A 72,089-nucleotide genomic window follows, 5' to 3' on the forward strand; every position below is an offset into this window, starting at 1 on the left:
CGCAAAGCCTCCGGCACGCACGCGTTCTATGCTGTCGCAAGGGCGTGCCACCTGACCTATACCTGGTCAGGAAGGTGTTGGATGATGCCTCGCTTAGTTTCCTGCATGGCATACACGTAAACGTTAAATACGAGCCTCGATCGGCTCTCAGGTTGTCCTGTGAATCGGCTCAAAGAGCCGATCCACCCATGATGCGTACGAGCTGTACGATCAGATGGTGGTCCTGCTTGATCAAGAGAAAGCTGAAGCGACCTACTACGATTTAGGGTTTTCACCGCATAATCGGAACATCCTACTCGTGATTGGGCCTCGCGCTCGCGTACGGTGATCGTAAGCCGATCCTAGATAGGGCCTAAAAACCAACACGAGGTTGATCCTCGGAACGTCCTGTCTAGGGCTAGCAAACTACACCCTACACACCGCTGGATCCTCCAACCCTTTGTAAGGCCTAACAATGCAGATATTAAACTAATCCTTGAAGAACAAGGAGCAACCATAACGGATCGGATCTACTAAACAATGATCAAGCGGGGTGCCGCCCTTACACCCGTGACAGGCGTAAGGGCGGCTAGATGCCTAAGGGTTGCACGACGATAGCATATGATACGAAGAACAATGCTAACCCTAAGACACCTATGATAACTACGTTGCTCGCCATCAAAAAGGCTTCAGCACGAGCAACGCATGGACGACGAATAAACGTGTGCTGCCTAGATCGCAAGATGCGATCTAGGCAGCATGGTGCTTACCCGGAAGAAACCCTCGAGACGGGGAGTTGGCGATGCGCCGAGATTGGTTTGTGTTGAACGTTGGTTGTTGTTTATTTCATAAACCCTAGATACATATTTATAGTCCGGGGACTTTCTAATTCAGGCGTGCACCTAACCGTGCACGGGTAAAACTCTAACTTCTAAACGACACGTATCCTACTATGATACAGATACACGGGCAATTTAGCCCAAACTTGGTATACAAGGCCGATTCATGTATTTCTTCTATGTATATTCTTCAAATCCATCTTGATCGCGGCCCACCTCTGACTCGGTCAAATTCTGGTGATAACACATGCCCCCTGGTTTTGGTAATGATAATTTCAAAACCACTCTGCTTTTCCTTCGAAGGGTCATGTCGTGGCGAGGTCGGAACCGTCGCGAGTATTCTTCATGATGATTTGCCTTCTCAACTTCTCCGCACGATTTGACAACTTTGGGTCCACCTCCTCGGAAACTCGCTCGAGCAATAAATCTCTTTTCCATCCCCTTTTATTTATATCATCGAGCAGTTCACCTCTTCATCCTTCGCTCCCGGACTAGCCGTCAGCCAAAAAACCCTCTCCTTTCATAGCCATGTCGTCCTCTTCCTCCTCTTCCGTTTCCCTCCAATCCTCCTCCTCAAGCGAGTCGATTCCAGAGCACAACCAGATGGAGGCGTACAACCGGTGCGCTCCCAAGCATTGGGACAAGCGGGAGTGGGACTTCGATTTCGTGCCAGAGGGCGAGGACCTCGTCTGGTCCGATGGGGCCATGCCCCTAACTGACGGGGAGGATGACCTCCGATTCCTGATCGACGGAGCACTGGAGGCGGAGAGCGACAACGACGACCCTCCCTTCCGGGGTAAATTCACCTCCATCACCAAAGAAGAAGAGGATGACGAAGACGAAGACATCTCCTCCGACACGAAGAAGGAACAGGAGGACGACACCTCCTCCGACGAACCGCCGCCAAAGCGCATCCGTGGCTGGGCTTGGTCAGATGAGGATGATGACGATGACGAGGAAGAAGCCTCCACTGAAGGTTACAGTAGCAGCAATGAGGAACTCGCCGACAGCAGCAATGACGACGGCTACCCCAGCGACGGCGAAGACAGCAACAGCCCTTAGAGTAGGGATCTACTAGCACAGGATTAGCTGTAGTAATCTGTTCCTTTTGTTGAACAATCGGCTCCTCTTTGTAAGAAATCTTATTATCAATGAAAAAACTTCCTTTGATTTTGCCGATGTCCTTTATGCTGATTTAGCCGATTTTTCCTCATCTGACTTTGTCGATTGTTAGCCTAACCAATGCTCAATGTCCGGTGGCAACGCATTAGCTTCTCACGATAATCTGCGAGACAGGCCAATTCAGTCGTCCTTCCAAGTTAGCCAGCTCCGGCCGATGACGATAGCACTTGGCACGACTAATTGCGACAGGTCGGCGATTTGGTCTTGAGCGGGCGCCCTGGAACTGTTGCGGAATCAGCTTGGATGCTAAAACTGATATCTCTGTAAACAAAAGCACCACTCCTCAGAACAGTTGCGATGTAGAGCCAACCGATTCCAACCAAATCGGCTCCCCAGAGCCAAGAACCTTTTGGGCGAGTTGCCCCCCAAGCCCCATCCAAGACGAGAACAGTAATGAATCAGCCAAATGTGTCACCATCGGCTTCCAAGTTACAATGCAGAACCAGCCGATTTCAACAAAATCGGCTCCCCGAGCGAGAGAACCTTCGGGGTGAGCTGCCCCCGAGCTTTTCCGGTCCACTTCTGCGCCATTGAGCCTCTGCTTATAACAGTTGTACCTCTTGAGTCAATGGTCATGCATCGGCTTTCTATCCTTAAGTCGATGTCTGCGCATCGGCTGTGCTTAAAAAAATTTCAATTTTTTACGGCCGATTTATGTATCGGCCCCCATACTTCAATACCCATCATCAAAGAATATCTTGGGCTGCTGGGCATTTGAAAGACACTTCTACTTCCTATCCTCATGTTTTATCCACCTAGGTGCCCCCCGAGCTGATTCTTTCAAGGGATTTGATGGTATCGGCTCTTCAGGTATTCCCTGTTGGATCAAATGCTAAACCCAGGCAGAATGTATGGTGAGGATAATTTTGGCCAATTGCTGGAATCGGCCTCCATGTTGCTTGCTCGATGAAGGTTTTGCAATGTTCCTCCATAGATCCTTGGGGCCGATCACCTGGATCGGCGTCGCCATGTTTGTCCATCGATGTTGCTTTTGTTACACGGTCAGGCCGGTGGATAAAACCAGCCTAACCCCGTTCTTTGTCACGTCGATGCGCTCGCAGTCGTCCAAATTGATGCCTGAGAGTGGCTCTTGGCCCGATGTCTCCCAAACGTTCATGCCGGCCGTCGAAATCTCGGCTGAATCATCCGCGTGGACGACTTCTACTTCATCTCCATCCCACTCGTATTAGGCATTGGTGCATCGTGGATGGGATGCAACAGATTGGCGTGGATCCAATCTCTCCCTAGTAGGACAGACATAGGAGCTCTTGCTTGTCGACAATAAAGAACGTCGTAGGGACAGTTTTCCTTCCTACGGTCAGATCCACGTTCAGAACACCTTGTGCGTCAGATGCTTGGCCGTTGAAATCGCTCAGTGTCACGTTGGTCTTGATCAGATCCGAGTTGGAGCGTCCCAACCGACGTAGCATGGAGTATGGCATAATGTTAACTGCCGCTCCGGTGTCCACCAACATCTTGTTGACAGGCTGCCCATTGATGTAACCTCGCAAGTACGGGGCCTTCGGATGCTCGTAGCTTCTCTCTCGTGGCTTCTCAAAGATGACCGGCCGTGGGCCGCAGATCAAGTTGTGCCACGGGTGCTTCGTTTAATCTCGGAGCACTAAACTCCGTTGGGAGGATGCACACCATGTTTGTGCCAGCCGATGTCTCATCATCGGCTTTCTTTTGTCCGAGGCGCCACTCTTTCCTTTGTGGCCGACCTTCTTCGTCCGGGGTTTGCTGAATTTTAGCGGCCGGATCAGGCCGCGCCTTCCTCAACGTGTGCGGTACAACCTTTCGGCTTCCTCCAACCCACATAGACGCCGAACCCTTCGCTTTTGGGAACGGCCGAGCCCATCGGGGCACCACCTTGGCCGATGATACTTGTCTTCTTCTTCATCATCGTCCTCTAGTTCCTCGAGATCTTCCACCCGAGCGGACTCAGCATGCTTGTTCCGAGGCGGGAGAGGCCCTAGACGCTTGAACACGGACACGTTAGCCGCATCCTTCTTCTTTTGTTTACATTCTGGGCAGTTGCCGATTGTAGGCAATCGGCTCATTCCTGAAACCCAGCAGTGTCTGAAGAAGGGGCAGTCCCAGTGCCTATCCATGTCGTCTTGCTCCCTCGACTTTTCCTTAGCGTGGCGCTCGTATCGCTCCTCGTCGCGATCATGCCGACGACGTCTCCTGTCGTCCCTAGCCAGACGATCTTTTTCATCATCGTCGTTGTATCGCCGGCGTTGGTCGTATTGACCCACATACTTGTTGAGGAGGTGATCAGAGAGAGGTCGCTGATATCTTGCGTTCCTTACTTCTCCCTCTGTGATGTAGCGCTTGCCATCGTGGCGGAGCCGATGCGTGGAGCGGCTTCCTCTGTGTCCTTGCTATGAGAGCAGCTGCCCTCATCTCCGTCCTTACCAGAGTGGTGCACAGGTCCTACCATGTTGATATTGCACGAAAAATCTTGCTGGCACCCTCCATGGTAAGTATACTCCACCATGTTAACGGCGGGGAAGGGGTGTGTGTCGACCTTCATGGCGTACTGGCTGAAAATTAACCGCCCTTGTTCTATCGCCATTTGGACCTGTTGACGCCACACCCTGCGAGTCGTTGGTGGCGTGGGTGAACGTGTTATGCCATTTGCGGTATGGCTTTCCGTTCAACTCTTGCACCATGGGGATCTTGTGGCCTTCGGGTAACTTTAGTCGCTTCTCCTTGAGTAAGAGGTCGAAAATCTGCTCGGCTTTGGTCACGTCGAAGTCAAATCCTTTTGGAGGACCTTGTGGCTTAACCCACTTACGGGACACGGGGCTTGCCCCCGAGTCCATTCAGCCACTTGCTACCTCTTGATCTCCCGCAAGCACCTTCATCTTCGTCCGCCTCAACCAGGACCACCGCGCGCTTGAATTTATCCCGGTAAACATCCGGGTGGCGCTGTTCATATGCCGACAGCTTCGCACCATGTGCGCCGGTGAAGGGTAGTCTCGCTTGGGAGGCCACGTCCTTGATCGATGATGAGAGACCCACCACCGCCAACTCGATCGCTTCTTTTTCACTTACATGGACCGAATAGCATCGGTTCCTAACGGTCCTGAAGCGCCGAACGTATTCCGCCACCTGTTTCCCCGCGCTTCGTCGCACTTGTGCTAGATCGGCAATGCCAGCCTCGGAAGCCTCTGAGTGATACTGTATGTGGAACTGCTCTTCCAACTGCTTCCAAGTCCGGATTGAGTTTGGTGGCAGCGATGTGTACCAACCGAAAGCCGATCCTGTGAGGGACTGCGCGAAGAACCTCACACGCAGCTCGTCTGACGCTGAGATCGTACCCAGCTGTGCCAAATATCGGCTCACATGCTCGATGGAGCTGGAACCATCTAATCCACTAAACTTTGTGAAGTCCGGGAGCCGATATTTGGGTGGTAGCGGGATCAATTCGTACTCGTTGGGGTACGGCTTGGTATAGCCGATTGTCCTCCTTTTCGGCATCATGCCGAACTGGTCTTTCAGAATCGTACAAATCTGATCCGCGGTGATGGCTGTAGGCGTCGAACTACGAAGGTTCGCCGGGGTGGCATACTTAGCCAGCCATGCTTGCTTTTCCAACTCCGAGCCAACCGCGGGAGCTGAGCTGCGGAGGTTTGTCGGAGTGGCGTACTTAGCTAGCCACGTACGCTTCTCAAGATCTGCTCCCGACGTCCCTCCTGTCTGTCCCGAAGTCCCTCGCTGTTGCGGCCTGGTTTGAGAGTGCCCGATTCTGCAGTCGGCACGTATGCGCACGTGTATCCGTGGGGAATCTCCTTGGGCGCCTCATGTAAGAATTGGTAGTCACTAGGGTCACCACCAATCTTGTAGACGACGTATGCCGATGAATTCGGCACTTCGGGTGCTGCCAACGCGAACGGCAGCGGCGGACGGGACTGGAGTGGCATCTCTCCTTGGTAAGTCCCTAGAGCTGGTCTCGACGGAGAATGCGATGGCTCATGATTTCTGGATCACGCGCGAGCGACACGCTCTCGAGTGGCGGTGCAGCGAATGAGCCACCATGAAGTTGATCTCTCGACGCGGCGACACGGTGCGTTCTTCTGACGGGGAGGACAGGTCCACTCCATCGAGCGCGCCTTCAGGTGAGAACCCCTTCCACCCGATGCCATGGGAGCGGGTTCTGTGGAAAGAGCCGATGAGGTCGGCTTCGAGGACTGCTTTGATCTCGTCATGCTTCTTCTTGAGCTCCTCAGTCAGATCCTCGTACTTGACCGGAGTGTCTTCCGCCATCTCTGTTGTAGATGGCGATGCGGTGGATGCCGAAGATTGTCCCACCGGGCGTGCCAGAATGTGTTGCGGTCAGAAACCCACCGGCGGGCAGCGACGGGCAACACCGTAGAGCCGGGAATCTCCCAGGACTGCGGCTGGCCCTGGTCCCTCCGAGCGACGGCCCGCAAAGCCTCCGGCACGCACGCGTTCGATGCTGGTGCAAGGGCGTGCCACCTGACCTATACCTGGTCAGGAAGGTGTGGGGTGATGCCTCGCTTAGTTTCCTGCATGGCATACACGTAAACGTTAAATACGAGCCTCGATCGGCTCTCAGGTTGTCCTGTGAATCGGCTCAGAGAGCCGATCCACCCATGATACGTACGAGGTGTACGATCGGATGGTGGTCCTGCTTGATCAAGATAAAGGCTGAAGCGACCTACTACGATCTGGGGTTTTCACCGCATAATCGGAACATCCTACTCGTGATTGGGCCTCGCGCTCGCGTACGGTGATCGTTAGCCGATCCTAGACAGGGCCTAAAAACCAACACGAGGTTGATCCTCGGAACGTCATGTCTAGGGCTAGCAAACTACACCCTACACGCCGCTGGATCCTCCAACCCTTTGTAAGGCCTAACTATTGCAGATATTAAACTAATCCTTGAAGAACAAGGAGCAACCGTAACGGATCGGATCTACTAAACAAAGATCAAGCAGGGTGCCGCCCTTACACCCGTGACAGGCGTAAGGGCGGCTAGATGCCTAAGGGTTGCACGACGATAGCATATGATACGAAGAACAATGCTAACCCTAAGACACCTATGATAACTACGTTGCTCGCCATCAAAAAGGCTTCAGCACGAGCAACGCATGGACGACGAATAAACGTGTGCTGCCTAGATCGCAAGATGCGATCTAGGCAGCATGGTGCTTACCGGAAGAAACCCTCGAGACGGGGAGTTGGCGATGCGCCGAGATTGGTTTGTGTTGAACGTTGGTTGTTGTTTATTTCATAAACCCTAGATACATATTTATAGTCCGGGGGACTTTCTAATTCAGGCGTGCACCTAACCGTGCACGGGTAAAACTCTAACTTCTAAACGACACGTATCCTACTATGATACAGATACACGGGCAATTTAGCCCAAACTTGGTATACAAGGCCGATTCATGTATTTCTTCTATGTATATTCTTCAAATCCATCTTGATCGCGGCCCACCTCTGACTCGGTCAAATTCTGGTGATAACAATATTGGTTTCACCATTGTAGACCACCCGCAGCAAGTCCCTCGACCAGGGCAATCAGCTTTGATCTTACCAGCGGTTATCGCAGGGTTTGACATCTCGCGAGTATTCATAGATGGAGGCAGCAGTTTAAACCTCATGTACGCAGATACATTGAGGAAGATGAACATATCGTTGGCGAATTTAAAACCAACCGACACACGTTTCCATGGCATCACACCAGACAAGCTGAGTTATCCGCTAGGGAAGATCAATCTCGACGTTCAGTTTGGAACTCGAGAAAATTACAGGATAGAAAGGTTGGAGTTTGAAGTCGTGGATTTCCCATCACAGTACCATGCTCTACTGGGACGACCCGCGTATGCCAGGTTTTTGGCAGTTCCACATTACACATACTTGTTATGGAGACTCCCTAGACCCAGAGGCCCAATTACGGTGAAGGGCAGTTTGGCACTAGCGGATAAATGCGACAAAGATTTTCATCGGTTGTCAGAAACTTTCGGGATGCAGGAAGAGTACATGGCGTCAAGGCTCACAACTGATTATGATGTGTTACCGGATGCAGGGAGGCCGCTAAAGGAGCCAACCTTTGACACAACCAAAAATTCAAAGGAAGTAGAGATTCACCCGGCGGATCCCAAGAAAACGACAGCTATCGCAACAAACATGGACCTCGCATAGGAAAACGCGCTTGTCGAGTTCCTCCGTGAGCGCTGGGAAATCTTCGCATGGTGTCCAGCAGACATGCCAGGAGTACCCAGGGAACTTGCCGAGCACACGCTAAACTTGGATCCATTGGCTAGGCCCATCAGACAACCTTTGCGACATTTTTCGGAACCAAACCGCAAAGCTATGCTATCAGAAATAAATCGACTGAGAGAAGCTGGGTTCATCAAAGAGTTGCACACAGAGGCCACTTGGGTAGCTAACCCAGTGCTGGTCCCGAAGAAAAACACAGAAGTCCTTCGCATGTGCGTCGACTTCACGTGTCTCAATAAACATTGTCCAAAGGATCACTTTCCCCTCCCAAGGATCGATCAAATTATCGACTCTACGGCAGGTTGTGAATGTCATTTCTTCCTGGACGTGTATTCTGGTTACAACCAGATCCGTTTAAAAAAGAAGAAGATGAGGTCAAAACAGCTTTTATAACACCATATGGCGTGTTTTGCTATAGAACAATGCCTTTCGGGTTGAAAAACGCGGGAGCAACATATCAACGGATGATGCAGAAGTGCCTCGCCACTCAGATTGGCAAAAATGTTCAAGTATACATCGACGATGTCGTGATAACGACAAAGAAAGGGTCAACCTTGATCGACGATCTCAAAGAAACTTTCGACAATCTCGACAAGTTCTGCCTCAAGCTGAACCCGACGAAGTGCTCTTTTGGCGTTCCTGCGGGAGAACTTCTCGGTTTTTTGGTGTCAGCAAGAGGGATCGAGGCCAACCCAGAGAAAATCCAGGCCATCGTGACAATGAGGAAGCCAACAAAGCTCAAAGAAATACAACAGTTAACCGGTCGAGTCACAGCTTTGAGCAGATTCGTCGCCAGGTTGGGAGAAAAGGCGCTGTCGTTCTATGCTTTGATCAAACAGGGAGAAAAGTTCGAGTGGAACGAAGAAGCAGACAGAGCTTTTGAAGATCTCAAACGCACAATTTCGACACCACCAATATTGGTGGCGCCCAAGGAAAAGGAACCTCTCCTATTATATATCGCGGCCACACCTCAGGTGGTCAGGGTCAGCACAGTACTTGTGGTGGAGCGAGAAGAAGAAGGAAAACTCCATGGAGTCCAGTGACCGGTATACTTCATCAGTGAAGATTTATCGCCTTCAAAACAAAGGTACCCGCAGTACCAAAAGTTAGCATATGGAGTATTCACAACCGCAAGAAAATTGCGTCACTATTTTTCGGCACATCCGATCATAGTGGTCAATGAGGCGCCTTTGTCCAATATATTGAATAACCCTGAAGCTACGGGTCGTGTCTCCCTTTGGGGAATAGAGCTTTCCCCTCGGGATATCACATATGAAAAAAGAAAAGCAATAAAGTCGCAGATCTTGCCAGACTTCGTCGCAGAGTGGATGGAGCTGCAAAATACGGGACCCCCAGATTTGTCGAGAACTTGTACTATGAATTTTGACGGGTCCAAAAGGTTAGAAGGAGTTGGAGCAGGTGTGATATTGGTCTCATCTCAAGGAGACAAAATGAAGTATGTGCTGCGGATGACGTTCTCCAATGCATCAAACAATGAAGTAGAGTACGAAGCACTGATACATGGGATGAAGATGGTGAAAGCTTGTGGCGCAACCCGATTAAAAATCTTCGGCGACTCCCAAATGGTGGCTCAACAAGTGATGAATCAGTGTGACGCAGTCAATGATAGTATGATAGCATACAAAGAGGTGTACAATGAACTCGAGAAGATCTTTGATGGATGTGAAGTGAATCATGTCAGTAGACTTAGCAACGATGAAGCTGATGTTCTCGCAAACATCGGATCACAGTGCTTGGCAATACCACCGGGTGTGTTTTGGGAGAAAATAAATGAAAGGTTGACTAAGGTAAAGAAACAAGCAAAGAAGAAGGACAAGGTTGGGAAAGACTCGGGGGCTCCGGCAGCATCGGAAGCAAGCATATCAGGGGATGACGAAGAATCACATGAGGTGATGGTATTGCAAATCCCCTGGATGCAGGTTTACATCTCGTATATCTTAAGGAAAGAAATACCCGAGGATCCAGTAGAAGCAAGACGAGTTATTCGACGATCCAAAGCCTTCACCGTGGTTAAAGGCGAGCTTTATAAGAAGAGCATATCTGGAGTCTTGCAGCGGTGTGTCACACCCGAGGAAGGTCGATTGCTGTTAAAGGATGTGCACGAAGGAGTGTGTGGACACCACGCGAGTAGTCGAGCTATAGCAGCCAAGGTTTTTAGAGCAAGATTCTACTGGCTAACAGCAATAGAAGATGCAAAAGACATAGTGCGTACCTGCGATGCCTGTCAAAGATTTGCCGCGAAACCTCATTCTCCGGCAGCAGAGTTGATGCCAATACCATTGTCATGGCCCTTTGCTCAATGGGGTCTTGATATGGTGGGCAAATTACACAAGGCATGGAGAGGAGGATACGAATATATGCTCGTAGCTGTCGACAAGTTCACAAAGTGGATTGGGGCGAAGCCGATAAACTCACCAGATGTAGCATCAGCAATCAAATTAATCAAGAGCATTGTTTTTCGGTTTGGAGTTCCTCATAGCATAGTCACAGACAATGGCAGCAACTTTACATTCAAAGAGTTCAAGGCATACTGCGCAGAGGTAGGCATCAAATTGCAATTCGCCTCGGTGGCGCACCCGCAAACCAATGGTCAAGTCGAAAAAGCAAATGGCATTATCTGCAATGGCATCAAGAAGCGCCTGCTTACACCATTGGAAAAAGCTCGACATACCTGGCCAGAGGAGTTGCCTAGCGTGCTATGGAGTATACGAACAACACCAAACACAGCAGCACAAGAAACTCCGTTCTTCCTGGTACACGGAGCTGAGGCAGTGCTGCCGATAGAAATAGAACACAATTCCCCGAGAGTGGCGGAATTCAATGAAGAAACTTCGAGAAAGGCATTGGAAGTTGATGCTCTCGACGAAGCTCGGGACGAGGTATTATCAAGGGTCACCAAGTACCATCAAGATATGAAAAACTACCACAGTCGCCATTTGCGACCAAGGTCTTTTTAGGTTGGCGACCTGGTTCTTCGGCTTACGCAAAACAACCATGAAAAACTTGAGTCGCCATGGGTAGGCCCATACATCGTCACAGAAGTAATTGAAGGAGGAGCATACAGGACAAAGGACAAGAAGACAGGGATCGATGAGTCAAATCCGTGGAACGTGACGCAACGCCTAAGTCGAAATATAGTCCTCTATGTAAACATATAATGTACTGAAACGCCCGCGAGTTTTCAGACGCACACTTTTCCTTTCAGGGCACCGAGTGGGGCTGGAAGGTTTTTAATGAGGCGGACTCGCGGTGCTGCAATATAGTAAACATATCGGTGATATACATCTCTTTCTTCGACAGGCTCGGGGGCTTGCAACCCGCAAAATACAATATATATACTCAAGTTTACAATATATAAATTTCAAAGTTATTTTGCTTTGGTCTAAAAACCTCGCAAACCAATCAACATAAAAAGAGTATAGTTGCCGACAAACGCTCGGGGGCTAGAGGGAAAGAAAACATACAAAATGTCTTACAAGATAGCATTTACAATATACAGGGTCCTTTTATACAAAAAAATTGTCGATAGTAAAAATAACTATTCATGACCCATCAGGGCATCTATGTTAACCCTTTCATCATCAGCGGAGGCACTCATATGTTCAGCATAGTTACCCTTCACGAAGAACTCAGCATCCATCCGAAGCAAATCATCCATAATTTCTTCGGCTACAGGCGTGACAATCTCGTTGATCTTTTCGATATTCCTCCTTCGTCTCTTCAGTTTAGCATGGCACAGTTCAACGATTTTAGTCATATCCAATTTTGGATAGACGACTTGCAGCATGATGATAGAAAATCGGGCTCCCGCAGTTAATTGGCCTTTCACAAATTCATGGATCCGAGGAGCATCCCTGAACTTGTTCATCAAATCAGGAAGAGTCTTCGGTTGGGTGTTTCGAGAAAACATGGTGTTGTAAACCAGGGCCAATGTCCTCGCACAGAAATCAAGGTAGACGCGAACTTGACCTGCGCGATCTTGAAATCTGACGATTCCTCGGGTACGGTCCGGCGTGGCCCAAAAACTGGAACCATGCTCCTAGGCAAGCCTAATAAGATGAGCGGATCTTGCCTCCACACGTTGGTCTTCGGCAGCAGTATCCAAAAAAGAGCCTATTCAACGGAAGCACATGGATAAGAAACAAGAAGCAAAATAGAAGGGAAGAGCCTCGAAGACAGGAAGCGTACCCGCCATATCTAGGCTCGCGTCAGTCATCAACTCGAGCATATAATTCTCTCGAGCAGTAGCCTGTGCAGCTTCGGCGACTGCGGCCTCCTTCAGAGCCACGGCTTCCTGGGCTTGATGAAGCTCCAGTTTTTCTTTTTCGCATGACTTCCGAGATTGATCCATAATTATAAGTGCTTGTTTTTTCATCGCCTGTAGCTGCTGTCGCAGTTCGTTCAAGTCTTGTCCTGGATCAGCACTCGAGGAATCCTCGTTGAGATTTCAACGGAAGCTCTCCTCGATAAAGAAGAAGCGGGCAAGGCATTTGAGGAACAAGGAGCCACGGTATAGTTGTCAAAAACCAACTGGAAAGAAAATATCGACATTAATAATTTGGCAAAATAGCACTCCATTGATTCATGTGGATATTTACATCAACACTACAAAATAGAGGGTTCCTAGTGAACCAATGATACGCTGTCGCAAAAGCTACTACGACGACAGTAACAAAAGAGGAAGAAAAAAGGAAAAAAGCAGGGACAAGATGGTCTACTTGACCTCCGGCTTTGCAGAACTAGGGGAAGGAGTTGGTTTGTAGCCGAGGAAGGAGAGGATTTTCTTCGAGCTCGGCTTGGCAGCCTTAATCAAAGACTGCCACCTTTTTGTCTCCATCTTCTTCACGTCACCATCCTTCGCCGAGTCGACGCTTTGTTGGCTCTCGGCAACCAAAGCAATGGTGCCTTCAACGCCAATCTTCAGATTTTCTTGCCGAAGAGCTAGCCCAAGATCCTCCTTCGGGTTGAAGCACTTTGTAAGCGCAGCAAAGGTGTTGGGCTCGTCTGTCTTCGGAAAGAAGTAGGGGAAAATCCGCGAAAATGCCACCCTGGCATCAGAAATGCTCTGGCGCACTTCATCTCCATAAATTTCGAGGAGAGAAATGGCATCAAGGAGACGGTCATCATCGGGCTTTTCAAGTTCATATTCTTGGCTCTTCTTCCCTGCTGAAGCAAACTCCAGGTTACTAACAAGTATACGCAAAAATTAATGCTAGAGACAACTCGAGGAAAGTGACTGGTACTTACTGACAAAGCGTCGATTCTGCGACTCCAAGCGAGCGGCGATTTCACCTTCACGAGCGAGCTGTTGGGTTGTGTGCTCACTTAAGGCGTTTTCAGCGTCATGGAGTCTTTTTCGAAGACCCTAAACTGAGGCGGCATCTAGTTCAGCCTTCTCACGAGCTTTTTCGCTCTTCGCCAGCTCGAGACTAAGATCATCGGCGCGCTTATTAGCTATGGTGAGAGCCTCTGGCAAAAGACAGCGACAAAAGTTACAACAATGTAGCAAAGGAAAAATTGTTCAACAAGGAAGAGATAAGAGGTGTACCTTTCAAACTATTTGTATGGTCACGGTACCCAATAAATTGAGTACCAAGACGAATAAATTCCTGCATCAGAGGCCAAAAAAAGAACAGGGGTAAGGAAGCCAAGAAAAGAAAATGTTCGATAGTAATAAAAATGAGGGAAGAATCTTTACATCATCCATAGAAGGAGTCGACGAACTCCCAGTCAGGAGGTTTGACCCTCCGCCAAGTTCAACCCTCGCTCTCTTCAGCGAAGGGGAACGGGGGCTGTCGGGAGGAGTCAGGTTCCCTATATCCCGCCAAGGAGGCGAGATTTCTTCGGTAGCAGGGCGAGTCTCGGAAAGCACCAAGGTATGTGACGTGCTTGTGGGAGCAATCACATTAACAATGGGGTCTTCTTCTTCGTCGCCACTGCGCATCAAAGATAGTATGAGAATACTCATAAAAACAATATAGAAAAAATACAAAAGGCGACATGAACTTACGAGCTAACAAGAGCATCGTCGTAAGGGTTGAAGGCTTTCCCCTCCTCTTCGGGTGATGTCTCTTCGACAGGAGATTTACCCGCTTTGGAGGTGCCAGAGTCTGCGATCTCATCCCTTTTCCTCTTGTTATTCGGGGAAGCAGCAGAAGGGAGAGAATGCGTAGACTCGGAGGCCTCAGATTCAACTTCTCTTTCAGAGGAAGCCGCGGATTTGTGAGAACCCGCAACTTCACTCTCAGGGCGAGAAGTGCCCTGGTTATCGTCGGTGACGACGGCTCGTTCCTCGACTTCCCCGCCTTCAGGAAGGGGAGGAAGAGAAGATAAAACTTGATGTTTCTACAAGGTGAAAAGATATATCGACAATAAGTTATACCAGGGAAGTCAGCAAAATAGTAGTCGACAAATGTTAAAAACTCGGAAGGGCAAAAATAGTTTACCTTGGGGAGGGCGTTGGTGCCGCTATACGGCTCCACACGACAAGAGGATGGAATGGTGTCCTTCTTGCTCAGCGACGAAATCTTCCGAACAAGCCTCTCCAAGTATTTTACTGACAGATCCTTGGAGAAGCGGTCCACGTTTTTGGCGCAAGCTGCTGTTGGCGTGGTAGTAGTTAACACACGTCCATTGGGAACCCCAAGAGGAAGGTGTGATGCGTACAGCAGCGAGTTTTCCCTCGGTATGAAACCAAGGTTATCGAACCAGTAGGAGTCAAGGAACACGTGAAGGTTCTTGGTGACGGAGTGTAGTGCGGTGCAACACCAGGGATTCCGGCGCCAACGTGGAACCTGCACAACACAATCAAAGTACTTTGCCCCAACGTAACAGTGAGGTTGTCAATCTCACCGGCTTGTTGTAAACAAAGGATTAGATGTATAGTGTGGATGATGATGTTTGTTTGCGAAGAATAGTAAAGAACAACTATTGCGGTAGATTGTATTTCAGATGTAAAGAATGGACCGGGGTCCACAGTTCACTAGTGGTGTCTCTCCCATAAGATAAATAGCATGTTGGGTGAACGAATTACAGTTGGGCAATTGACAAATAAAGAAGGCATAACAATGCACATACATATATCATGATGAGTACTATGAGATTTAATCAGGACATTACGACAAAGTACATAGACCTCTATCCAGCATGCATCTATGCCTAAAAAGTCCACCTTCAGAGTTATCATCCGAACCCCTTCCGGTATTAAGTTGCAAACAACGAGACAATTGCATTAAGTATGGTGCGTAATGTAATCAACACAAATATCCTTAGACAAAGCATCGATGTTTTATCCCTAGTGGCAACAGCACATCCACAACCTTAGAACTTTCTATCACTGTTCCAGATTCAATGGAGGCATGAACCCACTATCGAGCATAAATACTCCCTCTTGGAGTCACAAGTATCAACTTGGCTAGAGCCTCTACTAGCAACGGAGAGCATGCAAGAACATAAACAACATATATGATAGATTGATAATCAACTTGACATAGTATTCAATATTCATCGGATCCCAACAAACACAACATGTAGCATTACAAATAGATGATCTTGATCATGATAGGCAGCTCACAAGATCTAACATGATAGCACAATGAGGAGAAGACAACCATCTAGCTACTGCTATGGACCCATAGTCCAGGGGTGAACTACTCACACATCGATCCGGAGGCGATCATGGTGATGAAGAGACCTCCGGGAGATGATTCCCCTCTCCGGCGAGGGTGCCGGAGGCGATCTCCCGAATCCCCGAGATGGGATTGGCGGCGGCGGTGTCTCCGAAAGGTTTTCCGTATCGTGGCTCTCGCATGCGGGGTTTTCGCGATGAAGGCTTTAAGTAGGCGGAAGGTCGAGTCGGGGCGTCACGAGGGGCCCACACGCTAGGGCCGCGCGGCCAAGGCCTGGGCCGCGCCGCCCTAGTGTGTCGCCACCTCGTGGCCCCACTTCGTATCTCCCTCGGTCTTCCGGAAGCTTCGTGGAAAAATAAGACCCTGGGCGTTGATTTCGTCCAATTCCGAGAATATTTCCTTACTAGGATTTCTGAAACCAAAAACAGCAGAAAACGACAGAATCGGCTCTTCGGCATCTCGACAATAGGTTAGTGCCGGAAAATGCATAATAATGACATATAATGTGTATAAAACATGTGAGTATCATCATAAAAGTAGCATGAAACATAAGAAATTATAGATACGTTTGAGACGTATCAAGCATCCCCAATCTTAGTTCCTACTCGCCCTCGAGTAGGTAAACGATAACAAAGATAATTTCTGAAGTGACATGCTATCATAATCTTGATCAATACTATTGTAAAGCATATGAGATGAATGCAGCAATTCGAAGCAATGGTGAAGACAATGAGTAAACAAATGAATCATATAGCAAAGACTTTTCATGAATAGTACTTTCAAGACAAGCATCAATAAGACTTGCATAAGAGTTACTCATAAAGCAATAGATTCTTAGTAGAAAGCTTTGAAACAACACAAAGGAAGATATAAGTTTCAGCGGTTGCTTTCAACTTCAACATGTATATATCATGGATAATTGTCAACACAAAGTAATATAACAAGTGCAATAGGTAAACATGTAGGAATCAATGCACACAGTTCATACAAGTGTTTGCTTCTGAGATAGAAAGAATAGGTAAACTGACTCAACAATAAGGTAGAAGATAGTCCCTTCGTAGAGGGAAGCATGGATTACTATTTTTGTGCTAGAGCTTTTCATTTTGAAAACAAGAAACAATTTTTTGTCAACGGTAGTACTAAATCATATGTGTTATGTATAAGACATCCTATAAGTTGCAAGCCTCATGCATAGTATACCAATAGTGCTCGCACCTTGTCCTAATTAGCTTGGATTAACATGGATTATCATCGCATAGCATATGTTTCAACCAAGTGTCACAAAGGGGTACCTCTATGCCGCCTGTACAAAGGTCTAAGGAGAAAGCTCGCATTGGATTTCTCGCTTTTGATTATTCTCAACTTAGACATCCATACCGGGACAACATAGACAACGGATAATGGACTCCTCTTTAATGCATAAGCATTCAACAACGTATAAAATTCTCATAAGAGATTGAGGATTAGTTGTCCAAACTCGAAACTTCCACCATGAATCATGGCTTTAGTTAGCGGCCCAATGTTCTTCTCTAACAATATGCATACTCAAACCATTTGATCATGAAAATCGCCCTTACTTCAGACAAGACGAACATGCATAGCAACTCACATGATATTCAACAAAGGTGTAATAGTTGATGGCGTCCCCGTAAACATGGTTACCGCTCAACAAGCAACTTATTAAGAAATAAGACACATAAGTACATAATCTTCACCACAATAGTTTTTAAGGCTATTTTTCCCATGAGCTATATATTGCAAAGACAAAGGATAGAATTTTTAAAGGTAGCACTCAAGTAATGTACTTTGGAATGGTAGAGAAATACCATGTAGTAGGTAGGTATGGTGGACACAAATGGCATAGTTTTTGGCTCAAGGATTTGGATGCACGAGAAGAATTCCTCTCAATACAAGGCTAGGCTAGCAAGGTTGTTTGAAGCAAACTCAAGTATAAAATGGTGCAGCAAAACTCACATATGAACATATTGTAAGCATTATAAGACTTTACATCGTCTCCTTGTTGTTCAAACACCTTAACCGTAAAATATCTAGACTCTAGAGACCAATCATGCAAACCAAATTTTAACAAGCTCTATGTAGTTCTTCATTAATGGGTGCAAAGTACATGATGCAAGAGCTTAAACATGATCTATATGAGCACAACAATTGCCAAGTATCAAATTATTCAAGACATTATACCATTTACCACATGCAGCATTTTCTCGTTTCCAACCATATAACAATGAACGAAGTAGTTCAACCTTCGCCATGAACATTAAGAATAAAGCTAAGAACATATGTGTTCATACGAAACAGCGGAGCGTGTCTCTCTCCCAAACAAAGAATGCTAGGATCCGATTTTATTCAAACAAAAACAAAAACAAAAACAATAGACGCTCCAAGTAAAGCACATAAGATGCGACGGAATAAAAATATAGTTTCACTAGAGGTGACCTGATAAGTTGTCGATGAAGAAGGGATGCCTTGGGCATCCCCAAGCTTAGATGCTTGAGTCTTCTTAAAATATGCAGGGATGAACCACGGGGGCATCCCCAAGCTTAGACTTTTCACTCTTCTTGATCATATTGTATCATCCTCCTCTCTTGACCCTTGAAAACTTCCTCCACACCAAACTCAAAACAATCTCATTAGAGGGTTAGTGCATAATTGAAAATTCATATATTCAGAGGAGACATAATCATTCTTAACACTTCTGTACATTGCACAAAGCTACTGAAAGTTAATGGAACAAAGAAATCCATCAAACATAGCAAAACAGGCAATGTGAAATAAAAGGCAGAATCTATCAAAACAGAACAGTCCGTAAAGACGAATTTTTTAGAGGCACTTTACTTGCTCAGATGAAAATGCCCAAATTGAATGAAAGTTGCGTACATATCTGAGGATCACGCACGTAAATTGGCAGATTTTTCTAAATTTTCTACAGAAGGGGCGGCTCAATTTCGTGACAGCAAGAAATCTGTTCCTGCGCAGTAATCCAAATCTAGTATTGACTTTACTATCAAAGACTTTAGTTGGCACAACAATGCAATAGAATAAAGATAAGGAGAGGTTGCTACAGTAGTAACAACTTCCAAGACTCAAATATAAAATAAAGTGCAGAAGTAAAATAATGGGTTGTCTCCCATAAGCGTTTTTCTTTAACGCCTTTCGCCTAGGCGCGTAAAGTCCGAATCAAGTATTATCAAGAGATGAAGCATCAACAGAGGGGTTTGGAGTTTTCTCAACTATGCATTGTATCTTATCTATGTAAGTTTCGGAGGCTCCTTTTTCATTACTCTTAGGCTTGCTATTCTCATCAAACAAATTTTCAGGAACAAGCCAACCATAGTTATTTTCTAGAGCTTCATGCATTCCTAGGAGCTTACTAGGTATCGATACTTTAATATCCCCACCATCATTAGTATTATTAGTGTACTTTATTCTATCCATGTCCATCTTTTCAAGTGTTCTTGCAAAGTCGGTATAAAAGCCAAGCCTCTTATGCTTAATAAAAACTTTTCTAGCTTCTTTAGCTATATCTTCAAATTCTCTATGAAGGACTTTTAGAAAAAAAATTCTCTTTTCTCCCCTTTCCATATCAGAGAGTGTAAGAAACATATGTTGAATTATAGTATTGAGATTAACAAATCTAGTTTCCAACATGTGTATCAAACAGGCAGTAGCACTCTCATAAGTAGGAGCAACTTTTACCAAGGGTGTATCTTCAAAATCTTCATCCATACTAATATGGGTGAAAAATGCTTCTATATTATCTCTTCCAATTATAGATCCTCATCCTACCGGTATGTCTGTTAGAGTGTATTTAGGAGGAAACATGATGAAATAAACAAAAGGTAAATAAAGTAAATGCAAGTAACTAATTTTTGTGTGTTTTGAATATAGAGAACAAGACAGTAAATAAAGTAAAACTAACAACTAATTTTTTTTTTGTTTTTGATATAAAGAGAAAACAAAGCAGTAAATAAAATAAAGTAAAGCAAGACAAAAACAAAGTTAAGAGATTAGATGTGGGAGACTCCCCTTGCAGCGTGTCTTGATCTCCACGACAACGGCGCCAGAAAAATCCTTGCTGTTGGCGTGGTAGTAGTTAACACACGTCCGTTGGGAACCCCAAGAGGAAGGTGTGATGCGTACAGCAGCGAGTTTTCCCTCAGTATGAAACCAAGGTTATCGAACCACTAGGAGTCAAGGAACACGTGAAGGTTGTTGGTGACGGAGTGTACTGCGGCGCAACACCAGGGATTTCGGCGCCAACGTGGAACCTGCAGAACACAATCAAAGTACTTTGCCCCAACGTAATAGTGAGGTTGTCAATCTCACCGGCTTGCTGTAAACAAAGGATTAGATGTATAGTGTGGATGATGATGTTTGTTTGCGAAGAACAGTAAAGAACAAGTATTGCGATAGATTGTATTTCAGATGTAAAGAATGGACCGGGGTCCACAGTTCACTAGTGGTGTCTCTCCCATAAGATAAATAGCATGTTGGGTGAACGAATTACAATTGGGCAATTGACAAATAAAGAAGGCATAACAATGCACATACATATATCATGATGAGTACTATGAGATTTAATCGTGGCATTACGACAAAGTACATAGACCGCTATCCAAAGCATGCATCTATGCCTAAAAAGTCCACCTTCGAAGTTATCATCCGAACCCCTTCCAGCATTAAGTTGCAAACAACAGACAATTGCATTAAGTATGGTGCGTAATGTAATCAACACAAATATCCTTAGACAAAGCATCGATGTTTTATCCCTAGTGGCAACAGCACATCCACAACCTTAGAACTTTCTGTCACTGTCCCAGATTATATGGAGGCATGAACCCACTATCGGGCATAAATACTCCCTCTTGGAGTCACAAGTATCAACTTGGCCAGAGCCTTGATGTCTACGGGTGCTTCTATTCTTGTAGACAGTGTTGGGCCTCCAAGAGCAGAGGTTTGTAGAACAGCAGCAAGTTTCCCTTAAGTGGATCACCCAAGGTTTATCGAACTCAGGGAGGAAGAGGTCAAAGATATCCCTCTCATGCAACCCCGCAACCACAAAGCAAGAAGTCTCTTGTGTCCCCAACACACCTAATAGGTGCACTAGTTCGGCGAAGAGATAGTGAAATACAGGTGGTATGAATAAGTATGAGCAAGTAGTAACGCAGACAGTAGTAACGCAAGAAAACAAGAAACAAGCAAGCGATAGCAGCATTTAGGAACAAGGCCTAGGGATTACACTTTCACTAGTGGACACTCTCAACATTGATCACATAATAAATAACTCTTTCTCATATGTGCTACATACACTCTTTTGTTGGATGACAAACACCAGCCGTTGTGTAGGGCTACAAGAGCACCTCAATGCCGGAGTTAACAAGCTCCACAACATTCGATGTTCATATTTAAATAACCTTAGAGCATAATAGATCATTGCAAAATAAACCAAGAACTAACATAGCGCACACACTCGTCCACATTACACTATGAAGGAGGAATAGATCACATCAATACTATCATAATGATAATTAACTCCACAATCTACAAGAGATCATGATCATAGCCTACGACAAGAACCACACGGTGCACACACTAGTCACCTTTACACCATGCAGGAGGAATAGACTACTTTAATAACATCACATGAGTAGCACATAGATGAATTGTGATACAAAACTCATATGAATCTCAATCATGTAAAGCAGCTCATGAGATCATTGTATTGAAGTACATAGGAGAGAGATTAACCACATAGCTACCGGTACAGCCCCGAGCCTCGATGGAGAACTACTCCCTCCTCATGGGAGACAGCAGCGTTGATGGAGATGGCGGTGGTGTCGATGGAGGAGCCTTCCGGGGCACTTCCCCGTCCCGGCGGCGTGCCGGAACGGAGACTCCCGTCCCCCAGATCTTGGCTTCGCGATGGCGGCGGCTCTGGAAGGTTTCTCGTACCGTGGCTTTTCCGTGTCGAGGTTTTAGGTCTGGGACCTTTATATAGGCGAAGAGGCGGCGTCAGAAGGTCAACGAGGCGACGACACCATAGGGGGGCGCGAGCCACCCCCAGGCCGCGCCAGCCTGGCGTCTGGTGGGCCTATGCCCCCTCTCTGGCGGTTCTCGTGTGTTCTGGATGCTTCCGGGCAAAATAGGAACCTGGGCGTTGATTTCGTCCAATTCCGAGAATATTTCTTTACTAGGATTTCTGAAACCAAAAACAACGAAAAACAAGCAATCGGCACTTCGGCATCTTGTTAATAGGTTAGTTCCAGAAAATGCACGAATATGACATAAAGTGTGCATATAACATGTAGAAATCATCAATAATGTGGCATGGAACACAAGAAATTATCGATACGTCGGAGACGTATCAAGCCTCTACTAGCAACGGAGAGCATGCAAGAACATAAACAACATATATGATAGATTGATAATCAACTTGACATAGTATTCAATATTCATCGGATCCCAACAAACACAACATGTAGCATTACAAATAGATGATCTTGATCATGATAGGCAGCTCACAAGATCTAACATGATAGCACAATGAGGAGAAGACAACCATCTAGCTACTGCTATGGACCCATAGTCCAGGGGTGAACTACTCACACATCGATCCGGAGGCGATCATGGTGATGAAGAGACCTCCGGGAGATGATTCCCCTCTCCGGCATGGTGCCGGAGGCGATCTCCTGAATCCCCCGAGATGGGATTGGCGGCGGCGGCGTCTCCGGAAGGTTTTCCGTATCGTGGCTCTCGGCATCGGGGTTTTCGCGACGAAGGCTTTAAGTAGGCGGAAGGGCAGTAGTCGGGGCGTCACGAGGGGCCCACACGCTAGGGCCGCGCGGCCAAGGCCCGGGCCGCGCCGCCCTAGTGTGTCGCCACCTCGTGGCCCCACTTCGTATCTCCTCGGTCTTCCGGAAGCTTCGTGGAAAAATAAGACCCCGGGCGTTGATTTCGTCCAACTCCGAGAATATTTCCTTACTAGGATTTCTGAAACCAAAAACAGCAGAAAACAAGAATCGGCTCTTCGGCATCTCGTCAATAGGTTAGTGCCGGAAAATGCATAATAATGACATATAATGTGTATAAAACATGTGAGTATCATCATAAAAGTAGCATGGAACATAAGAAATTATAGATACGTTTGAGACGTATCACCAGCATACATCCAGAGAGGGTTCTTGCGAGCTTGAAGAGGCTGCACCCTAATCCTAAGGAAGTACGCAGTAATCTGAATACCCGACAGTTCTTTGCCGCGGATATTCTGGAGTTCGTGGATGCGCTTCATCAGCGCATCTGTTGCCGTTTTCTCTTCATCAGAAGCTTCAGCGTCCCACGAACGATGACGAAAGATTTTCTCGCCACCATCAAAAGGAGCGACATTGTACTCCTGCGCGTCATTGTGCTCTTCATGGACATAAAGCCATCTTTTGCGCCACCCTTGAACAGAGTCAGGGAACTTGACATCGAAATATTCGACATTTGGGCGGACGCATATAACTACACCACCTACATTATAGGCGGTGGTGTGGGAGCTGTTGCGGCGGACAAGGAATATGCGTTTCCACAGGCCCCAGTAGGAAGGGGTCCCGAGAAAGCATTCGCAGAGGGTGATGAAGATAGAGATGTGAAGGATGGAATTGGGGGTGAGATGATGGAGTTCTAGACCATAAACAAAGAGTAATCCACGAAGAAATTCGTGGATCGGAGTAGCTAAGCCGCGGATGAGGTGGTCAACAAAGGTTACCCGGTATCCAATGCGCGGCGTGGGGTAGCTCTCCTCGCCGGGGAAGATCAGCGTCTTCTCCTGCTTCATGAACCCGAGCTTCTTGAGCAGGTTCACGTCTTGATTGGAGATCCTAGATCTCTCCCACTCGGAGAACTGCAGGTCTTCCGTCGCCATGGGGGAGGTGTGCTTGGTAAGCCTTGACCACTGCGGCATTCAGTGGGATTGACTGTGGTAGGGAAGTAAGCACGGGCGCAAGAGCGTTTTTGGCAATGGGGATTTTGGAAAGAGATAGAAGCAGAGGTGCGACGCAGCGAAGGGGAGAACGGAGGAAGAAGAAGGTCCTTTATAGACAACTTGCGAATCGACGCACCATTGGATGATATGAGAATGGATTTGATTCTTTACACGTGGCTCAAGGGGTAAAAATATATTTTCACTGTGAAGGAACTGGACAGGCGCTACAGCGCGCGTGCCAGAAAAAGCGGAGGACGTGTGTCACCCACTTACGCAACGTGTCAAAGTGCTGCAGACTTTGGGTCCACGGGTCAGCGACAGGACAGAACTCGCGTTTTCCCGATACCGTGGTCGTGGCTATCTTCAGCACTGATGTCACTTTAACAAAGGAAAATTTCGACTGCGGTGTTATGAAGAGTGATGATAATTTCGAGAGCTTTTGATCAAATACAAGTTTTTGATCAAATGCTCGGGGGATACTTTAGAAAGAAGGAAACCTCGAGTACGGCAAGAAAGAATAGGCGAGAGCCTATGATCAAATGCAAGCATTTGTCCATATGCTCGGGGGCTACTCCCATCGGGAGCGCTGGTCGCGCACCCGAGAAAGATAGCAGAACTCGAAAAAGATGGCAATATAGCGATAAAAGGCGTTAAAATGGTGAGCCTACAACCAAGTCCAAGCACTTGGTTGTAGCCTCGGGGGCTACTCCCATCGGGAACGCTGTTCGCCTGCCCGATGAAAATATAAAGAGTGTGATGAGCATATTTCGAGTTATACAAATAACTCTTCATATACTCCCATCGGGAAGTCAAGATAAAAATATACAAGTCATCCGATGACTCGAACAAATGTGCTATTCCAGCAGCCGAAAAAGTACTCGACAATATATTCTCAGAGTGCCTCAGTCGCAAATTAATCTCTGAATGCCGCAATACTTTGCGAAGGTAAGTCCCCGGGATCCGTCCTGTGTGGCATAGCATCGTCTCTGACGGCGTTTTGCTACTTTTTTCTGTATCAACAGATGCAAAGAAAAATCCTAACGGACGCGTTAGATACCCGATAAAACATGACTGGAATTCGACATCTGGTAAGACCTTAAGCGGCGCATGTCGAATTGCACCAGTATCCCGAGATCATGTCCGGGGACGTGATCTTGAAGTAGGTTTTGGTGGATTGCCACAAGAGCAGTTAACTAGTACCTGATCCGTCAGATGAACTAGCCCCAATTACCGTTATCCCTGTGCAATATATGATTAATTTATTAGAAATATGTGTTAACTCGAAGAAGCTGTGTTATAATTACAAAGTTGGAGATTTTCCCTGATTCTTCGATTCAAGCAAAATCTCGGGGGCTACTGACATAGGCATCCCCAATGGGCCTGCCGAAGAAGGTACCCAGGGTTTTACTGAAGGCCCACGACCCAAAGATTATGAAGTTCAGAAGCCCAGTTAGGAGAGAGTTTGGAAAGATAGAATTGTATTAGGAATCTTGATTTGTAACTATTACAGGATGGACTCAGATTGTCTCCCGAGCTCTGTAACTCGTGTGTCACGAAACCCTCGGCTCCGCCTCCTCTATAGGGGGGGGGGGGTCGAGGGACGAAGAGGGGATCGATTTCGTTGTCAACATAACCCTAGTTTCCTGTTAGTCGAGTACTTTCCGGCTGAAACCCTCGAGATCTACTTGTCCTCTACTTCCAACTAAACCCTAGTCTACAATCCATAGGCATTGACAAGTTAATCCCTTGTCACTTGTGAACTATTCACATGCTTGCAAGCTAATCAGACGACATTCCACCGAGAGGGCCCAGATTATATCTATCCGTCATCGGGATGGACAAATCCCACTCTTGATCCATATGCCTCAACTCATACTTTCCGAATACTTAATCCCACCTTTATAACCACCCATTTACGCAGTGGCGTTTCATGTAATCAAAGTACCCTTCCGGTATAAGTGATTTACATGATCTCATGGTCGAAGGACTAGAGGTAACTATGTATCGAAAGCTTATAGCAAACTGAACTTAATGACGTGATCTTATGCTACGCTTATTTGGGTGTATGTCCATTATATCATTCACCTAATGACATAACCTTGTTATTAATAACCTCATGTATCAATGTTTCGGTTAATAGAATTATAGGTACTCATTGTTGTTTACATATACACATGTATCAATGTTTCGGTTAATAGAATTATAGCATGGTATGCAAACATTTATCATAAACACAAAGATATATTATAATAACCATTTTATTATTGCCTCTTGGGCATATCTCCAACACTCTCCCACTTGCACTAGAGTCAATAATCTAGTTTACATTTGTAAAGATATAACACCTTGGCCTTCTGGTGCTTTATCATGTTTTGCTCACGGGAGAGGTTTTAGTCAACGGATCTGACATGCTTAGAAACGTATGTATTTTGCAATTCATTTGCGTCTCAACGCATCACTCATTTTCCAAATGAGTTGGCATTAATCGTATATGTTCGGTCTTCTGGTGGAACCTTAATTCCGCGGTCTGAAATATGTCACTAATATTGTCATACACAATATAGCTTCAAAGTTCTGACACTATCGGAACTACACCAAGTTCTCAAAGAACTTTTCGACTTAACATCCTTAGTCATTGTCAAAACAATGACATACTCGCCTTCGTTTGTAGAATCCGTCACAATATTTAGAACTCTTCTAAATCTAGCATTGTGCTACCTTTTAAACAACACTTAGCCTAATTGAGATTTGAAATTCATTTTTATATGTGACCAAACTAATATCGGTGCAACACCTTACAGCGATTTGTTTGTCATTGTCCCATACAAAACTATATATATATATCCTTGGTTCTTCTAAAGTACCCAATGATATTCTTACTGTCGTCCAATGATCATCATATGAATCATTCTGGTACATGCTCACAACTCTTTAGAGCACAGGATATCCGATTGTGTACATATTAATCGTGATCTAAAATCACTCATGTGTTTTTTACTCATTGAGTGTCAGATACACTCAAGTCTTGTTAAACCTTCACATGAAAAGAACACCTTCTTAATATTTCTATATTGAACTACTTCAATATCCATTCTATGTACTTTGACTTAAACTTATTATGTGTTTCAATCTATTTTCATAGATCTTGACACTAAATATGTTTCAGTCCATATCCTTTCATTGAAGTTAATTCTCAATGAAACCTTTTATTCACATCAAGTATATAATTACATCATTTATAATCAACGATATGTCATCTACATAAAGTATTATAAATATGTCTCAGCGCTCCCACTTAATTTCTTGCAAATGCAAACATCTTCATCGTTTCTGATGAAATCAAAAATCGTTTCTGATGAAATCAAAAACTCTTTGACTATTTCATCTGGTGAAGAAGATTCCAACTCCACGATACTCACTTCATCCAATTGAAGTTCGTATACCTATCTAGTATTCCACGGACTAGCAAAACTCTTCTGTTAAGTAATGTATTTTACCATCCTACTAGCATATCTCATAAAAGAAATATGTAGCGATTATCTAATTCACATAGACTATAAGCATCGCTACGGAAGATCTAATCTTATCGTAGTCAACTCTTTGAACTTTATCGTAAACAACTATTTGACAAGTCGAGCTTCTTCAAGGATATTTCATCCAAGTCCATCAATTTCATAGATTCATTTACTTTCAAAAAGTATTCACCTATCTTGGATTTCATGGCGCATAGCCATCTTAACGGAGTCAGGGCCCATCATAACTTCTTTGTATGTAGTTGGTTTATTATTGTTCAAAATCAATCCTTTGTCCACAAATCATTTATTTGATCACAAAGTAAACCATACCTACAAGGTTCAATAGGTACTTCGATTTCCATGGCTAAAACACTTTGTAGTCATGGGAGCTATGATCTTCGTGGCCGCTTCCGGAACCATTTCCGATGCTGCGCTACTCTGATCATTATGCTCAGGTTCATTAAACCTTATCAAGTACTATTGTCCTCCCACTCAAATACTTCGCTAGAAAACAATTTCTTGGAAATAAGCAAGTAACATTAAAAAACACTTTTGTTTTTTTTTACTTCATAGTGGAAAGAATTCTCAATTTGTTTTCTGGGACAACAACAAAGACATTCATTCGGTTTTGGTTGTAAAATCATTTACTTATACCAAAATTTGAAGAAAGGACTATTAGGGTTTATACCCATGCCATAACTTGTATGGTGTCATTTCAACGGATCATGATGATGCTCTATTTAGTGTAAAAGCGGTAGTCTCTAAAGCATAATCCACAAAATATAATGGCGTCATATTATTTTATCTCATCATTAATCCAACAAGGTTTGGATACATCTCTCGGATACTACATCATCACTATGATACTCCAAGAAATGTGAGTTGTAGAACAATTTCATAACTCTCTTAGATGTTCGCTAAAACTCGTAATTCAAATATTTCCACCATGATCCAATCATAGATATTTGACTTTTCTATTACGATGATTTCCACTTCATGCTGAAATTTATTCAAATTCATTCAAATGTTTCAAACTTCTTCCTTATCGAATATATCCACATATATATGCTCAATTCATTGTTGGAAGTTTTCATGAAGTAGAAGAATCTCCCGCACACAACTACCCAGTGAACCACATACATCATCATGTATGTTTCCACTAAGTTAGTTGCATGTTCAACTCTTGGCCTATGAACGGTATTTCAGTCATTCTCTTTAAAAAAGATTTGCAAGCGCGAGACGATTCAAAAATCGAATGACTCCAAAAATCCATCTGCATGGAGTTTCTTCATGCGTTCCTTTCTAACATGACCTAAATGGCGGTTCCACAAATAAGTGGAATTCAAATCATTTGACTTATGGCGTTTTAGCGTCAGTGTTATGCATGTGTGTTTCACCATAAAGATTTATAATAACTTATCCATCGTACATGGAATACTGTCAAAAAAATTGAACAACTCATTGTTTTCATTTGACCAGAACAAAACAACAATTATGAAGTTCTTTATTATAAATCTAAAGGGCTAGATAGAATGCCAACGACGAACATAATAACACTTTATTTTTGTTCCAGACGTGCATTCCTATCATATTCCTTGTCAGTCACTTAGGCCATTGTATTATTGTATTGCGTTGTTTTGTATGACACTTCATACCAACCAATATGGTACAAATACCCAAGAATTTCATTGTGTGACCAAACTAGGAATACATTCATAACATGTATATCATCTATATACACCCGAGCTAGACTTTCTAGTCTTTTCTTTCTTTCTGCCAATAATCTTTTGTAGTTTCTTTTTTAGCTTTCCTCATTCTCAGAAAAACACTTCAACATCAATAACTTCTAGGTTTGTTGGTCAAATACCAATAACCTTGAGGTTCTTACTTTGAAGTTGATCATCATATGACAAGTGTTCCGGATTTCACTATTAGTAACCTTTTAATGTGATGAACAATTTCACTCATAATTTTTATCCATCAAATCATGACGACTTTCTGAGACCACGTCTGTACATGCTAGGCTCATAAAGTTTAACCTTAGTATTCGCATGTGCAAATCTGGCTTGCACCCGTTGTATGCACACGTAGAATCTATAGCACCCGATCATCACGAGATGCTTCGAAACGACGAGTCTTAGCAACGGTGCATACTAAGGAAGATCATTTCATGGATATGCGAATATCGTTAGTGCCCCAATAGTTGGAGGATTGGGACGCCTGTCGTCTTCAACCTTCATACATTCCCATAAAACTTATGAGTTTATGTAGTCTCACTAGATTATATTCTATCATCTTGCAATAAGGTCATAGATATCACATATATCTCATACCTTGCTTATTTCTGAAAACAAAATTTCCACCTCCTTACATTTCAAATGGATTTGAACTTCAAGTTTCACGGAGACAAGATGACTTTAGGTACTAATTGAAACCATAGCTCTTTGAATCAACAATGTGAGGTTTACTAAAAGTTTTCAATAGGACTTAATCATTTCTTGATTTTTTAACAATACGGTACCAGCCCGTAAAGTTTCTTGTCAGATTTAACAGTATTTCTATCTCAATTACAAGACTAGCGCATGGTACAAAACGGATGCCAATTCTACAAATTTAATTCAAAATACTATTCAGACTATGTTCATGATAATTAGTTCATGTTTTAATCTAATTACTAATGAACTCCCACTTAATACAACATCCCTCATAGTTGTTTAGTGGCACACAATCCAAATCCACTACATCAAAACCGATCATCGCGTGAGATGATGTAGCTTCAATGGTGAACATCAACATGTTGATCATATCATCCATATGACTCGTGTTCAACCTTTCGGTTTCCTGTGTTCCGAGGCCATGTCTGTACATGCTAGGCTCGTCAAGCAAACCCAAGTATTTCCGCGTGTGCAACATGGCTTACACCCGTTGTACGTGAACATAGAATCTATCACATCCGATCATCACGAGATGCTTCAAAACGACGAACTGTAGCAACGATGCATACAAGGGGAGAACACTTTATTATCTTGATATTAATGTGAGGGCTCATCTTATAATGCTATTGTCGCGATCTAAGCAAGATAAGATGCATAAAGGATTAACATCACATGCAATTCATATGTGATACGATATGGCCCTTTAGTCTTTGCGCCTTTGATCTTCATCTCCAAAGCACGGACATGATCTCCATCATCAACGGGCATGATCTCCATCATCGTCGGCTTAGCGTCAAGGTCCATGGCACCGTCTTCATGGTTGTTCACCACATGTAGCAACTATTACAACTACTTTGACATAATACTACTACATGAAATATAAAGACAACCATCAGGCTCCTACCGGTTGCCACAATACAATAATGATCATATCAAAAAATGTTCAAAATATAAAACTGTTCAAAATTTAAAAATGTTCATATTTAGAAAAATTCTAGAAACATAGTTTCATAAAAAATGTTAGATTTTAAAACAGAAAAAAAATTAGTTACAGAAAAACAGAAAAAAATCATACATAAGCTAATAGGCCGTGGCCCAGCCTACTGATGGGATTCGTAGCATAGAAAACAAAAAAATTCCTACCGCAAGAACGAATAACAAGCCAAGATCCGATCTAGAAGATGGTAGCAACAAGAAGATCATGAGACTAACCCTCGAAGATTTCAAAAGCCTACGAGATTAGATCTCGTTGTTGCTGTAGTCGATCACTTGCCGCTTTCGAAAGCGCGTAGAAGATCTTGACGGTGCCACGGCCGGGCAGCACCTCCGTACTCGGTCACACGTTCGGTGTTGATGACGACGTCCTTCTCCCCGTTCCGGCCGGGCGGCCGGATGTAGTAGATCCTCCTCGGAATCCCGACAGCACGACGGCGTGGTGTCGGTGGTGGTGGAGATCTCCGGCAGGGCTTCGCCGTAAACGCTACGGGAGAGAGGTGGAGGAGGGAGTGGTGTTAGGGTTTGGGAGAGACGGAGGGGTGCGGCCAAGGGCAGCCTTGATGTGGCCGGCCAGCCCCCCTCTCCTCCTCTTTATATAGGTGGAGCCCCCCTAGGGTTTGCCCCAAAACCAATCTGAAGTCCAACTCAAAACTGTCATATGGACGAAACCTAGAGGGACAGGGACCCTCCCTTTCCCCCTTAGCTTGGCCGGCCAAGGAGGTGGAGTCCACCATGGACTCCACCCTCCCACTTGGTTGGCTGGTTAGGGTTGGTGGAGTCCCACCCCCTTCCATGGTGAGTTCTTCCATCATCGGTATCACGATACCTTGTTCAACCTCGTCACCGACAAGTACTCTTTACTCGTATCGTGGCATATCATCTCTTGTGAACTATTCACATGCTTGCAAGCTAATCAGAAGACATTCCACCGAGAGGGCCCAGAGTATATCTATCCGTCATCGGGATGGACAAATCCCATTCTTGATCCATATGCCTCAACTCATACTTTCCGAATACTTAATCCCACTTTTATAACCACCCATTTACGCAGTGACGTTTGATGTAATCAAAGTACCCTTCCGGTATAAGTGATTTACATGATCTCATGGTCGAAGGACTAGGTAACTATGTATCGAAAGCTTATAGCAAACTGAACTTAATAACGTGATCTTATGCTACGCTTATTTGGATGTATGTCCATTATATCATTCACCTAATAACATAACCTTGTTATTAATAACCTCCAATGTTCATGATCACGAAACCTTGATCATATATTAATCAACAAGCTAGTTATACAAGAGGCTTACTAGGGACTCCTTGTTGTTTACATAACACACATGTATCAATGTTTCGGTTAATACAATTATAGCATGGTATGCAAACATTTATCATAAACACAAAGATATACTCCCTCTATTCCATTCTATAGTGCCTATAGTTTTTTGGCACGGAAATTAGCGCAAGAGTATTTTTCACACAAGACCCCTAGCTGAACGATTTGAGATCAACGTAAAAATTGGAAAATCCGTATCTTACTAACTTACCATAACAAATTTGGGACCTGAACGATTTTGGAGCTGAACGGGGAGGGGGTAATCGAAAAAAAAGCTAAGCTACAACCTTACATTCTGAAACAAATGCCAAAAATCTATAGGCACTATAGAAAGGAACGGAGGGAGTATTATAATAACCATTTTACTATTGCCTCTTGGGCATATCTCCAACACCTACCCAACCCGAGAAAGAAAACTACGCGTACAGCTGACAAATGGCCTTTTCGTTATACACCTGGGCCCTTTATGCCGTAGTAGTTCGGGCCGAATAATGGCCGAAGACGGCAGGAAGCTAGGCCCATTGTAGATCAATATGTAGTTTCCGGTGTTCCGGACTTCCGTTGACCTATCTCTGTGTCTCGCTTGAGCAGCGGCGCGGGCACGGACCCCTAATCTAGGACAGAACGCGACGATTGATGGAGGCCGGCAGCGGCCGCCGCCGGTCAGCGGGCGCGGGACTTTCAGTGGAGCATGGAAACGGTGGAAGGCTTCATCGCATGAGCATAAACAGGTAATTTACCTGTGTTTCCTCTATGCGTTGATTTGAGCCATACTGATTAATTGATTGATAGATTGATCGTGTAAGTCGCTTGATATTTTACAATACAGTTTGTCAATAAGATACAGCGATGGTTGTCATGGCGTGATTAATTGCAAAAGTAGGAACTAGGAATTGCCTGGCTATGTTAGTACAAATTCAAGTACTGCGCGCTACAATGGACACTAGCTAGCCCAAATCCCATGGTCCATGGGAATGTTGGGATTCTCGGATGAGATTTAGTTAAAGTTTCCGCTTTTGACATTTTTCTAATTACTATAAATAGATAATAGAGAATAAAAAGGAAAATAAATAGGTGCATGCATGCATTCAGTTGACCTTTTTAGTGTACACGTGAAAAAGTGCATGAGATCGATCACATGTCAATGAGGTATGTCCATATGAGAAAAGAACAAGAAATTGCGTTGTGTTGGTATCGTAGGAAACTGTTACCAAAAGAGATGGATAGTGTTCTAGCCACACCTCGCTACAACAAACTAGAGAAAGAGAGAATAGATCCCTAATTTATCCTGATGCTTAATACGCGCCACACTTCAGATTGCGGTCTATGTCGCCTCGGATGGTGATGATTTCTACGCACCGGGTCACAAGCACATGTCCGAAAGAAGGTTGAATTTTCTTTCTGCTGGTTATTGATTTTACTTTGAGTTAGTACTGCATATGAAAACACAAGTTCAATTATAACATAGATAAAACCTTCTTACATGCTAAAGCAAACACAAATAAAATATGATTGTCCAATATGGCAGAGAAATAATATCCATACTAATGCAGATAGAGAGCTAATACCACTTAACAAGGTTATATACAAGAGTAAATGTTGAACCGGCAACATCAAACATTCTATCCAAAACAAGGCACCAAATTAGCGATAAAAGATATGTCATGAAATAAAGCTTAAGTACGAGTGTGTAGCGCCTAACGCTTTTGCTTTAAGGATGTTTGATTTATACTTCCTCGTATTTTTTTCTTCGTTCCTCTTGTGAGAGTAGATAAAAAAAAAGGTTGATGGATCCTCGGGTGCAAATGAAGCTCTGGCCAAGCCGTTTTACATATTAGGATCGAGTACATCAAGGAATGAATTATCGTGACATCCCGCAACGTGCATCGACAAGGATGCTGCTTTCCTTGACGACGAGGTCAGGCGCGATGAGAACCTTATCATCATTCTGACATCAGAGTATACATGAGCTTTTGCTGCAGTCGTGCTGATCAAATAAAAAACCATTTACATGCACCGGAATATAATCGAGCAGAAACTCATAATGAATGATGAAGCATTCGATTTATTATAATTTAGCATGAGTAAAAAAGAAATTGTTTGATGCTTAAACAAAAAATCTAAAATACTCGATTGAGCTGCACACGTTATAATTGCCCTGTAAAGGAACTTGGAGTTGACTTCTTCCTATATATATAAAAGAAAATATGTTGGGAATCTGGCTAATCTTAAAATGACATCCAACCGGAAGGATACACGAAGACGATTAAAGCATCGTTGGACTTTATTTTGCATTGAATGGGCTCATCTACCTGTCGAGGTGACTCAGGAAGGCATCAGGAAAGCACACACGCCTCTTCTTGGCTTTTCACGAGTGCGGTGGCTCTGTCGAGCGGGCGGGAGACAACATGGTTGTGAGATTCAAGTGCCTCGACGACATTCTCTCCATAACGGCAAATTGCAATCTCACTCTCCATATCCTTGTCAGCCAACTTCATGTACACCATGGCCTCCTTTTGAAGCTGAAGTGCAGAGTTTCTATCTATGGACGCCGCTTCTTTAGTTTCGAGTGGTCACCTTTGACAAACTTGAGTTAGCCAGACACATCGAGTAGGCAACCTCCACTCTCATGAGGAAGGGACGCGCCTCCTTATCCGTGAAGGTCACATCATTTTTCCATTTAATCATCTGCCTTGTTGTCCCTCAAGATGATGAACCAATGGTTTTAGCATGGAACCCAACTCCCATATAAGTCGTTAGGATGCATGGTGCCATATTGCTTCTCACACGAAGGCGTGGCTAGATCGATCACTTACATGATATTTTCCTTGTTGAATAGTCTTTTAGGTGGAGCTTGATCGCTTTGAGGTCCATACACATGATTCCTGCATTGCGCTTGGAGATGAGGTATGTGGTGGCGAGATGAAGCATCGGTTTCTCGCCCGGCTTTTAATGGGCAACTGGCAGGATCATCCGGACCGAGAACTCCGATTATAAGATGCAAACCTTTGGAAATATTTTCCCGTGGTGGCATGTAGCTCCTTGGCCCACTTAGCAAAATATATGACTGCATATTTGACTTCCTCGACTCCATATGCAAGGAATATGGAAGTGTTAATATAGGAGTTCCTTTTACAAGGTAATATATATGGTATGTTAATGTATGTGCAAATAATAAAACGATAATCAACCTTGGATGGAGAGTGAAGTATCTTGTAAATGGAGTTTTGGCGCATATAAAGGAGGTCGTCGTTTATTTTTGCACATGCATACACATATCATTTTAAGGAGCTTCCGTCTTAATGCTTCCATATTCTTTGTAGATGGGGGGAGGAAGACAAATATGCAATCATATATTTGGTTGAACGTGGCAAGGACCTCCATACCACCCCGGAAAAATATTTCCAAGGGTTGTATCTCATAAGACGTAGTTCCTGGTTGAGACGATCTTGCCAACTGCTTATGACAAGCCGAGCGACAAAATCGAGGCTTCATCTCCCCACCAGAGGCCTCATCTTCGAGCGCCATACGTGTCGTGGATATGACCACGACAGGTACTACGGGGCATAGAACTTCATCAATGCGGGGCAAGGGATGCGTAGCCATTTACGGATCGAGGTGCACAAGACACGGGGTTTTACCCAGGTTCAGCCCCTCCGAAGAGTAAAAGGTCACGTCCTGCTAGATCTATTATTTTGTGATTATTTTACAAGGGGTGCTCGCCCGGCCGGCGTGGCGCGACTGGCTGAGCACCCCCCTTGTAAAACAATCACTGGACAATAGATCTAGCAGGACGTGACCTTTTTACTCTTCGGAGGGGCTAAACCTGGGTAAAACTCCGTGTCTTGTGCACTTCGATCCGCAGATGGCTACACATCCCTTGCCCCGCATCGATGAAGTGCTACGCCCCGTACTACCTGCCGTGATCATATTCACGACAATTCGGGATCGTGCTTATGAACCTCAAAGCAATCAAGCTCTACGTGTATAGGAGACCATTTAATAAGGAAAATATCGTGAAGGCGGTCAATCAAGCCACATCTTCTTGGGTGGATCCTTGGATCATAGTTTTGAAGGGATGACCAAGGATGTGACTTTCAGGGAAAATGAGACATATTCCTTCTCTGAGAGGGTGGAGGCTGCATACGTACTCTGATGTGTCCGGGCAGCTCGAGCTTCTGAAAGCTGACCACCTGAAACTAGAGAAGCGACATTCGAACATAGAAACCATGTAGTTGCAGCTTCAGAAAGAGATCGCAGCTTGTCGTGGTAGAGAGAAGGTCACTAAGGCAGTTAAATCTCACAACTAAGTAGTCTCTCGCTTGACAAACCAACCACACCCGCGTGAGGCGCCGAGAGGAGGCGATTGCCTCTTTGAGCCGCTTGGACAGGCAGAGGAGCCCTTCCTGATGTTGCAATCATCTTGGCATATCCTTACGGATGTGTGAAAAAATTTCAGACGGACAACAAGTTTTCGTTTTATAAATATAGGAAGAAGTAAACTCCTTGTCCTCTTAGAGGATATTTATCACGTGTGCACCTCAGTTGATTATCTTATTTTTATTTAATTTAACATCAAACAATTTTTCTTTATTCATGGTAAATTGTCATAAAGTGAATGTTTTATTAATTGTTCTCAATTTCTGCTCGACTGTATTCCAATGCATGTAACTGATATTTTTTTTATTTGATTGCGCGACTACCGCAAAGGCTCATGTAGGCTCTGATGTCCCATGTTAGGATGATAAGAAGGTCTTCGACTACACGAGCTGCGTTGTTTCGCCATCTTGTACATGATCTAGACTACTGCACTTGAGCCAAAGATGAGGCCACCGGCTACGCTGGTTCCACTACCGCTTCGAAGACGAGTAGATTTAGGTTTTTTTTATTGTAGTTAAGTTTCATTCAAACCTTATAAAAGTAACTTTAAAATTGAATAAAATTCAAATAAACTTTTTTTAAGTGTTTAGGAACGTGGTCGTGCAAAGGTGTCCCTAAAAGCGGCAACCCAGCTGCCCTACTTGGCGCTTGTGGAGATGCTCTTAGTGAGTAGTTAGGGCATCTCCCGCTACGTGACTCAAATGGTTCTGGCGTGTTTACCCAAATGGTTTTAGTGTGTTTGAACTCGACCGAGCGCGCACGCTCTAGTCATGCAATCCAAACGGACCGATCCGTTCGGTGTGACCTATCCATCCACCAAATTCAAAGAACGGATGCGTTTGCACGGACAACATGCACGTGCTCCTATGTCCGCCCGCGTGGGCTGAGGGCCCGGATGATAGCGACCGAACTGGCTTTCTTCCTCTAGCCATCAATGGACGTAGGCTGAATCCAAAGCTGGCCATGCCGGCTGACTTTTGGGCTATCCGCCTCCCTTCATCATGTTTCGGTCTCAGCGGCAATATCCAATGCCTTGGCCCTTTTAGTATACCAGCCTTGGCCATTTTCTTCCACAAATCTCACCTTCTTCCATTCCCACCAGCAACATAGGCAGCGTGGCAGCCATGGCGGGTATAGGACTGAGGAGAGGGCGTTTAGGACGACCACCGGGTATGGGGCGTTGCCGAGACCGAGGTCGCCGAGGAAGACGTGGGTGGACATCCTAGAGTCAACCACCCGCCGTGCCCGTCGCCACCATCGTCGCCCGAGTCCGTTGTCATCGACCTCTCTGGTTTAGAGTTTGGCGTCACCATCCACTTGGGCATGGACTAGGACATGATGCGCCTCCCCTAGAAGTTCGTGTCGATCGGCGATGGGCAAGATGCCGACGAAATCGTACTACAAGTGGCCGGCGGCACTCTCGGCATGCGGTATGTGGAGGTGTTGTTCGACCGCCAGTTCAGATGTACCTCCAAAACAGCTGGAGGAGCTTTTCCCGCACGCACGCATGCCCTTGAAGTCGTGTAATTTGACGCCTTCAACTAAAAAGGCATGCTCACCATCAAGGGTTTTCGACAGGACCATGTTCCGCCACTAAGGAGGATGACTAGGCGAGGGCAAGATGAAAACATTAGGATCTTCTACTATGTTGAGGCAGGCCATGGACCGAATTGATCGCGGCACCCAGCGTACTGACTGGAAGGATGGACCATGGCCCAAATTCAATCCGTGGCTTGACCCGAACGAATAGAATCAAACCATTTTGATCGTCATTTTAGGTACTGCAGCTGGAGATGGCCTTAAAAACAAATCCAGCATCTACAAGATGAAACTCTAGCCGTCCTGGCGCGCAGTTGTGCCGAATGCATGCTCCCATCGTGGTGAGAAGTGGAGACCGATGGATGGACTCAATAATTAGTCATTGGTCGACACCTGAGAAAAGGATTCAGAGAAAAGAAGCAAGCGAGCAACGGGGGAAGAGCAGGTGCCGCGGCCCATGCCCAATCGCAATGCCCTTGGACGCTCACTCGCACCTGCGCTGTGTGTCATTTCCAACGAAAGCAACCAAAAAATATTCGCGTATGCAAACCAAATAGAACATGTAACATGTCATTTCCAAGGCAAAAGCAGCAGGTGCGCCACTGCCAGTGCCGTTGTAAGATAGTGGCGGGAGCAGCATGCAGCAAGCGGCAGGCGTGGGTCTCATTCGGATTGGATTGGGATTGGATGAGGAAGAGAGGGAGGAGATGTCGACAAAGCACGCAGGAATTTCTAAAAGCGTCCCAAATCCAGAGAGGGATCAAATCGGCCATATCTTAGAGTGGAAAGAACATATGCTTAACGAGAATCCATCGGTGATTAGATTAAGGAAAGGCCAGTAGGACACACACGCACAGAGTCGATCAGCTTTTTTTTTGATCATGTGCCTATGCAGTGTTTCCAAGACAAGATATGTAAAGAAAAGTTGGAAAAGATCCATGGAATTAAATAAAGCTTTGGGTCTCTAGAGGGAGGTAATGTACCTGGACAAGGAAGCAATGAAAGAATGCTTAGTTTATAAAATAACTGGAGCCTTTTTCAGGGCCTCTAGAGGGTGGTGACCAAAGAATGGGCTTTAGTAAGTACTTTGATTATTTAATGGAAAAAGTAGATTAGATTTCTTGATGAAAAGCTAAAGAGATCTAGTATATTATAGATAAAGAGACTAACCGGAGGTGGGAACATTATTACCATGGATGGATGAACAAGAGGAACAGAGCAACCAGTGGCAAACTTTAGTTTCTCTAGCACAACATATATATGCTGAAAGAAATTGGATTGTGCTGATGTCAAGAGTCCATGCAGCTACCACGTAGATAACACATTACTTGATTGATTCTGATTCCATATAAGATAATAATGGGTTAAGCCAGTGAGTTAGAGCTCAAACACCCTACACGTGTAGTCATAGAGAAAAGACTTGAATTTCTTAATGGCAAAGTGATCTTAGATTTCTTATTGAAAAGCTAGAAAGATAATGTATATAGATAAATAGTCTCTAAATGGATGTGGGAAGATTGTGACCATGAAATTAGTATAGGACAAAAGAAAACAAGTGGGAATGAATGAACAAGAAGAAGAACAGCCAATAGCAAAACTTAGTTAAATTAGTATAGGACAAAAAGAAAACAAGTGGGAATGAATGAACAAGAAGAAGAGCATCCAAGAGCAAAACTTAGTTTTCTCTAAAGCACAACATATATCGAAAAGTGTCTTTAGCACATGAGCACCAGTGCTCCTGGTGCTATAAAGTCACATTATTTGTATTCCAAAAAAATTGAAATTAAATACCTACATACATATAAACATTCCGAAGATACGGTAGAAATTTCGGAGAAAAATATATTATATTTTGAGCTATATAAAAAAGACAAATTTCAGACAAATATACGTCTCTATACGTAGCCATAAATTTGTTTTTTTCCTGTAGCTCAAAATACAATGCAATTTCTACCAAAACTTCTCACGAGTATTCGGAACATATATATGTATTCATAGAATAAATGTGATGATTTTTTGAAACACGGATATATAAATTTTTTAATTTTTAAAAACTGAGAGCACTGGTGCCCATGTGCACCAAATGCTTACTCAACATATATTCGGAAATATATTTATGCTGATGCCTACAGTCCATGCAGCTAGCACATGCATGCAAATGCAATGCTTGCATGATTCTGATTCCTTGTGAGACATGTTTTTAAGCTTTGAGTTATGGGCTACCTAAAAATAAGCTTTTGAGTTATTAGCTCAGACTCCACCCATGTGAAGTTACAGTGGTTATTGCACGACGACGTACACATTGCAAGAACAATTATGTGGCCATCCACCAGCTGACACGCCTAAGAAAGGAGGCAACCAAGAACCAACAGCGATGCTTTTGAAAACATGAACAGTCGTTACTGCAGTTTCTTCAGAGAGTACGCTCCGGTTACAGTAGTGCACGGATTCCCTCCGGGGAAAAACAATGTGCATGGCGCCACGGTCGATATGCAGCTGTCGCCTATCTCCAGGCAAGGCAGCATAGCTACAAAATCATCTCTGGACGGATGCAAATCAGATTAAGAGCATCTCCAGCCGCGTCCCCCAAACGGCGAACAAGAAATAGAGAAAATCGTGTCCCAGTCGCGTCCCCCAAAGCTAAATAGCGCCTCATTTTGTGTCCGGCGTCCCCGGTAGAGACTCTATGTATAGAGACTCTATGTATAGAGTCTCTACCGGGGACGCCGGACACAAAATGAGAGCCCATATGCATGCATGCAGCCCCTAGTCCCCACATGCCATTCTCTTTCACTCACTTTCTCTCACCTACTTTTCCCACATGGGGTGGTCCCTTCTATTAAAATGCATGCATCCGGACACTTGTTCGAGGACGCGGCTGGAAAGGGTCTTTTTTCTGTACAGATTTTTGATCTCTTTTTGTCCGGCGCGGTCCTAAACGTGCTCCAAATCATTTGTGCCGGACTTTTTTGAGGGACGCGACTGGAGATGCTCTAACTATGCGGCATGGTACTGGCTTAATATAATACACCTCTACACTGACAACCCACAGCCAGGATCCATCGTAGCCTTGCCAATTGAGGTACTGTGCCGATTGTTTATTGCATCGATCTCTGATCAAAGAATATGCCAAATCTACCGCAGCTACCCCAGTGATAGTTTTGTATTAGTGTGATGGAGCCAATTACAGGTTAACAGGTGTCTAAATCATTGTTTGTCCAGACTTCAGGAGGCTACTCGATCCCGTCTAAGGATGCATACAAGACATAACAGAGACGTCTGAGTGCTTAGGATAATATAACTACACATGGAAAGACTAACACACCATGCTCATATCATAGAAAGGCTAACATAACTGGCCGAAAGAGGGTCATATTCTACAGAACAGCTGAAGCTTCAACTGCAGTACAGTAATAGTAAAACACTTTTGGGCATAAACAAGAGCTAACTTTTCTTTTCCTTGGCCATGTGGGAACAGGAATACTACACCATACAGCCATACACAACCATCCAAGGCTCCAAGCCAAAGGCATCCATTTCATTACCACAGGTTAATCCAAAAGCTTAGAGAACAAATGGCAAAGCCATGCCTTTTGGAAAGTATTGTCAAGCTCCGTGTAGCCCACAAAGTGTTGAATGTTTGACAACATACCTGAATCTACATGGAAGGGCATATCAAAGTTTCTTCCGCCCTCCAAAGAAATCGACTGATCAGACCGATCAAGCCAAGCTGCGAAATGATTGATTGACTTATATACCATCCTAGCATACTAGTAGTTCGTACGTTACAATGTGCATCATCAGGCGGACAGTACGACGAGAAAAGCAAGCAGACACCGGCATCGATCACCCGACGAAATCATGGAGCAAGTGGCCGCCGATCTCCTTGGCGAAGTGCCTGTCCTGGCCTCCGAATGAGCCCATCACGTAGGGGTCACTCACATCCTCCAGCCCGAAACGGTGGGCGAGGTTGGCCGGGATCGTCGACGGCAGTGGCTCGCCGAAGCAGATCCTGTTGTTCTGGTGGAGGCCGAGAGTGAGGGAGACGCCACCATTCCCCGCCCCGCTGACATGATGGTGTTGCGGTGATGCCATGTTGTGCTGCTGCGATGACAGCGCGCTATATCCTGCGAAGCTCACCTGGCCCTGGATGGAGTGGGACATCTGGGAGAGTTCATCCTGGAAGCCATGGGAAGTTGTGGTGTTGTGGTTCCTTGTGATGCTGCTGCTTTGCAACGGCTGCGAATCGCAGGGTTCAGAGCGCTTCCCATTGCGCCGCGACGAATTCTCAGTCTGATTGTGAATGCCATGCTGCGCCTTGTCGAGAGGTGAGTGCTTGTGGATTTGCCTCATCTCAAGGTTGTGTATTTCTTCGACCATAGGCTTCCAGAGCCTAACCCTCGCATTAATAAACCAGTTCGAGACCTGCATAATCATTTACCGACGGTCAAATATTTCAGCAACAAAAGGGCAGGCTAGTGCTGCGAGTAAATTAACAAAACAAACACTGAGTTTGCTCTTTACCTGATTCCTTGTCAAACCAGTTTGTTTAGCCAGCATTTGCTTGTCGCCATCAGTAGGATACCTGCATAATATTAATCAGATCATCAAACAAAAGAATTAAGTACCCGGTAAATAAATAAACCAATCATAAAGATGTTTGACATGTAGCAAATACATCAGATTGCCCGGTGCAACTAGAAAGGAGTACGAAACAAGGCAGGTTAGGGTTGGATCAGGACACCAAAGAAAATTATTGTGCTGAGGTGCTTTGCCATGGTTTTTAAATTCAGCCTGACCATACATAACTCTGAGCGGTATCCCAATAATAAATGCTTGATTGATCTTAACAAATCTATTATCAGTCTAGCACCATCCAAACGGACCTTTTGTAAAGAGTAAGTTAAATCTAAGCATTGATTGATGTGGGATCTAACAAAAGGACATGAATAGTCAATTATGGGGTCTTTCTTTCTAGAGGCTTGAAATATTGGTAGCAATAATGAAGAAAGTATGGGTGCCCAATATAATATCAAATCCAGTTGAAAATGGAAAGGGCTAGCACTGAAGTTATAATGATCAACAACTGAATATCCTAACACTATACCAATGAAATTGATGTAACCACTAGGGCATAAAAACAGCTTTTAGATCACACATGCTAAAATAGATAGTACTACAAAAGATAGAGGCAATATGCAAAACAACCGAAATAACGACGATGTCTCATCTTCCTAGAGGTGGGTGCCCTAAAGCTGTGTTAGAAGTAAGCTTACCCACAAGTTGTTTAACAATCAGTACTTCACAAATAAGCAATATATTAGAAATTGGGCGGCACAGCCAGGTCCATAAAGCCATTCACCTAACAGTGTTTAGAAAATCATGCAAGTGCTTCCAGGATCTAAGAAAGATGCAGTGGAGTGCTTAAATCCCACCAATGCACCAGTGCTGCTAGCAAACTAATGATGTGTACAGCTCAATATACACAAAGTCTTAAAAAGCTGACTGCCAATCTTAGTAAGTTCAATAGAATGATTTGGAAGCCAAGCCAAGCCATGACATTCCATCATGTATCTAAGCCCATTGTAATGATTTAGACACCGAGGATTGCTTGCTAGTATGAGCAAAAAAACATGTACAGGTCCAGCATAATCATGCTGAAGAAACACCATCATGCGTGTAGAAACATTATTATCATGGAAAGGTGCAAGTACGTTGTCCAGAGCTAATTACCATTGATTGTGACTACGGTCATCAAGTAAGAAGATCAGTGGATAAAAAACAACTTACGGATGCAGGAAGTGCTCGAAGAGCCAAGCGCGGAGAACGGTCACCGAGCGCTCCGGAAGCCCCCTCTGAGGGCGCCAAATGTTGTGCGGCTGGCCAAAGCCGCTGACACTACCCCCTCTCTGGAAGCCGACGGTGCCGCCGCCGCCGCCAAGGCCAAATATGGTGATGTCTTTGCTCATGCCTTCTTTGACGGGCATCTTGCTCGTGTTGCGCAGCTGGTGCAGTATCATGGACTTGAGGTGCCTGAAGTGCTTCGCCATGACCCTCAGAGCCATGACCGCGAACGGTGCGGCATTGTTGAACCCGGCGACGCTCTCGAAGGAGGCGATCACGGCCTGGACCTGCTGGTAGTACTGCCTGTACCTCTTGCAAACCTAAATGAGAAGATGTTCTTATCTTGATTAAAACTCGATTAGACATAAAGAGCTACTGATGACACCTGGAATGAGGACGATTCCCAGGTTTAGTTTTCATGTGGATGTGACATAAGTCTAGTTCCCAACTATAGAAGTAAGTAAGACGCCATTAAAGAAGATCGCCTAGTGAGGGTTCCACAAATAGAAGTTTTCTACATGGTACGTAGATTCCCATGTATTGCCCCAGGTTTGTGTTGGAAGAGGACGCTGCCCGAGGGTCAAGTACTAAGCATGTGAAATAAGAAGACAATTATCTTGACGTGACATACGACAGGGGCTGGTTTCCAGTGTCACCTAGCTAGATCCCCTCATCGTTCGAAGACACTAATTGTTTCATGTACTAGATGGCATTCGAAAAGGGTATATGTAGGTAGTGCTATATGAAAGTAATCAACATCCAATCTAAAACTCTGTTTGTGATATAAAAGAGGTTGAGTATGAACAGTGAGAAACTGTAGGAAAAGTAGAAAAGGAAAAATCAGAACAAATGTATCAACAGCAATGGAAATGATGATGAAATCAAATCAAAAGCACATGCAACCGCGGAGGCACAGTAAGTAAAAGCAAAGGCCACAGCCGCATCGGCGATGTGACCGCTATGTGAAAGATTCTTGGCCGCCCCTCCAGGCCAGGAGCGAAAGAATCGCAGTAACACCGAAAGAAGCTAGGTGGTAGTAAAAAAAGAAGCTGGAACCGCACGAAGTGAAATCTAGCGGTAGCGGGCAGGAGGAATCTTGGAGCAAGCGAGTGACGTACCTCTTCCATCATGGAGATGAGCTTGGTCTTCTTCCACTGCTGCTCGGCGCCGGACATGGGTCCGGCGTCGGAGGCCTCGCCGCGGTCGGCGTCGTTGTCCAGGTCCTGGCCGTCGGCGGCGTCCGTGGGGTCCGCGTCGAGCAGGCCCTCGTCGGGGAGACTGCGGTCGACGTGCGCGGCGGCGGCGCCCACGTCGCAGATCTCCTCGAGCAGCTTCTGCGCCGGGGCGAGGAACCTGGAGCGGCCGAGCACCGTGGCGTAGCCGGTGAATGGACCGTACGGCCCGGCGGCCGTTGACGGGCCGCCGGTTAGCTGCTGCCGCTTGGGCGTCGGGGGCGCCGTGGCGGGATTGGACGACGCGGAGGAGAGGGACAGCGCGAAGTTCTGCGTCGGGATCTGCGTGAGCTGCTGCTGCGGTTGATGCTGATGTGCCTGCGGGTGCGGGTCGAGCCCGTTGGGCACGAGGTGCCCCTGCACCACCGTGGGGCTGTGCGGCGAGTAGGAGGATGAGGAGGAGGCGTAGGAGTAGAAAGCCGGAGGCGGCCACGCCCCGGTCTGTTGCTGGTGGTGGTGGTGGTGCTGCTGTGGGGGGAGGGGGGTTGGTGGCGAGTCCCCCACGGCGGAGTCCGGCGGGAACCGGAGCTTCTCGCGGCGGCTGTGCTGCGGCACGTGGAAGAGCTGCCCGCCCGACGCGGCGGCGGCGGCTGCCACGTGGTGTGCATGGCTATGAAGCAGCATGTGGCCGTGGTGGTGCTGGTGATGGGTGTCGACGGCGCTCCCCGTGACGCCGCCGTACCCGCCGGCGGGAGACGCCATGGCGATCGATCGCCCGCACGTACGCAGGCGCGCAGGCGCGCGTGGGGTGGTGGTGGTGGTGGAGCACCTGAGTGGCTGGAGAGAGTGGAGGTAGAGGGGAAACGGCTCCGCACTTTCCGAGCGCCGGGCCTGGGTGGCTGGCTGGCCTGGTCGCGCTCTGTCTCCGCTGCTGTAGCCTTCCTGCCTCTCCCCCTCGCCTTTTATTTTTCTCTCTCTCTCTCTCTCTCTCTCTCTCTCTGCCTTTGTATTGAGGCTGGAGGCGGAGGGTGGTGAGCAGCTCAACTGCTGGCTGATGCCCGGCTTGCTGCTGTCGTTGTTGGGTTGGGGTGCCTTTGTTTCTGAAACCCAGGCCAGGCCAGGGAGGTGAAAAAGGAGGAGAGCTCCAAGCCAGGGGAAATGGTAAGCCGTGACTGCGAAAGCAGAAAGGAATGAGATGGAGGGAAGAAATGAGCGGGAGGCGCAGGTAAAATAGATAGAGCGGTGCTCTTGTCCAAGCTGGAACCGAAACTGGGGATGGTGCCAAGCTCACGCGGCCCGCCCGTGCGTGCACTTGCCCTTGGCGCCGCTCAAGCCTGGGGCCAAATTGCGGTGGTGAAATGGTAATCATGCACGCCCACAATTTTACAACTGAGAACTAAAAATCTTTGGGATGCTTTTAAGAGCGTGATTGGAGATGCTCTAATTTTCCACCTATCACGGCGAAATCCACTCTCATCATTAATGAAACTAGTGCCCCTTTCGTACAAGTAGCCACACCCCGTGTTTCCGCCGATGGTTATCCATACATCAGTGACAATGACAATCAGACAATCAGGTTTTCAGGCTCATGTGAAATATTTGAGGTTTACAATGCATTGTAGGTCTGCATTGTACTAAAAGTTAGTAAGAGCCACCTCACAAATAACATGAAAATCAATCAACTTTGAGTTGAAAATGTCCCACATGACACCATTGATGAGTTCGCAGCATAGAAACAAACAAAAAGTACCGCGCAAAAACAAACAAAAGCAAGATCCAATCTAGAAAAAAAAGCCAAGATCTAATCTACTAGACTGAAGCGATGAGAGAGAGTCTTACCCTTGAAAAACGAAAGTTCGTAACGAGATCAGATCTCATAGATGAAGTAGTCGTACTCTTGTCGAACTCAAGTTCGTGATGAAGTCCTTCCGGTGCTACAAGTGGGCAACACCACTATATTCGGTCACACTTACGGTGTCGAGAAGACCTCCTCTCCTTGTTACAGTGGGCAGCGGAAATCAGGGGCGGTCCTAGAGCATAAATTACCCGGTGTCCTCTAAGTGATCATTCATAATTTTTCAGTCTATGTTGGGGTCTCACACACACTAAATACATGCACTATGTAGAAGAAAATGGCTTCTGACCCGGTGTCCTGTGACCCCTGTTGCATGAACGTAGGTCCGCCCCTGGCGGAAGTGGTAGATCCTTTGTGGAATCTCAACGGCACGATGGCATGGTTGTGGTGGTGGTGGAGGAGGAGAAATCTTGTAGGGCTTCGCTGAACCAGTAGGAGGAAGGAGGGAGGGTGGCTGCTAGGGTTTGGGGGGAAGGTGTGGTTGACCCCAACCCCTCACCTCTATTTATAGAGGGAGGGTGTGGCTAGGGCTAGCCCCCTTGGCCCAATCTCCTTTGGTCGCCGCATGGGGGAGGATTGCCTCCCAAGTCTCCCCCATACAAACGTGGGATTTGATCTTATCCCCCAAGGCAATCCTTATCCCTTGGGAGGTTGGCCGGCTGGGCCTAGAGGCTGGTACGCCTAGCCTAGTTGGGTTGGGCTGCACCCCTCGGCTCATGTGGCCCTCTCGGGGTGGTGGGCCCACTGGTGACCCCTTCGGAACCTTCTAGAAATACTCTAGTCAAACGCTGAAATAATCCCGAACTTTTCCAGAACCCGGAATATAACTTCCCATATTTGAATCTTATTCTCCAGACTATTCTGAACCTTCTCATGATGTCCTGGATCCAATCCAAGACTCCGACATTTGATCATTGCCGCAATGTTATCGGCACCAAATGGGTCTTCAATAACAAGCAAGATGAACATGGCATCGTCATCCGCAACAAAGCAAGATTGGTGGCACAAGGATATTCTCAAGTAGAAGGCGTGGACTTTGGCGAGACATTCGCACCCGTTGCGAGGCTCGAGTCCATCCGTATCCTTTTGGCCTTTGCCGCTCACTATGGCTTCAAACTCCAACAAATGGATGTAAAGAGTGCTTTTCTTAATGGTCCTTTGCATGAGGAGGTGTATGTGAAGCAACCCCCGGGGTTCGATGACCCCCATTTTCCGAACCATGTCTTCAAGCTTAATAAGTCTCTATATGGTCTCAAACAAGCTCCTAGAGCTTGGTATGAGCACCTAAGGTAATTGCTTCAAGACCGTGGTTTCGAAGTAGGGAAAATTGACCCCACTCATTTTACTAAGAAAGTCAATGGGGAACTCTTCATATGCCAACTCTATGTAGATGACATCATATTTGGCTCAACTAACACAAAGTTTAATGATGAGTTTTCCAAGTTGATGACTAATAGGTTCGAGATGTCAATGATGGGGGAACTCAAGTACTTCCTTGGATTCGAGATCAAGCAAATGCATCAAGGCACCTTCATCAATCAAGCAAAGTACTTTCAAGACATGCTCAAGCGCTTCGATATGAAGGGGGCCAACGGTATAGGAACCCCAATGCACTTAAAGTGTCAACTCACCCTCGACGAGACCGGCAAGGCGGTGGACCCCAAGCTGTACCGTTCGATGATAGGTTCGCTTCTTTACCTTTGTGCTTCTCGTTCGGACATCATGTTAAGTGTTGGTATGTGCGCACGGTTTCAAGCAAATCCGAAGGAAATCCATATCATGGCGGTGAAGAGGATCTTTAGATATTTAGTTGATACCCCAAATTTTAGACTATGGTATCCAAGAGACACGGGCTTCTAATTAGTTGGCTTCACCGATTCGGATTGGGCGGGAGACAAGGTTGATAGGAAGTCTACATCCGGCGCTTGTCACTTCCTTGGGAGATCTTTGGTGTGTTGGTACTCGAAGACGCAAAATTGTGTCTCCGTCTCTACCGCGGAAGCCGAGTATGTTGCCGCGGCGAGTAGTTGTGCTCAAATCTTATGGATGAGGCAAACCTTACGGGGTTATGGACTTGAGTATAGCAAGGTCCCTCTTTTGTGTGATAACGAGAGCGCCATCAAGATCGCCTACAATCCGGTACTCCATGGCAAGACGAAGCACGGTGAGATAAGGAATCAGTTCATCTGGGATCACGTTGCTCGAGGAGATATTGTCCTATCCTTCATTGGCACCAAGGATCAATTGGCGGACATCTTCACAAAGCCCTTGGATGAGAAGCGTTTCATTGAGTTGAGGCATGAGCTAAATATCATAGATCCGTCGAACTTCGCTTGAACGTCGTGCGCACATACCACTCTCTAGCTAATGTCTTGATGGAAAGCACGCGTGAACATAGGGAGTGAGGTTTAAACTTATTGAGCTATCCCTCCCCCCATAATGCATAAGGAAATCCAAAACATACTCTATTTGTCAAATAAGTGACGAATGAGCTTCATGTTGAGTATTAGTTGTGAGTCCTAGATACATCTACGCGACCTCACGCTATTATACTCTTACACGGTGGCCTCGGCCACCAACCTCCTCCTTGAGGAGCTTTTGGTTCTCTTTGGTTCTATTTGATTTTCTTTGATTTTCTTTTGTTTTCTTTCCCATTTGCATTTGGTTTTCATTTCTCCATGTTCTTTGTGGGAGATTCACCCAAGCTTGGCTTTTCATGTTGATTCTTGCAAGCTTGGTTGAGTAGTACCTTAATAGTTTCTCCATCTAATCCTAAGCCAATACCCACCTCTTGAGCCATTTCCGTCTAAAAGCACAAGCCTACACTATAATCTGGGTTTCCTGAGCTTTGGTGACTGGTACTACCGGTGGTCGGGCCGGTACTACCGCCCCTGTGCAGTGTCCTGAAGATTGTCGGGATTTTACCCAGGAGCAGTACTACCGCCCGAGGTACCGGTTAAGTAGCGGAAAGCGGTACTACCGCTCTTGTGACCGGTACTATCGCTTCCGTCTTTTACTTAAGGTACCGGGTGGGGACGGATCTATCCAATCCATCACTTTCCCCCACCCACTTGAAGTCAAAGGCGGCGCCCAAGCTCAGGAGACTCGAGGAGACCGGCCCCGATCTCCTCCTCCGGCCATCCCCGATCAATTCTCCTCCATGGAGAAGCTTCCCCACCTCCTTCCTCACCATGGCCTCCGGTATGAACTCGAACCTCTCTCTCTCGGGTTTGTTGGATTCCCTAGATGCATAAGTTAGGGTTTCTTGGAGTTCTAGGTGGAGAATCATCCTAGAAAGCTTTTCCATGTAGAGGGATACTAGCTAGCAACACTAGGTGAAATCTGTGCATCAATGCTATGGATCACAACCTAGATCTAGTGGTGCAATGCTCGAGCGATAGTACAGGTCATTCGTGACCGGTACTACCGGTTCATGCGGTACTACCAGGCTGGGTTGCGGTACTACCGCCCAGTGCAGTTTCACTTTTGTTGCTTGTTAGTGTCCTTTTGCGTTACAATTCTGAGGCTTGTGCACTTAACCCCTATTCCCCCTACAACCTATGTTGTTCACAGGATCATCCAAGCCCCGTGGTGGCACCAAGGTCAAGCCTCCCATTCCTCGTCGTCATAGGGACCAATATGAAGAGGAGTTTGTGTCACCAAGGACAACGAAGCGTCAAAGGGAAGCTGAAGCCAACACGAGGACCACCTCGGGTCCCTAAAAGCCTATGAGTGGACTCAAAAAGGCCCAATTCTTGGAGATAAGGGGAGTCAACCCTTACATGGTGCCAAGGAATCCCCGGCTGTGCTCCAACGCCTACTTCTACCATCCCAATCAAGAGAGGATATACAATGAGATCTATGGGGTGAAGGAGTTTAATTGTTGCCCCCAATTCTCTATCTCCATGGACAAGCTCCGCTCTAAGCCCGAATATTTTAGAGAGGCACTTGAGATATGCGAAGAGCAAGGACTTATCCCCTTGATGACCTCAACTACTCCAAGGAGGTGATTTTTCAATTCTATGCCACCGTGGTGTTCCTTCAAGACGAGTTTGGCGTCTGCTCTCTCAAGTGGATGACTAAGGAGCATGTGATGGAGGCCACTTGGGAGGAGTTTGCAAATGGCATTGGTTATCGTCTTCCCGGCAATGATATCAACTTCTTTCGGATTAATCTCCAACACAAGCCAATGAGCAAGGACAAGATGGTCAATCTCTACCTCCCCGGGCGAGTACTTTGCGGAAGTGCCTATGACCTCCTTCCAACCTATGACATCATGAACCGCATCTACCGCAAGCACACCAACCACGATGAAGCGCATGGTTTTCTTGTGAACCTCCTTGTGCGTACTCAAGAGAACAAGGGCCGAGGCAAGCAATTGGACGTCATGGACTACATATGGCATGAGGTGCAAGATTGTGACTTCCTCCGCAAGCTTCCCCAATATGCACCATACATCATGAGGCTCATTTGCCTCAAGTGGGACCAAGCTAACCGTGGAGGCCTGATACGTCCAATTTGCATCACTATTTTATATCATAATTTTCTGTTATTCATTGATATATTTCATATTTGGAGATGATACTTATGTTATTTCATCTATTTTGCATGTTTCATGATTATTTGGGGATCGCGCACCGGAGCCAGGATTCTGCTGGAAAAATCGCCGCCAGGATGCAATATTTCGGAAGATCAACAGTTGACGGAAATTATATGAAAAATCCTATTTTTCCAGATGACGAAGGGAGCCAGAAGGGGGAGAAGAGGGGACCCGAGGTGGGCCCACCCCATAGGCCGGCGCGGCCCAAGGCCTGGCCGCGCCGCCCTGTGAGGAGGGGGGCCCACAGCCCCTCTCGCCTCCTTTTCTTCGCGTATGCCTTCGTCCCGAAAACCTAAGCCAGAGGGGTACATCGCGAAAAGCCACAGCCGCCTCTGCGGGGCGGAGAACACCAGAGAGAAAAGAGCTCTCCGGCGGGCAGGAATCCGCCGGGGAAATTCCCTCCCGGAGGGGGAAATCGACGCCATCGTCACCATCATCGAGTTGGACATCATCTCCATCACCATCACCATCATCTTCATCATCATCACCGCCGTCTCCACCGCTGCACCTCGTCACCGCTGTAGCAATTTGGGTTTGATCTTGATTGTTTGATAGGGGAAACTCTCCCGGTGTTGATTTCTACTTGTTATTGATGCTATTGAGTGAAACCGTTGAACCAAGGTTTATGTTCAGATTGTTATTCATTATCATATCACCTCTGATCATGTTCCATATGATGTCTCGTGTGTAGTTCGTTTAGTTCTTGAGGACATGGGTGAAGTCTAAATGCTAGTAGTGAAGTATGGTTGAGTAATATTCAATGTTATGATATTTAAGTTGTGGTGTTATTCTTCTAGTGGTGTCGTGTGAACGTCGACTACACGACACTTCACCTTTATGGGCCTAGGGGAATGCATCTTGTACTCGTTTGCCAATTGCGGGGTTGCCGGAGTGACAGAAACCCGAGCCCCCGTTGGTATATCGATGCGGGAGGGATAGCAGGGATCTCGAGTTTAAGGTCGTGGTTAGATTTATCTTAATTACTTTCTTGTAGTTGCGGATGCTTGCAAGGGGTATAATCACAAGTATGTATTAGTCCTAGGAAAGGCGGTACATTAGCATAGGTTCACCCACACAACACTTACCAAAACAATGAAGATTAATTAGCCGTATGTAGCGAAAGCACTAGACTAAAATCCCGTGTGTCCTCGAGAACGTTTGGTCATTATAAGTAAACAAACCGGCTTGTCCTTTGTGCTAAAAAGGATTGGGCCACTCGCTACAATTATTACTCTCGCACTTTATTTACTCGTACTTTATTCATCTGTTACATCAAAACCCCCCGAATACTTGTCTCGTGAGCATTTACGGTGAATCCTTCATTGAAACCGCTTGTCAACACCTTCTGCTCCTCGTTGGGATCGACATTCTTACTTATCGAAGATACTGCGATACACCCCCTATACTTGTGGGTCATCAAGACTATTTTCCGGCGCCGTTGTCGGGAGTGAAGCGCTATTGGTATTGCTATGGATGAAGTGAGGAAGAAACTATTCTCTCGTATCGTTGTCCAGTAAAGCGGCGCATTGGTATAAATTACTGGATAATGGGGATTCTCTTGAATGGAATGATATTGTGCCCGGTTTTATTCTAAGTTCTATCCTCCAAGTGAGATTCACAAAGATCGGAATCGCATATATAATTTTTGGCCTCATGAAGGAAAGAGTATTGCCCAAGCTTGGGGGAGATTGAAGTCTTTAATGCTCAAATGCCCCATTCATGAGCTTCCTGGTAATATTATTATTGATAATTTCTATGCAAGACTTTCTTTTCAAGACAAGACCTTGTCTGGATACTTCTTGTTCTGGATCATTTACACGTAACAAGGAAGAGTTTAAAAGGGACCTTCTTAATCGGATCCAAGAAAATACCGAAGGATGGGAGAACGACAAGGATAGAGAATCGGTATAAATTATGATTATAAATGCATTGAAGCTTTTATGGATACTGATAAATTTCGTAATATGAGTGCTACTTATGGTCTTGATTCTCAAGTTGCTGCAAATCTTTATAAGGCTTTTGCTTCTCATTACGAATTGCCTAAGAAGAACTTTGCTAAGTATCATGAACCGTATAAAGATAAAATTGATTCATCTATAAATAAATGTGTTGTAGTTGAAACTGTTGATCATGTTATTCCTGAAGTTTATATTGAAAAAACTCCTTTCCCTGCTAAAATGAAGGAGTACTCGTTATAAATAGTGCGGTTCATAAAAGTGAAAAGAAACCTATAGAACTCGAAGAACAAATAAAAGTTGAACCTCTCGTTGCAATTGTTAAAGATCTTGTGACTCGAAAATGTGGAGGATGGTCATATTATTTTCTGTGAAGATACCTCTAATATTGTTTTGCATCCTAATAAGTCTAGGAAAGCTAGTGTTCCTATGCTATCTATTAGAATTGGTGATCATTGTTATTATGGTTTATGTGATATTGGTGCAAGTATTAGTGCTATTACTTATGAGCTTTACACGGAGATTATGCACGAAATTGGTTCTTGTGAACTTGAAGATATTGATGTGGTTATTCGGTCTGGCTAATAGAGAAATTATCTCTCCAATTGGTATTATTCGAGATGTTGAAGTTCTATGTGGTAAGATTAAATATCCTGCTCGACTTTTTGGTACTTGGTTCTGCTTGCTAGTAAATATTGTCCTATCATTTTTGGTAGACCTTTTCTAAATACTTGTGGAGCTATTATAGATTGCAAGAAAGAGAAAATTTTGACTAAATTTGCTGGAGAATCTTATGAGTTTAACTTCTCTAAATTTACCAAAACTCCTTATAAAATTGATTCGCCTAATAGTGATTTTAAAGTTGAACAGTGTGCATCTATTGCTCTTGCTCATAGTAATCCTTCGCAGCAACATTTGGAGAATAGTGAGAGTGAAGTTTTCAGGGAAGAAAGAGATGAACTTGATGAAATTTTCCTTCGTCAACCTATTCTTAAGCATGATTTACCGGTGGAAGATCTGGGTACAACACCACCACCAAAGGAAGATCATGTCTTTGATTTAAAACCATTGCCTGATAATCTTAAATATGCTCATATTGATGATAAGAAAATATATCCTGTTATTATTAGTTCTAAGCTTTCAGAGTTTGAAGAAGAAAGGTTATTGGAAATATTGAAGAAACACCGAGGTGCTATTGGCTACACTCTTGATGACTTGAAGGGGATTTCTCCCTCTATTTGCCAACACGCCATTAATATGGAAGATGATGCGAAGCCTGTTGTTGAACCTCAGCGTCGTCTAATTCCTAAGATGAAGGATGTGGTAAGAAATGAGGTATTAAGACTCCTTGAAGCCGGTATTATATATCCTATTGCTGATAGTAGATGGGTTAGTCCTGTGCATTGTGTTCCTAAGAAAGGAGGAATGATCTGTTGTGCCTAATGATAATGATGAGCTCATCCCTCAAAGAGTAGTTGTAGGTTATAGAATGTGCATTGATTATCGGAAAGTTAATAAGGTTACTAAGAAAGATCATTACCCTTTACCATTTATTGATCAAATGTTAGAAAGGTTATCTAAAAATACTCATTTTTGCTTTCTTGATGGTTATTCTGGATTTTCACAAATTACTGTTAAAACTAAAGATCAAGAGAAAACCACTTTCACTTGTCCCTATGGAACTTATGCTTATAGGCGTATGCCTTTTGGTTTATGTAATGCTCCTGCTACTTTTCAAAGATGCATGTCTGCTATTTTTCATGGCTTTTGTGAGAGTATTGTAGAGGTATTCATGGATGATTTTTCCGTCTATTGAAATTCTTTTGATAATTGCTTGCGGAATCTTGATAAAGTTTTGCAGAGATGTGAAGAAACTAACCTTGTTCTTAATTGGGAGAAATGCCACTTTATGGTTAATGAAGGAATTGTATTGGGACATAAAATTTCCGAGAGAGGTATTGAAGTTGATAGAGCTAAAGTTGAAGCAATTGAGAAGATGCCCTATCCTAGGGATGTTAAAGGTATTCGTAGTGTTCTTGGTCATGCTGGGTTTTATAGGAGATTTATTAAAGACTTCTCCAAGATTTCAAAGCCTCTTACTAATCTTCTTCAAAAAGATGTACCTTTTGTTTTTTATGATGATTGTAAGGAAGCTTTTGAAACTCTAAAGAAAGCCTTAACAACTGCTCCTATAGTTGAACTTACCATTTGAAATTATGTGCGATGCTAGTGATTTTGCTGTAGGCGTTGTTCTTGGACAGCGAGTAGATAAAAACTGAATGTTATTCATTATGCTAGCAAAACTCTTGATGCTGCTCAAAAAATTATGCTACAACTGAAAAAGAACTGTTAGCTGTAGTCTTTGCTTGTGATAAGTTTAGATCTTATATTGTTGATTCAAAAGTTACAATTCATACCGATCATGCTGCAATTAGATATCTTATGACAAAGAAAGATGCTAAGCCAAGGCTTATTAGATGGGTAGTTCTTTTGCAAGAATTTGATTTACATATTGTAGATAGGAAAGGTGCCGATAATCCTCGTTGCTGATAATTTGTCTAGAATGGAAAATATTGCTTATGATCCTGTTCCTGTTAATGATAGTTTTCCAAATGAACAATTGGCTGTAATAAAGGTGAGCTCGCGAGACAGCCCTTGGTATGCTGATTATGCTAACTTTATTGTTTCCAAGTACTTGCCTCCAACCTTTTCAGCTCAGCAAAGGAGGAAATTCTTTTATGACTTGGGGCATTATTTTTGGGATGACCCACACTTATATAAAGAAGGAGTGGATGGTATTCTGCGAAGGTGTGTTCCCGAATATGAACAACAAGAGATATTGAGTAAATGTCATGGTAGTGCTTATGGAGGACATCACGCCGGAGATAGAACCGCGCAAAAGGTTCTACAATCAGGTTTTTATTGGTCAACTCTCTTCAAAGATGCAAGGAAGTTTATTTTATCTTGTGATGAATGTCAAAGGGTTGGTAATATCTCCAGATGCAATGAAATGCCTATGAATTATACTCTTGTTATTGAACCGTTTGATTGTTGCAGATTTGACTTCATGGGACCTTTTCCCTCTTCAGAAGGTAACACTCATATACTTGTTGCTGTTGATTATGTTACTAAATGGGTGGAAGCCATACCTACAAAAAGTGCCGATGGTGAGACCTCTTTAAAAATGCTTTTAGACATTATTTTTCCTAGATTTGGATTTCCTAGATATATTATGACAGATGGAGGTTCTCATTTTATTCATGGTGGTTTTAGAAAGACTCTTGCTAAATATGGTATTAATCATAGAATTGCTTCCGCTTATCATCCTCAAACTAGTGGGCAAGTAGAACTATCAAATAGAGAAATTAAATCTATCTTGCAAAAGACTGTTAATAAAACTAGAAAGAATTGGGCTAGTAAATTGAAGGAACCACTATGGGCTTATAGAACTGCTTATAAAAACCCCATGGGAATGTCACCTTATAAAATGGTTTATGTAAAAGCTTGTCATTTACCTTTAGAACTAGAGCACAAAGCTTATTGGGCATGTTAGAGAACTAAATAAAGATCCTAAACTAGTCTGGTAATAAGAGGTTGCTGCAATTAAGTTCTCTAGATGAATGGAGAAGTGAAGCTTATGAAAATGCTAAACTCTTTAAAGAGAAAGTTAAGAAATGGCATGATAGAAGGATTATCAAAAGAGAGTTTAATATTGGGGATAAAGTCCTATTGTATCGGTCTCGTCTCGGATTCTTTGCAGGGAAATTACTCTCGAAATGGGAAGGACCATATGTTGTTGAGGAGGTGTATCGTTCGGGAGCAATTAAAATTAGTTCTCTCCAAGGCAATGCCACGCAAGTGGTGAATGGACAAAGACTCAAGCATTATATCTCAGGTGATTCTTATAATGTAGATGTTGATGTTATTCAAGTGGAAACACCGGAGGCTTTCATCAAAGGTCAAATTGACAGTCCGCCAGAACCCGACTTTGAATAGGTAACAGTACAGGTAATAAAAAGTTCGCGATTTACTTTCCGAACATTGTTTTTGTTGTTTTTGGAAAATATGAAAAATTACGAGATCGAAACGGAGTGGAGGAGACGCACGAGGGTGTGTCCCCATAGGCCGGCGCGGGCCCCAGCCTGGCCGCGCCGCCCTATGAGGACACCGCCTCGTCGCCCCTCTCCGACTCTGGTTCGACCTGGTACTTTCCGTTTGTTGTGAAAATTTTTACTATATAATCCCCCGGACCCCTGGAGGTCCGTATATCGTTTTCTCGACGTGTTTTGTTTCGAGCTTGTTTCTGCCAGGATTTGTCTTTGATATAGAAGCACCATGGCCTCCGACAACAAGGGCAAAGGGCCTTCGAAGGAAGAAGTGAAAAGGGTGTCATCAAAACAAGAGCAACAAGCTGTTGGGAGTAAGCAAATATTGGTGGGATCTGTTGACACTTAACGTTCTTTCTCTCATAACTTGCAGGGACCCTTACCACCTGCTCTTGGCCTCGACTCTTTCCCTGTGCTGGAAGAAGCTCTACGGACTACCGATGAGTTTTGTGATCAATATCGGGCTCTAAGAAGAGAAGTGGAGATACTCCAGGAGGAGAATTACCGACTCCGTAGAATGCTGGAATATTACTCGATACCCATCACAAGGTCGCCGCTGCCAACTTCAGATAACAATGAATCTCTTCGAGTCTTAGTGCAGAATTGCCAAGCTGAGAAACCGAAGCCGAAGGAGATCCGTAAGAAGCGCGGGAGGAATTCATCACCACCATCGCCAAAGGAGTAATTCATCATCGGTATTGGCATCCCCTTGGTTTGTTCCAAGCTTGGGGGAGTGCCGCGGTATCACATCATCACTACCTTTTACTTTTTACTATCAAGTAGTGTCATATCATGAGTAGGGAAGTTATCATATAAGATGGGTTGCAGTGTGGAAGTATCTCTCCTTTAGTTGGTTGTCTATGTATCCCTTGGTGTGGTTATCGTTATGAAATATTAAGGAGAAGTCTTATCATTTACATATTGCACATCTTATTTTAGTTTGCAATTTCTATTATATGATTGATCTTGATTTTAGTATTGGTACCACTTTGGGAGCATTGAGTAAATCTATTTGGTTTTGGCAAACTTAGCATTGGTCAATAGCACCAACACCTTGAGGTTTAAGTAGAAAAGAGAAATATACATATAGTTGTTTCATTGTCTTCCTTTCTTGCTAGCTCATAGCTTATTATTCTGAAGTTAAAATTGTTTGTGCTTGCAAGAAAGATGCATGATTATGTCTATCAAATGTATATTTGTTTGTTTCCTTCAACTCTTATGCTTGCTAATTAGCCTTGCTAGCCAAAGACCTGTACTGAGAGGGAATGCTTCTCGTGCATCCAAACCTGAACCCAAACCTACGCCATTTGTGTCCACCATATCTACCTACTGCATGGTATTTTCTGCCATTCCAAGTAAATACTTCATGTGCTACCTTTAAACAATTCAAAATTTATTACTTCTTATTTGTGTCAATGTTTTATAGCTCATGAGGAAGTATGTGGTGTTTTATCTTTCAGTCTTGTTAGGCAGCTTCCACTAATGGACTAGTGGCTTCATCCACTTATCCTATAATTTTGCGAAAAGAGCTGGCAATGGGGTTCCCGACCCCAATTAATCAACTCTCATTAATAATTCTCTTCACATGTTTTGCCCCTGATTCATCGGTAAGCAACTTAATTTTGCAATAGACACTCCTCCATGGTATGAGATTGTTGGAAGGCACCCGAGGATTCGGTTAGCCATGGCTTGTGTAAGCAAAGGTTGGGGGAGTGTCATCCTTAAATAAACTAAAGTACATGTGTAAACAAAAGAGAAGAGGGATGATCTACCTTGCTCGGTAGAGATGACGTCCTTCATGGGAGCCGCTCTTTGGAGGTCCGTTTGGCAAGGGGGTTAGAGTACCCGCTACCAGTCGTTGACAACAACAAACACCTCTCAAAACTTTACTTTTATTCTCTTTATATGATTTCAAAACTGAAAAAGCTCTAGCACATGATTTAATCCCTGCTTCCCTCTGCGAAGGGCCTGTCTTTTACTTTATGTTGAGTCAGTAAACCTATTTCCATCCATCTCAAGCAAGCATTTGAGTTGTTGTGATCAAACCATTATATTGTGATTTGCATCATCATGTCTTTACTCTTCCTTGTTTAGTACAAGTTTTATCTGAATGAATATAGCTTTGCAAGTTATCAATGATCATTATGATTGAGTATGCAAGTTTACCATAAGCTTTAACATAAGAGCGCTGCTCAATAGATAAGTATAATCTGTTAACTGTTCTCTGACCAAGAACGAAGTTTGCCATCACCAACTATGATTTCTTATGCACCTTTATTTGTGATTACCTTATACTTGTTTCAAGTTGAATTATATGAGGAAGTTGTTTACTAGAATGTCTTGTGTGGATGAATATGATGCTTCTTGTCCGTATTTTATTTATCGACTCTTCATTCCATAAACATGTGGTCCTGTTTACTGAGTTCAGTTTCGCTTGGGGACAAGCGAAGTCTAAGCTTGGGGGGAGTTGATACGTCCAATTTGCATCACTATTTTGTATCATAATTTGCTGTTATTCATTGATATATTTCATATTTGGAGATGATACTTATGTTATTTCATCTATTTTGCATGTTTCATGATTATTTGGGGATCGCGCACCGGAGCCGGGATTCTCGCTGGAAAAAGCACCGTGAGAATGCAATATTTCGGAAGATCAACAGTTGACGGAAATTATATGAAAAATCCTATTTTTCCAGATGACGAAGGGAGCCAGAAGGGGGAGAAGAGGGGACCCGAGGTGGGCCCACCCCATAGGCCGGTGATGGCGTGTAACTCACACGTTCGTTGGGAACCCCAAGAGGAAGGTATGATGCGCACAGCAGCAAGTTTTCCCTCAGAAAGAAACCAAGGTTTATCGAACCAGGAGGAGCCAAGAAGCACGTTGAAGGTTGATGGCGGCGGGATGTAGTGCGGCGCAACACCAGGGATTCCGCGCCAACGTGGAACCTGCACAACACAACCAAAGTACTTTGCCCCAACGAAACAGTGAGGTTGTCAATCTCACCGGCTTGCTGTAACAAAGGATTAACCGTATTGTGTGGAAGATGATTGTTTGCAGGAAAACAAGAAAAACAAGTTTTTCAAGCAGATTTGTATTTCAAGTATAAAAGAATGGACCGGGGTCCACAGTTCACTAGAGGTGTCTCTCCCATAAGATAAAAGCATGTTGGGTGAACAAATTACGATCGGGCAATTGACAAATAGAGAGGGCATAACAATGCACATACATGTCATGATAAGTACAAGTGAGATTTAATTGGGCATTACGACAAAGTACATAGACCGCCATCCAACTGCATCTATGCCTAAAAAGTCCACCTTCCAGGTTATCATCCGAACCCCCTCCAGTATTAAGTTGCTAACAACAGACAATTGCATTAAGTATTGCGCGTAATGTAATCAATAACTACATCCTCGGACATAGCATCAATGTTTTATCCCTAGTGGCAACAGCACAACACAACCTTAGAACTTTCTGTCACTATCCCAGGTATCAATGGAGGCATGAACCCACTATCGAGCATAAATACTCCCTCTTGGAGTTACTAGCATCAACTTGGCCGCAGCCTCTACTAATAACGGAGAGCATGCAAGATCATAAACAACACATAGGTAATAACTTGATAATTAACATAACATGGTATTCTCTATCCATCGGATCCCGACAAACACAACATATAGCATTACGGATAGATGATCTTGATCATGTTAGGCAGCTCACAAGATCCAACAATGAAGCACAATGAGGAGAAGACAACCATCTAGCTACTGCTATGAACCCATAGTCCGGGGGTGAACTACTCACTCATCACTCCGGAGGCGACCATGGCGGTGAAGAGTCCTCCGGGAGATGAATCCCCTCTCCGGCAGGGTGCCGGAGGAGATCTCCGGAATCCCCCGAGATGGGATTGGCGGCGGCGGCGTCTCTGGAAGATTTTCCGTATCGTGGTTCTTCGTACTGGGGTTTTCGCGACGGAGGCTTTAAGTAGGCGGGAGGGCAACGTGGGGGGCCACACGAGGGCCCCACACCATAGGTCGGCACGGCCAGGGCCCGGGCCGCGCCGCCCTATGGTGGCGGCGCCTCGTGGCCCCACTTCGACTCCTCTTCGGTCTTCCGGAAGCTTCGTGGCAAAATAGGACCCTGGGCGTTGATTTCGTCCAATTCCGAGAATATTTCGTTACTAGGATTTCTGAAACCAAAAACAGCAGAAAACAGAATCGGCTCTTCGGCATCTTGTTAATAGGTTAGTTCCGTAAAATGCACGAATATGACATAAAGTGTGCATAAAACATGTAGATATCATCAATAATGTGGCATGGAACATAAGAAATTATCGATACGTCGGAGACGTATCAGCATCCCCAAGCTTAGTTTCGCTCGTCCCGAGCAGGTAAAACGATAACAAAGATAATTTCTGAAGTGACATGCCATCATAACCTTGATAGTACTATTTGTAAACATATGTAATGAATGCAGCGATCAAAACAATGGTAATGACATGAGTAAACAAGTGAATCATAAAGCAAAGACTTTTCATGAATAGTACTTCAAGACAAGCATCAATAAGTCTTGCATAAGAGTTAACTCATAAAGCAATAAATCAAAGTAAAGGTATTGAAGCAACACAAAGGAAGATTAAGTTTCAGCGGTTGCTTTCAACTTGTAACATGTATATCTCATGGATAATTGTCAACATAGAGTAATATAACAAGTGCAATATGCAAGTATGTAGGAATCAATGCACAGTTCACACAAGTGTTTGCTTCTTGAGATGGAGAGAGATAGGTGAACTGACTCAACATAAAGGTAAAAAGAATGGTCCTTCAAAGAGGAAAGCATCGATTGCTATATTTGTGCTAGAGCTTTTATTTTGAAAACATGAAACAATTTTGTCAACGGTAGTAATAAAGCATATGAGTTATGAAAATTATATCTTACAAGTTGCAAGTTTCATGCATAGTATACTAATAGTGCCCGCACCTTGTCCTAATTAGCTTGGACTACCGGATCATTGCAATACACATGTTTTAACCAAGTGTCACAATGGGGTACCTCCATGCCGCCTCGTACAAAGGTCTAAGGAGAAAGCTCGCATTTTGGATTTCTCGCTTTTGATTATTCTCAACTTAGACATCCATACCGGGACAACATGGACAACAGATAATGGACTCCTCTTTAATGCATAAGCATGTGGCAACAATTATTATTCTCATATGAGATTGAGGATATATGTCCAAAATCGAAACTTCCACCATGAATCATGGCTTTAGTTAGCGGCCCAATGTTCTTCTCTAACAATATGCATGCTCCAACCATAAAGGTGGTAGATCTCTCTTACTTCAGACAAGACGGACATGCATAGCTACTCACATGATATTCAACAAAGAATAGTTGATGGCGTCCCCAGAAGCATGGTTATCGCACAACAAGCAACTTAATAAGAGATAAAGTGCATAAGTACATATTCAATACCACAATAGTTTTTAAAGCTATTTGTCCCATGAGCTATATATTGTAAAGGTGAATGATGGAATTTTAAAGGTAGCACTCAAGCAATTTACTTTGGAATGGCGGATAAATACCATGTAGTAGGTAGGTATGGTGGACACAAATGGCATAGTGGTTGGCTCAAGTATTTTGGATGCATGAGAAGTATTCCCTCTCGATACAAGGTTTAGGCTAGCAAGGTTATTTGAAACAAACACAAGGATGAACGGTGCAGCAAAACTCACATAAAAGACCTATTGTAAACATTATAAGACTCTACACCGTCTTCCTTGTTGTTCAAAACTCAATACTAGATATTATCTAGACTCTAGAGAGACCAAATATGCAAACCAAATTTAGCAAGTTCTAGGTGTTTCTTCATTAATGGGTGCAAAGTATATGATGCAAGAGCTTAAACATGAGCACAACAATTGCCAAGTATCAAATTATCCAAGACATTTTAGAGTTACTACATGTAGCATTTTCCAATTCCAACCATATAACAATTAAACGAAGAAGAAACTTCGCCATGAATACTATGAGTAGAGCCTAAGGACATACTTGTCCATATGCTACAGCGGAGTGTGTCTCTCTCCCACAAAGTGAATGCTAGGATCCATTTTATTCAAACAAAACAAAAACAAAAACAAACCGACGCTCCAAGCAAAGTGCATAAGATGACGGAATAAAAATATAGTTTCAGGGGAGGAACCTGATAATGTTGTCGATGAAGAAGGGGATGCCTTGGGCATCCCCAAGCTTAGACGCTTGAGTCTTCTTAGATTATGCAGGGGTGAACCACCGGGGCATCCCCAAGCTTAGAACTTTCACTCTCCTTGATCATATTGTATCATCCTCCTCTCTTGATCCTTGAAAACTTCCTCCACACCAAACTCGAAACAACTCATTAGAGGGTTAGTGCACAATAAAAATTAACATGTTCAGAGGTGACACAATCATTCTTAACACTTCTGGACATTGCATAAAGCTACTTGGACATTAATGGATCAAAGAAATTCATCCAACATAGCAAAAGAGGCAATGCGAAATAAAAGGCAGAATCTGTCAAAACTGAACAGTCCGTAAAGATGGATTTTATTAGGGCACCAGACTTGCTCAAATGAAAATCCCCAAATTGAATGAAAGTTGCGTAAATATCTGAGGATCACTCACGTAAATTGGCTTAATTTTCTGAGTTACCTACAGAGAATTAGAGCCAGATTCGTGACAGCAAAGAATTCTGTTTCTGCGCAGTAATCCAAATCTTGTATTCACTTTACTATCAAAGACTTTACTTGGCACAACAAAACACAAAACTAAGATAAGGAGAGGTTGCTACAGTAGTAAACAACTTCCAAGACTCAAATATAAAACAAAAATACTGTAGTAAAAACATGGGTTGTCTCCCATAAGCGCTTTCTTTAACGCCTTTCGGCTAGGCGCGAAAGTGTAACTCAAGTGTTATCGAGAGATGAAGCATTGATATCATAAGCTCCCCCGTCTGTAGTGGTACTAAGGGCTTTGTCAATCTTAGGCCTATAATAATATTTCTTTGGTTTAGGCACTTTAGAGACATACATAAACTTTTGCTCTTTTCCCACATAAGCTTTCTCTCTAAACTGTAAAGATGAAAAGGTTGAACCCAAGGTTCCCATAGCTTTTTCAAGTTCGCCAATCCTATTAATTTGATTATCATGGTCAACACAAGTTCCTAGGACACTAATTCTTTCATCAATTCCTCCTAAGGATTTATCAAGTTCATCAGTTTTATCAAGTAACATCTCCAACTTAGTTTCAACACTCGGAAAATTTTTCTCTATGGTTTCCAATTTTTTCATAACATCCTCAAGGGAGGTTTCAATTTTAGTTTCATTAACAGGTGGTGTTCCAAATAAACTCTCAATAATGCAACTATCTTCTAAAGCGGGAGCGCCTAGGAAATTACCTCCCGCGAGACAATCAAGAACATATCTATTCCAGCTAGAGATACCAACGTAAAAATTCCTGAGTAGGATAGTGGTGGAGTGTTTCTTAGTGCACCTATTATGGGCATCACTAATTCTATACCAAGCATCTTTTAAACATTCTCCCCCTTGTTGCTTAAATGAACGAACTTCAACTTCAGGATTACTCATTTTAGCAGTAGTAAATAAAACAAACTAGATAAAGTAAATGCAAGTAACTAATTTTTTTGTGTTTTTGATATAGTAAACAAGACAGTAAATAAAGTAGAGCTAGCAACTAATTTTTTTGTGTTTTGATATAATGCAGCAAACAAAGTAGTAAATAAAATAAAGCAAGACAAAAACAAAGTAAAGAGATTGGGAAGTGGAGACTCCCCTTGCAGCGTGTCTTGATCTCCCCGGCAACGGCGCCTGAAAAAGAGCTTGATGGCGTGTAACTCACACGTTCGTTGGGAACCCCAAGAGGAAGGTATGATGCGCACAGCGAGCAAGTTTTCCCTCGTGAAAGAAACCAAGGTTTATCGAACCAGGAGGAGCCAAGAAGCACGTTGAAGGTTGATGGCGGCGGGATGTAGTGCGGCGCAACACCGGGGATTCCGGCGCCAACGTGGAACCTGCACAACACAACCAAAGTACTTTTCCCCAACGAAACAGAGTGAGGTTGTCAATCTCACCGGCTTGCCGTAACAAAGGATTAACCGTATTGTGTGGAAGATGATTGTTTGCAAGAAAACAAGTAAAAATAAGTATTGCGGCAGATTTGTATTTCAGTATAAAAGAATGGACCGGGGTCCACAGTTCACTAGAGGTGTCTCTCCCATAAGATAAAAGCATGTTGGGTGAACAAATTACAGTCGGGCAATTGACAAATAGAGAGGGCATAACAATGCACATACATATCATGATAAGTAGAGTGAGATTTAATTGGGCATTACGACAAAGTACATAGACCGCCATCCAACTGCATCTATGCCTAAAAAGTCCACCTTCAGGTTATCATCCGAACCCCCTCCAGTATTAAGTTGCTAACAACAGACAATTGCATTAAGTATTGCGCGTAATGTAATCAATAACTACATCCTCGGACATAGCATCAATGTTTTATCCCTAGTGGCAACGAGCACAACACAACCTTAGAACTTTCCGTCACCGTCCCGGTATCAATGGAGGCATGAACCCACTATCGAGCATAAATACTCCCTCTTGGAGTTACTAGCATCAACTTGGCCGAGCCTCTACTAATAACGGAGAGCATGCAAGATCATAAACAACACATAGGTAATAACTTGATAATTAACATAACATGGTATTCTCTATCCATCGGATCCCGACAAACACAACATATAGCATTACGGATAGATGATCTTGATCATGTTAGGCAGCTCACAAGATCCAACAATGAAGCACAATGAGGAGAAGACAACCATCTAGCTATCGCTATGGACCCATAGTACAGGGGTGAACTACTCACTCATCACTCCGGAGGCGACCATGGCGGTGAAGAGTCCTCCGGGAGATGAATCCTCTCTCCGGCAGGGTGCCGGAGGAGATCTCCAGAATCCCCCGAGATGGGATTGGCGGCGGCGGCGTCTCTGGAAGGTTTTCCGTATCGTGGTTCTTCGTACTGGGGTTTTCGCGATGGAGGCTTTAAGTAGGCGGAAGGGCAACGTGGGGGGCCACACGAGGGCCCCACACCATAGGTCGGCGCGGCCAGGGCCTGGGCCGCGCCGCCCTATGGTGACGGCGCCTCGTGGCCCCACTTCGACTCCTCTTCGGTCTTCCGGAAGCTTCGTGGAAAAATAGGACCCTGGGCGTTGATTTCGTCCAACTCCGAGAATATTTCGTTACTAGGATTTCTGAAACCAAAAACAGCAGAAAACAGCAATCGGCTCTTCGGCATCTTGTTAATAGGTTAGTTCCGGAAAATGCACGAATATGACATAAAGTGTGCATAAAACATGTAGATATCATCAATAATGTGGCATGGAACATAAGAAATTATCGATACGTCGGAGACGTATCGCCGGCGCGGCCCAAGGCCCGGCCGCGCCGCCCGTGAGGAGGGGGGCCCACAGCCCCTCTCGCCTCCTTTCTTCGCGTATGCCTTCGTCCCGAAAACCTAAGCCGAGAGGGGTACATCGCGAAAAGCCACGGCCCCGCCTCGCGGGGCGGAGAACACCGAGAGAAAAGAGCTCTCCGGCGGGCGGGAATCCGCCGGGGAAATTCCCTCCCGGAGGGGGAAATCGACGCCATCGTCACCGTCATCGAGTTGGACATCATCTCCATCACCATCACCATCATCTTCATCATCATCACCGCCGTCTCCACCGCTGCACCTCGTCACCGTTGTAGCAATTTGGGTTTGATCTTGATTGTTTGATAGGGGAAACTCTCCCGGTGTTGATTTCTACTTGTTATTGATGCTATTGAGTGAAACCGTTGAACCAAGGTTTATGTTCAGATTGTTATTCATTATCATATCACCTCTGATCATGTTCCATATGATGTCTCGTGAGTAGTTCGTTTAGTTCTTGAGGACATGGGTGAAGTCTAAATGCTAGTAGTGAAGTATGGTTGAGTAATATTCAATGTTATGATATTTAAGTTGTGGTGTTATTCTTCTAGTGGTGTCGTGTGAACGTCGACTACACGACACTTCACCTTTATGGGCCTAGGGGAATGCATCTTGTACTCGTTTGCCAATTGCGGGGTTGCCGGAGTGACGAAACCCGAGCCCCCGTTGGTATATCGATGCAGGAGGGATAGCAGGATCTCAAAGTTTAAGGCTGTGGTTAGATTTATCTTAATTACTTTCTTGTAGTTGCGGATGCTTGCAAGGGGTATAATCACAAGTATGTATTAGTCCTAGGAAGGGCGGTACATTAGCATAGGTTCACCCACACAACACTTATCAAAACAATGAAGATTAATTAGCCGTATGTAGCGAAAGCACTAGACTAAAATCCCGTGTGTCCTCGAGAACGTTTGGTCATTATAAGTAAACAAACCGGCTTGTCCTTTGTGCTAAAAAGGATTGGGCCACTCGCTGCAATTATTACTCTCGCACTTTATTTACTCGTACTTTATTCATCCGTTACATCAAAACCCCCGAATACTTGTCTGTGAGCATTTACAGTGAATCCTTCATCGAAACTGCTTGTCAACACCTTCTGCTCCTCGTTGGGATCGACATTCTTACTTATCGAAGATACTGCGATACACCCCCTATACTTGTGGGTCATCAAGGCCTCCATGAACAATGCTCACCAATCACTATCCACAAAGAGCGCAGCCCTGCCATCAAGAATCATTCTCTACCAAGGTATGGCAAGAATGCTCCCAATGACAAGGAGGAGGAGGAGGCAAATAGTGACGATTCCGACTTTGTGCCCAACTCCGTCAAGACCAAAGTTCTCTTCGCCAAGCTCACCGCTCGCCTCAAGAAGTCCTTTTGCTTCAAGGAGGACCTCCAAGACAAGATGTACAAGGCCCACGTCGACAACAAGAAGATCCGTCAACACCAAAAGGCGATGATGGTTCACATGGGTCTCCCCATCCCCGATGGCTCCAAGAATAACATCACCCCTCCTGGAGAGTGGAAGTCCAAGCACACATGGTCAAGCTCCGAGGACTCCATCCCCGAGCGCATCGTGCGCCCCTCTCCACCACCTCATGGCAAGGGCCAAGCTGAAGACGAAGACAAATATGAGGAGGAGGAGGATGAACACATGTATGGTGATGATGAAGACGAGGAAGACGAGGAGGAGGAAGACGAGGACGAGGATGACGAGTGATCTCCTTGGGGCGCTAGCATGCTTCCTCTCCCTTTTTGGTGTTCCGATGCCAAAGGGGGAGAAGTTGCTCTATTAGGACATGTATTTTCATGGTGATGCCAAGGGCTTGGTGCTTCATTTTGGTCTTTTCAGCCTTGGCATCGCTTTTTATCCCTAGTTATTTGAGAAACTTTATTCGCATGCTTGCTACGCTACTCTATTCGTGGATCTCCCGGTTTGTAATAAGACCTATTTGTGGTAGCCTATGTTGGTTTTCGGTATTCATCTATTGTGGCTACACCATTTCCATGGATGCATTATTATTGGAATTTTGGGTTTTCTCAAGGCAAAGGTATGACACATTCACCCAAAACTCCTTGTATTGACATATGTTGCCTCCATAGTGTGCATATGCTATATAGACATGTCAAATATCCTTGTTGCATATGTTCTTGGTTTGTAGAATCTAGGGGGAGTTATATCTCTAGGATGTGTGTATTTGTATTCAAATGCATATTCTTGCTATGCACACGTCTAGGGGGAGCTCCATCTAGTTTTTGCAAATCTAGAACCTTACCATAATATCTTATGCTATGTTGCAAATTCTTGTGTTATCATCAAACACCAAAAAGGGGGAGAATGAAAGAGCAAGATCTATACCTCATGTTTTGTGTGTTTGATAACAACACTTGAATGAATTTAACCGTGTGCATAGATTGTCTTTGATAGATTTGCAGGTGCACGGTGCCCTTGCTGAACGCATCATGATCGGAAGACTCAAGCGTAGCTTATAGGTTTTCTGGTTTTGTGTGTGTGTGTGTCGTGAGGTGACGTGGCTGGCGAGGGAAAGAGGAAAAGCAGAATCTTCCTGACCGGTACTACCAGTACCAAGAGCGGTAGTACCGCTACCCTATTGGTACCAGTCTGTGATACCGCTCTGGGATTACACGCCGATACGCCCACAGTACATAGTACGGTACCTCGAGTGGAAGTACCGCTCCCAAGCGGTAGTTCCGTCATGGTACCGCTTTGGTACCGTAACTATGAGTTACGGAACTTCCGCCCTGGTACCGCCATGGTACCGGGTGGAGTCCGGGGCTCGCAGAGGCCATGTCGGTACCTCAGCGGTACCGGCAGCGGTAGTACCGCTTCGAGCCCACGTGGCAGATCTCTGGGCGGAATTCGAATCCAGAGCGCTACTACCGCTTGCCCAAGTGTTAGTACCGGTCGTGCGGGATCTGCACATAACGGTTGGAATTGGGGGAGCCTATAAAGGGCCCCTTCTTCTCCAGCTCGATTTTATCTCTGCTCTCTATCTCCTCCATTGTTGCTGAGCTCAAACCTTGAGGATCTCCCCACCTACCCAATCAATCTTGTTCAAACTTTGAGGAGTGGTGGAGGAGGCCCCGATCTATAGTTCTACCAAGAGAGATTTCACCAATATCATCTAGTCCTTAGTGGATCTTGGAGTTAGGGTTCCTATGGTGGGATCTTGGAGGAAGTGCTCCTATGGAGGCTAGCTTGGAGTTGTGCTAGCCCCATAGGGTGTTTGGAGCCTCCGGTGTTTGTGGAGCTCACCCCAACCTTGTGAAGGAACCGCCGCCTCGACCGACTACTTAGTGGAGAAGGGGAAGCTCCTTCGTGGTGCTTTCTCGAGGAACAAGGTGAGGCATGTGTGGCCGCCTATCCTTCGTGTTTAGCACCTCCTCAATGCAGACGTACTCCCTTTTGTGGGAGGAACTGCGGGAAACAAACCTCGCCTCGTCTCCGCGTCCCCGGCTGTTTCGCTCCCTCTCTTTACTATCTTGTTCGGTTCCTTTGCTTATTTCACTAGCCTAGGATCATACTAGGAACACACCTATCACCAAAGTTACCACCTTTACTTCCGCATCGCATTAAAACTGAAAGGACATAAAAATTGTATAGCGACCATTCACCCCCCCTCTTGTTCACTACGATCTATTCAGGTGTTTGAAAAGAAAATTTAAAAACCTATGGAACTTTATTTGCATGCTAATGGCAATGTTATTAGTATGAATTCTTTGAACACCATTATTGTTAATGCTATAGAAAAGTCTAAGCTTGGGAAATCTAGTTTTTATGAAAATGATCTTTTTAGTTCCCCGGCTTTAGAGGAGAAAATTTGTTATGATAATACATTACCTCCAATATATGATGGTTACAATGATGAATATGATATTTTTAGTCCACCTACTATTGAGGATAAAAATTAATTATTATTACCATATGCCTCCTATATTGGATGATTATGGTGATGAGAATAATAATGATAGCTATTTTGTTGAATTTGCTCCCACTACAATTAATAAGAATGACTATGCTTATGTGGAGGGGTAATAATTATTTTATGCATGTGGCTCATGATAAGAATGTTTTTTGTGATAGTTATATTGTTAATTTTATTCATGATGCTACTAAAAGTTATTATGAGAGAGGTATACATGGTTTTATGTATCTCAACAATATTAAGTTTCACCTCTTTATGTTGAAAATTTTGAAGTTGCATTTGTTTTGCTTTCCTATGCTTGTCGCTTTGTGCTTCCATGACTTGTTTCTTTACAACATTATTTTTCATAGGAAGGGGGTAGACTTATAAAAAATTTGCTTCTTGATGCTCTTTTTTACTTCAATTCATATTTATTATGTGAGCATCTTCTCAGACTACTGTGCCTAGTTGAAAGGCGTTAAAGAAAAGCACTCTTGGGAGATAACCCATATTCTATTTCTGTAATCTTTCTTTTGTTGAGTCTTAGAAGTTGTTACCTCTGTAATAACCTTTCCTTATCCTTCTTATTTCGTTTTTGTGCCTAGGGGTGGACACAAAGCTCAAGGCTCGGCTCGAGCTCGACTCGGCTCGAAGGTCGGACAAGCCAAGCCTAAATCTTCCGATCAAGGCTCGAGGCTCGACAAGCCCGCTCGATGAAGCTTGCAAGCCGGCTCGAAGGCTCGATGTAATAAAAAATCGCCATTACCTTTGCTAAAAAAGTAACATTTCACAATTATAAATAATAATTGAGTGTGAATACATTCATAACATTGTCTAACAAGTTTCACAAAGTACGAATAATACCGCTAATAATAGCATCTATCACAACTTCAAAAGTCATGGCGATGATAAACAATAAGTGAGCATTAGTGCAGCTACTTGCGCCGCGATTTCACACTCACGAACCTAATTGTCAAATGGCTGGGGTTGACAGGGTTTGGGTCGTGGTTTCAGCC

General features: G+C 44.5%; 1 protein-coding gene across 1 annotated transcript; it reads right to left on the reverse strand.

Moving 5' to 3' along the window:
• Positions 1-41,599: 41,599 nt before the first annotated feature.
• Positions 41,600-45,864, reverse strand: LOC124662060 (BEL1-like homeodomain protein 9). Its single transcript, XM_047199946.1, has 4 exons — positions 45,049-45,864; positions 43,877-44,250; positions 42,611-42,671; positions 41,600-42,511 (listed from the first exon to the last, which is right to left on the reverse strand). The coding sequence occupies exons 1-4, from the start codon at positions 45,862-45,864 to the stop codon at positions 41,933-41,935; spliced, it is 1,830 nt and encodes a 609-aa protein (XP_047055902.1). The 3' UTR covers positions 41,600-41,932.
• Positions 45,865-72,089: the final 26,225 nt, after the last annotated feature.

Source organism: Lolium rigidum, chromosome 6 (assembly GCF_022539505.1).
Source record: "Lolium rigidum isolate FL_2022 chromosome 6, APGP_CSIRO_Lrig_0.1, whole genome shotgun sequence".
Taxonomy (NCBI): domain Eukaryota; kingdom Viridiplantae; phylum Streptophyta; class Magnoliopsida; order Poales; family Poaceae; genus Lolium; species Lolium rigidum.

Excerpts from the sequence above, each read along its gene's own strand:
- LOC124662060 (XM_047199946.1), bottom strand. The coding sequence starts at position 45,864 with ATGGCGTCTCCCGCCGGCGGGTACGGCGGCGTCACGGGGAGCGCCGTC. Across the intron at positions 42,672-43,876 it reads TTCGAGCACTTCCTGCATCC|GTATCCTACTGATGGCGACA; the intron begins GTAAGTTGTTTT and ends AATATTATGCAG. Across the intron at positions 42,512-42,610 it reads CTGGTTTGACAAGGAATCAG|GTCTCGAACTGGTTTATTAA; the intron begins GTAAAGAGCAAA and ends ATGATTATGCAG.